We start from the raw sequence: 72,089 nt of genomic DNA on the forward strand, positions 1-72,089 counted from the left end.
GTTGTGGAAAATGAATGGTTTCAAGACTTAACTTGGACAATGAGACAGTCCTGTTTGTAGAGTATTAACATTTACTCCTACTCTTACAATAAGCGGCATGTCAATGCTCAGTTTCAGTTGGTAGTTGCAGGTGGGATCCACAGGCGCTCATTTTGGGGGGTCAGCCCTTATTTTTTCCTCAACAGACTTTTATCCAGAGCAAAATACAGAAAAAGCACAGGAAAGAAGGAGCTAGAGAAAAGCGTAAAGTAATGACAAAAGAAGAAGGCTGCGATGTAAAAGAACATGCAAGAGTGAAATAAATGAGGACTAGGGACTGGCAGCTTATGAACAAAGGATAAGGTGGATTTAAGACCATATAGCCTTGATATTCAGTACCCTCATTATTCATAAAGCCACCCACGAGCTTATGACCAAAACATTAGGATCAACACATTGTTTTGCTAATTAAGCACCGGGGTCTCTGTGCAGAACACTGGTGCCCAACAGACTCTTTTGGCAGGAACATACAGGGTTCATTCAGAAGAGATGATACTTAACAGTTCTAATTTCTAAGGCCCAGGATGGCTGATACTGGTCCGGGTTGCTTGCATTTCTGCCTAGACAGGGCCAGGCCTGTCAGTTGGAAATGGACTATTCTTATTTTAACATCACTTGGTCTGATACCCATATGAATGTTCAATCTAGATTGCCACAGTGGGCAACAAGATGAACTGGAATGTGTCAGTGTTGGACTTGGCCGTCTCTGCAGGGCCACCTCAAACTTCTTGCCTGCACCCCTTCTGTTTTCTGAATCCATTTTCATTGGCTTTCGGACATTGTACACTTTACCAGAGCTAAGCCATGCTAAAGTACTTGTGCTCTCTCCTTTGGACATGGTAAAAAATAGGCTTACACAATAGTGGCACATTTTATTTACCTGTAAGTGGTACTACATGTACCCAAAGACCTGTAAGTAAAATGCTACAAGTGGTCCTGCAGTAATTATTGTGCCGCCCATTTAAGTAGACTTTTCAACATGTTTCAGGCCTGACATTGCAGCCTGCATTCAGTTTTAAATTGCCATTTCAACTGGGCAAAATAAACCTTTTGCAGGCCTAAACCTTCCTTTTTAATACATAAAAGTCACCCATAGCGTAGTCCCTAAACAGTCCTTAGGGCAGGGCGTATTGTATATAAAAATGTTTGACGTGTACTTTTAAGTTTTGCAAGTCCTTGTAGTGAAAAACTTCAAACTGTGTTTTTCACTACTTCAAGGCCTTTCTCTCCCTTAGGCATAATATTGGGTTACCCTATTACATCCAATAGGAGATAACTTTTGATTGGAAGCAGGTTACAAAGTCATATTTGGGCTCGGAGGTATTGTAATTTAAAATCCTATTTTATTGTCAAGTCAGATTTTAAGTCACAACTCTGAAAATGCAACACTTAGAAAGTTGGCATTTTCTTCTCCAAACCATTTGGTTCCTGCAGCCTCCACCGGGGTCACATGACTAGGAATAGCTGGGCTTTATGTATTCCTACTGACAGAATCACAATGCAGGGTGTGGGTGTTGGGAGGATGGGCCATCCTGGCTTGAAGGGGGAGGAGCTGTCACCTACCACACTTGCACTTCAAAGGCACTGGCTCAGCTCACACACAAAGGACTTCACACTATCCTACTGTGTTCCCAGACACACTGCTACCAGGACAGAGAAGAAGGAAGACACTCTCACTAGGGGTAAAACTCAAGAAGTTTCTTCCATTTCAAACAGGGCACCAGGTATTAAAAGAGGCCTTCACACCCACTCTTAGTACACTCCTGGACCTGTGGATACTATATAAGGATGACACCCTGCTGCCTTGGTGCTTAAGGCCTACCCTGCTTGCTCAGAAGGAAGACTTGACCTGCTCTGTTCATCCGAGGCTGAGTGACTCTAAGGGTCAACTGACTGACCTCCTGTTGTAAGCTACAGGGACATATGCTCCAGAGGCCTCCCTGCATCTGCCCAGCTGGCTCACTGCCTGGAACTGTCTTAGCCCTGCTAGTCTCTGTAAGAGTGAGTCTCTGATCCCCAAGAGGTGGCTTCAGAGGTCCAGGATTCTTGGCTAGCATCAGACTGTACTCTTGTGACTCAAAAAGGAGAAATCCTGATGTTTTGGGGGGCTCTTCAGGACCACGAATGGGCCAGTTTGTGCCAAGAGCTTGCCAACCAGGCTGGCTGCCAACATGAACCGCAAGTGAACCTGACTCCCCGTGCTCCAGCAACTGGCAACGCAAGATCTACACTTCTCAGTACAGTAGTGACAGTCCGCGGTGATTGCCAACGTGAACCTCTAGCAGTGACCGTCTGCAAAACCCGATATGACACTTCACACCACAGCATAACGATCTGTGAAGCCCAGCCAGCTCCTCATGCTATAGCGGCAACCATCTGTGAGGCTCTCCCCACTTCTCGCTACCGCCTCCACTGTGAAAGGAATTCATCATACTGGACTTTAGAAAGTAACTTTTCAGCAGGACTAACCTGGTCCATGTATCTGGCCCATACTCTATTTTAGTCAGCTTGAACTTGTTAATTTTTACACTCTCACATGACCAGATAACTGCAAGTGGCGCTTTGTGCTTTTAAGCCCGATACTTGCCTTGAATGTTTGAAAGTCCACATCTCCAGTTCTGCTGATTATATTTTTGTTGTTTTGATGTCAAATAATTAAATACATTTTACTTTTTCTTGTGCTGTTTTTGCACAGTATAATGGTTGTTTGCTGCATAAATAGTTTACATATTGCCTGTAAGTTAAGCCTGACTGTTTCTGTGCCATGCTACAGAGGGTTAAGCACAGGTTAATTTAGAGACTTCGTGGTTCACCCTGATCTGGCCATTGCTTGAGAAGGCCTTACACCCCCTAAACCCCACCAACCAAAAAAACAATGTCTCACAGACAGAATAATTACAAGTGACTGAGATAAATGTTAGCATTTCCCCAGTAAGACACCAACATTTATGTCCCAAACCAAAAGCGAGCTCACGTAATGCAGCAAAATGACATGCGTTAAAATTTGCAAATAGATGCCAGAGAAGTGAAGTTCCTTGTATCAGCATCCCCATTTACACTGTTCAGAAGACATCCACTGTCACCTCCTACTTCATGGTCATGCTCCACTCTTTCACTGAACTTTCACTGAAGTAAACATACTGTCAAATAACAGTAATGTCTGAATTTTAATGTCTTTTTTTTTGGCTAAGGAAGATTTTGCAGAACATAAATCGAGTTATGTTTAATTGTTGAATGCTCTGAGCAAAACTGTTCTTAACTGGCCAACCATGAATTGTGGTTCTGAGCTTGAGGTGAGAGCCAAATAGAATTCAATGTAATTATATGGTAATTAGTGCCTCATTACAAAGTGTAATAATGCTATACACAGTAGCCTGTGCCTCCCAGAATGTGTGCTGCTGGACAACCACCGAGTGAGATCACCTTTCTTTTCAGCACAGCCCACACAGCTGTGTTTAGGCGTCATCCTCTGCCACGTCACGTCACGGCTAATAGTTCACCGACTACCCCCCTGCCTTTAGCACTTCGCCTCTGCCCCTTCTCTATTAGAAACTTACCTGAGGAATCTAACACACAGCCAGGTATTCCTTCCCCACACACTGCAGCCCGTAACCAGCTAAAGCAGCTATGTATTTCATACAGGAAGCTATTACGCTTGCTACTAAGTCTTAAATAACCCTTTATAAATTTACCCAACAGAACATTCAAATTCTAAATGGCAATAACACATACATACACACACACACACACGTGTGTGTGTGAGAATTACCTAGTGGCAGTTGCCACTAGGTTGTTATAGGTGTCACCTAGTTTCTATTAGAAAACGTTTTTTTTTTTTACTTGCCTATATCTTTGGCGTGCACGCACTGCACATGTCAATGTTCCATTGTATCGGCTAATATGAGCACTTTAAATACACGAGTACGCCCTTCAGAAATAAGGTCACTCAGGCCAATAGCAAAGATACCTGTACAATTATTTGACTGAGAAAGCGTGAAAATGCCAAGTGACTTATAGAAACCTGCGAAAATATTCGGCTGTTTTTTGCAAAGTAGAGCATGTATTAGAAAGCATTAAAAGAGAGCTAAACCTTTTCAGAGCTAAAAACTGTACAACACCATCAATTAAGGCACATTGTATGTTGCATTGACCAGTATGTTTCAAAATGCCCTGGTGCAACTATTTACATATTCATACTTGGGGTTACATAGAAGAATGTGTGCTGCTCAGAGTTTTTAATTAGACAAATTAGCGAACTAGAATAAGCTAGCACCAATGGGTGCGTCTACTGTCTTGATTTCTGTGTATTTAAATTTCACTGCTTTGCAGATGTCAGAATGATAGTTCTGAAATCCCTGTAATAATCAAATGGGGCCTGGGTATCTACTGGTATAATGTTTAAATAATAGCATTATGCTCTAAATGAAGTACATTATTGATTTAGCAGATAAGTGTCAACTCAACGATTTCCTTTAGGGTGTTCACAGCATTGTTGTTTGTAGCCATGAACCAATCAATTTCAACATGAAGGACATTGACTGAAAGTAAGACGACTCCGAAGATAGTTTTGTCAACCTAAGGCACTTTCTTGATTACATTCAGGTTTCCTTTAAAAATCAGTCACGAATGAGACTGACCCCTTCCTGCATGGAATATTTATGCAGCATTGCATTTACAGAAAGCTTGTTGCAAGCACTAATGTGTTTTCTTACAGGAAGCTGTTACACTTGCAACTAAATCTTAAATAACCCTTTATAAGTTTACCCTTTAGAACATAAAAATTATAAATGCCAATAACACGGGTGTGTGTGTGAGAGAGCGAGAGAGAGTGAGAGTGTGAGAGAATGAATTTCCTAGTTGCAGTTGCCACTAGGTTGTTATAGGTAGGACCTAGTTTCTATTAGTTTTTATTTACTTGCCTATATATTTGGCGCCTGTTGACAAATCTTCACAAAATCTTCCAAAAGAATACAATGCTCACGTCAGGAAGTGTCTGGAAAGTTTCAGGGTGATCCGTCAAGGGGGTGGAGGTCCTAAAACGTGTGTTCTCCATGTTAATTTCCAAAGAGATTTTGAACAGGAACAGAGGCCGGACCCCTAGAAGAATGACACCAAATTTGGCAGAAAGCTAGCTCTTGGTGCAGAAAGAGCCTTTTTTGGTATTTGGAGTAAATTTGTTCAGTAGTTTTTGAAATATTAAAGAATAAAACAAATTTGTATATATATAGGGACGCAGAGGCTCAGAGAACCCTCCCGATATCGTGCTGAGATCTGATTGGCTGTCTACACTTCAACAAGGAAGTGTGGGCAGCCATCGTAAGACTCAGCTTCAACCCCAGGAAAAAAAAGATACCAAATAAGAGAAGGGGCCAGTGTAGGTGTTAGAAATGGGGTCTTTGGTTGACAGTCGGGTTACCCCCTGTTCAAGCAAGGACCCTCACTCTAGTCAGGGTAAAAGGGAATCACTCTCAGCTAACCCCTGCTTACCCCCTTGGTAGCTTGGCAGAGCAGTAGGCTTAACTTCAGAGTGCTAGATGTAAAGTATATGTACCAACACACACAGTAACTTAATGAAAACACTACAAAATGACACAACACAGGTTTAGAAAAATAGGAAATATTTATCTAAACAAAATAAGACCAAAACGACAAAAATCCACAATACACAAGTCAAGTTTTTCATAAAAATGCAAAAAGAGTCTTTAAGTAGTTTTATACACACACTAACACTGTTAGTGTTAAAAAGTACCTTGGGTGCGTCAAAAATAACCCTGTACGGTCGAGTGTGCATCAAAAAGGGCTTGTGATGCGTCGATTCCAGTCACGAGCGGGACCTTGCATTGTTTCTCCTTTCGTCAGTTTGGGGCGCATCGGTCCTTCTCTCTGCAGGAGAGCGATGCGTTGATCCGGTCAGCACTCTCGGATCCGGGCAGCCCTTGCGTTGTTTTTACACACCCAGCAGTACTTGAGTTGGAAATCCAGCCGCACGATGATCTGAAAACCACGCAGCGCAGGTTGCGATCTCCCAGCCTTCGTCAGCGATGCAGCGCGTCGTTTCTCCTTCTCCGTGCATCGATTCTTTGGTCACGTTTCCGGCGAGCATCAATTTTCAGCTGCGGAGCCGGCGGCACGTCGTTTCTTCAGCCGCAGATTGGAGTCACGCCGATCTTTTACCTGCATGGCACTCTGTGCATGGATTTCCTTTTCTTTAGGCTGCCAGCTTCTCTTTTCAGGGTCCCAGGAACTGGATGGGCACCACAGGGCAGAGTAGGAGTCTCTCCAGAGACTCCAGGTGCTGGCAGAGAGAAGTCTTTCCTGTCCCTGTGACTTCAGACAACAGGAGGCAAGCTCTAAATCAAGCCCTGGGAGATTTCTTCTCAAGATGGAAGGCACACAAAGTCCAGTCTTTGCCTTCTTACTGTGGTAGAAGCAGCAACTGCAGGATAGCTCCACAAAGCACAGTTACAGGCAGGGCAGATCTTCTTCCTCAGCTCTTCAGCTCTTCTCCAGGCAGAGGTTCCTCTTGTTTCCAGAAGGGTTTCTAAGGTCAGTGGTTTTGGGTGCCCTTCTTATACCCAGTTTCTCCTTTGAAGTAGGCCTACTTCAAAGTAAAGTCTCTTTTGAATGTGAAATCCTGCCTTGCACAGGCCAGGCCCCAGACACTCACCAGGGGGTTGGAGACTGCATTGTGTGAGGGCAGACACAGCCCTTTCAGGTGTAAGTGACCACTCCTCCTCTCCCTCCTAGCACAGATGGCTCATCAGGATATGCAGGATACACCCCAGCTCCCTTTGTGTCACTGTCTAGTGTGAGGTGCAACCAGCCCAACTGTCAAATTGACCCAGACAAGGAATCCACAAACAGGCAGATTCACAGAAATGGTATACGCAAGAAAATGCTCACTTTCTAAAAGTGGCATTTTCAAACACACAATCTTAAAATCAACTTTACTAAAAGATGTATTTTTAAATTGTGAGCTCAGAGACCCCAAACTCCACATGTCCATCCGCTCCCAAAGGGAATCTACACTTTAATAAGTTTTAAAGGTAGCCCCCGTGTTAACCTATGAGAGAGACATGCCTTGCAACAGTGAAAAACAAATTTAGCAATATTTCACTGTCAGGACATATAAAACACATTACTATATTTCCTACCTTAACCATACACTGCACCCTGCCTTTGGGGCTACCTAGGGCCTACCTTAGGAGTGTCTGACATGTAAGAAAAGGGAAGGTTTAGGCCTGGCAAGTGGGTACACTTGCCAAGTCGAATTTACAGTTAAAACTGCACACACAGACACTGCGGTGGCAGGTCTGAGACATGATTACAGAGCTACTCATATGGGTGGCGCAACCAGTGCTGCAGGCCCACTAGTAGCATTTGATTTACAGGCCCTGGCACCTCTAGTGCACTTTACTAGGGACTTACTAGTAAATCAAATATGCCAATCATGGATAAACTAATTAACAATACAACTTACACAGAGAGCATATGCACTTTAGCACTGGTTAGTTCAAAAACCAACAGCAACAGGTCAGAAAATATAGGAGGCAGGAGGCAAATCAATTGGGGATGACCCTGCATAGGCAAAAAAGTCCAGCAGTAGGGATCTGGTGCTGGGATCCCAGAGGGACCCTGTCACAGTGCCCTTTCCTAGGAATTTGCATGCTGCCGAACAAAAGGCCCACCTCCTGGCGTCACCAACTCAGAAAGCTATCAGAGCACAGAGTTATGATGAAGCCAGCCGGGGGGAAGGGAATTAGGGTAGGGAACTGCAGGGAGAGAGATCTGAAAAGAAACGGTTAGAACAAATATGCATATACTCATTCATAACAGTATTAACTCACCAATAGACTCTTGAATAAAGGCGTCTCCGTGATATCAGATTGAGACCCTTTTTGAATTGGGCATAGCCCCTTCTTTGAATCACTGAACAATAACAAACTGCAACCTCTGAACCTAGAGATGGCAAGAGCTTTGGACTATGGTCATACTCTGAATATCAATCGTGTAACAACTATGCATTCATAACATAAACGTTTGATCTCAGCCTAGAAATTCTCAAAGACTTAAATATGTATCTCACATATTATGCTTCCCAAATAACAATGAAAACTATTATTTGCTTATCTCCTAAAATGTTTTCACATTTACTACTAGGGCCTGAAAGTTTTACTCATTGAACTTGAAGCACTTTGTTCGTTGGGCAGAAGCGCCTTGTTTGTGGTTCATGAAGCTCTCTGATCATCATACATGAAGCGCTTTGTTCATTATGCCAGAACACTGGCTTTGTCTGAAGCGCTACGCTCGTTGTGCTAAGGGGCGCTTTACTCATGTGGCCTGAAGCGTTTCGATCCTCGAGCCAAGACCGCTTTACTCATGTGGCCTGAAACGCTTTGATTGTCGTGCCAAGGGCGCTTTACTCTTGTGACCTGAAGCGCTTTGCTCGTTGTACTCAGGGGGTGCTTTACTCATGTGGCATGAAGCACTTTGATCGTCGTCCCAGGATCACTTTACTCTTTGGACTGAATTTGCTCTATGTGCTAAGGGGTGCTTTACTTTTGGAAGTAACAACTCCCTTCAAGATTGGGCTAATCAAGACCTTACCGCTACGAGCACAACCTACTCGTATCTGAATTCACTATGTAAACAAGGATACTCCAATTTGCTGCCAATCTGCCATGCAGAAAATCTGCTCTTCTTCAGAGGAACCCCCACGAGGTCTGACTGCATCGATGTCTTCAAAATAGTGAGCAATGTGCTTGGGTGTGGCTGAGCTTTATAGGCCTACCACACCCCAAGATGGCTGCTGCCTCTAGAAACCTGGGAATTGTAGTCCATTCATAGAATAGCACTGATAAGTCCACCAATGTTCTGACACTGCAGCTACATGAGCTTTACCACAGGGCAGGCGATGCTGATGACCATTTCTAGAACAAGAGGGGATGACAAGTGGTGCGCATGAAGCACCGCAAATACGCGCAGTGGAGTTTCGGACGGGACCTGGACCGCGCACAGCTTTATTCCTGACAGACCCCCACCCGGGGCAAAAAGTACATTTTTTTTTTTTTTTTGCGACAGGGTTGTGAATCCATGCAAAATTTAAAAAAAACAAATAAAAACAAGCACAGTCTGCTGCACTTGTGTTAAGAAAGCTCACTAGTGGACTAGGTCCGGGGGAGAAAAAGAAAAAACATGGGCCCCCCTCCTGGGCTTATTTATTCCCTGGGGACCGCCACCTCCCTGGGACTTCATTTCAATAGTACGCAGGGGGGCCATGCGGACCCCCTTGTGCCCCAGAGACCCCCACCTCCCTAGGGCAAAAAGTGTAACATCAGTAGGAGGGGTCCTGTAGATACCCCCTACAAGCCCCAGCCCAGAGACCCCACCACCTTGCCATGGCTAATATTTTATTACATGCCCAGGGCACGGGCACCTGCCCTCCTGCAGCCCTGGGGACCACCACCTACCCAGGGTCAAGTTTATATCCAATATGGGAGGTCCACCCGGCCCACCTGTTGCCCCAAGGACCACCCCCTCCCTGGGGCAAATATTTAGTTCTCTGTGGGGGCCCCACACACAGCCTTGTGGACCGCCACCTCCTTGGGCCAACTTTAAATGCAATGCGGGGAGGTGATGCAGCCTCCTGGCAGCCCTGGGGATTGCCACTTCCCCACGGCCAAGTTTAAATCCAATACAGAGGGGCCAGCCAACTTCCCACGGCTCCAAGGCCCACCACCTACCTGGGAAAAATATGTAGTTCTGTGCAGGAATTCACACACCCCGCAACCCTGGGGACCACCACCTCCCTAGAGATAAAATACAATTATGAGGGGGTCCGTTTTGGACCCCCTGGCCTGGGGACTACCACCTCCCTGGGACAATAGTCAGAGGGGGTGCCACGTGAACCCCCCCCCCCCCAAAAGAGCCAATGATGGTCCTGGGGACCACCACCCCCCAGGGCCAGCTCCTGTAATGTCCAGGCGCGTCCACCCCCAGGATATAGTAGTTTGATTTTGCTTGGTGGGAGCTGACATTTCCCACCAAGCAAGAGAAAACAAAGTCTGGTTTCTGACAGCGGGAACTGTCCAACAACTCTGTTTCCCTACAAGCAAATATGCATGCGGGTGAACAGATGAAAACATTGCTCCCGCAAGCAGGGAGCTGCTATTGAAAGCGGCACACTGCTTGTGGGAGCAATACTGGCTCCCGCACGATGCGGGGAGCTGGCTAGAACTATGGGGGCCTTCAGGCTCCCCTGTGGTCCTGTCACTCTCTCTACTATTCCATACTGGGATGGGGGGGGAGAAAGAAAGAAAGAAAGAAAGAAAGAAAGAAAGAAAGAAAGAAAGAAAGAAAGAAAGAGAGAGAGAGCTTGTCATTGCAGTGGTTTCTCATACAATGCTTTCAAAGAGTAATACAAGCAAGATGTTTGGTACAAACGCTACAGTTATGCTTGGATGCAAAGCGGAACACAGTCACCTCTGACCTAATAATCAAGGTCCTGTACTGTCAATCAGTAGGCTGAAGGTTCAAATTTGAGTATCGCTTGGCAGTATGTTTGTTTATTTACTAGTGTTTTGACTGTTAAACCTTCCTAGTGATGGAACATGCACGTTTCTTTCCAATCGCATGCATGGGTATACTATCATAGGTATGTCTGGAAGCATCACAGTAAGGAGTCACCCATGGCTTAAAGGTTAAGATCACAGCCCCTTGCACTGAAAGTTGAGGGTTTTACTCCAGGTGTGTATGTGATCATGTTTTTTTTAATTTCTTTTAAACTTCAAAATGTTAAGGTTCATACTGAAAGGTGATCTACTCTTTTTAATTGGCAAATACATTTTTCTTTTCATTCTAAGCATTTAATTCACCAAAGCTTAAAACTGTCTCTGCCTCTCATTCTCTTTTTCTCTCTCAATTTCTATTTTTCTCCCACTCACACACCCACTCAGACCCTCATGCAACACACAGACCCACTCAGATACTCACCCACCCACTCACTGACCCACTGAAACACAAACACACCCACTCACAGACACTGATGCAACCACTCAGGCCCAATAAGTGACTGATGCGCCCACCTTCACACCCAGATACATCCTCTCACACCTATTCTCACAACCAGAGAGAGAGGCCGCGATCAACTCCTGATGCGCATGGTCAAAGGTTGTGCGCAGCATGGGGTTGGGAAGTAAAGGTGTTGGTTGCAGGGTCTGGCCGCAGGTCAGGGCTTGCAGCCAAACTCTGCCTTGCACAGCCAAAGGTGATTGGACTAACGTAAAGTAATAAAAATTACTTTACATGAAAAAAACATAGAAATTCAGTGAAAAAACAAAGGTTACTGGGACATTATAGTTAGTAGATAGAATTAAAAAAAATAGAACAGTACAGGGACGTTAGAGTTTGTCTTACATTTTAAACATACAAAACTATAGAAATTCATCTGTTATTGTTAGAGGTATTTCAAGTAACTATAACTTGTGCCCTCGCCATGCACAGCTAATTACCCCACAAATTACGCCACCCATGACATCTTTGATAACATCATTGCTACTATCAATGTAATATTTGCAGTAAATAAATTTATAAAAAAACTGCATTGGCGGGGGTGCGAGTTATATTTTCCTTAGGGGACGAGTTATAGTTATTTGAGATAACTAACTATAACAGGTGAATTTCTATGGTTTTGTACGTTTAAAATGTAAGTCTAACTGTAAACTTTGTTTATTTTAGTGAATATATATATATATATATATATATATATATATATATATATATATATATATATATATATATATATATATATATATATAATTTTTTTAAACTAATTGTTTCAGTTGACTGGCCTGAATAGGACTGACTGCAACGATCTGTGAGCAACTTGATAGTTTATATCCAAACAAAGCTACTCAGCTTTGAATCCTTCTGATACATTAAAATTGAATTCCAAAAACAATCTCTGCACAAAAGCTAGCTGCTATTTATTATAGGTGGAATAGCTTCATACCTTGGGCTAATATAATTTTGTCAAATCAGTCATTACATAGCTTTTTGTCTGCTATGCAGAAATGTGTGAGTTTCTTTACAAAACCAAACATATATGCAAATATAGTACATACGGCCAAAGTGGCTAAAAACCTTTGCCTGAAATAATACCACCTAAACTTGGGAAATACATTTAAGATGTATCACGATCAACAAGGATCTCTAAGTTCTTAGCATTATATGGTGCTAACTGAAGTTCCATTTTATTGCAGGAATCATGAGGGAGTTGGTTATCTACTTGGGCTTTGCTGTTGATAGGAAGTGATGAAATCTGGGGTGGAATGGAACCACTTATGTGAGGTTAAATGGGGCAGATAACAGGTGCTTTGTTACGGAGTTACTGTTGCAGTATGTCTCTCTTACATTTTCAAGTGGAAAAGGTGACTGGAAACCTGTCCCAATAACTAATTTAGAAACAACTTGGACTAGGAAAAACACTGTCACCCTACTGTGTGATTTCAAACCACAGACCCATGCTTGGAATTAGGAGGTTGCTTGTTACCCAGACAGTGCAGCCTACTTCAAATCAGAAAGCCATCATTATTTATTTATTACTGGAAAATGTAAAATGTGATGTTCAACAAACATATTGCAAACAAAAGTAAAAAAAAACCAAAGTGCACCTTCTAAAAACAAAAGCAACAGCATAAATATATCTATGAGCATACATTTAATAGACTGGTGTCACTTATGAACTCCTGATAAGAGCTCTTTTGGTGGAACCTCCATACAAACACTTTTTATTATCATTCTCACCAACACGTTATCCTACTAGTACTTAATCTACTAAAATATGGCCTGTTGAGATTTGCTCAAATTTACTGAATTATAAGAAAAACCTTCAGAAAACCTGTCAAATAACGTGTTACCTCCAGTACAGGTGTTGATACGGAATCCAAACCTCTTGCAGCACACCAACCATTCCACCTTCTCCATGCTGTCCTGTATGCCTTCCTTGTACCTGATACCAAAGACTCTTTCATAAGGTATGAAACCTCCTCCAATGATCCAGACACCTGACCAACTCTTCTGAAATCATCCACCCAATCAGCAATAGCGGTCCTGACTCTACCAATTTGTAGTATCCTCCCTGAACATCCAGCATAAATTGTGGAAAACAAGGTCTATCAACAGACTCACCATGTTGGGAAACCATACCTGCAACTGCCAAAATGGTGTTATAAACATCAACTCCACACTCTCTTTCCTGACCTTCATCAATACCATCTGAATCAATGTGGAAGGAGGACACTCCAAAAGCCTTCTTTCACCTCATTTCTGAAGAAAAGCAGATTGCCTTCATATCTGGTCTCCAACTGTAAAACAGTGGACACTGCACAATCAACCTGTCTGCAAATAGATCCACTTCCAATGTACCACATCTTGTGCTCAAACTCAAAAATACATCCCTGTACACCTGTCAATTGTTTGAATCCGTTAGATTACTCAAGTTAGAATCTGCACCCACATTGCTCTTCCGTGGAATACTGTGCTTGAACCACCATGATCTCCCTGTCTGGAAATAACTCCAAAACTTCTTTGCCATCTCTGCCAACACTCTCGACTGAGGTCCCCCAACTTGTTGACATACCTTACCGCTGAGACATTGTCCATACTCAACAACACACTTAATCTGATGCCTCACACAACTCTTCACTGCCAATTATCTTGCCAGCAAGTCTAGGCAACTGATATGCACCCCACCTTTGTTGACTGACCAAAGTCTCCCTGTTCTCACAGAACCACACCTGGCTTCCCATCCTTGACGACCTGCATCTGATTCAATCACCACTTCTGGCAGCTCTCCAAAAATGTCCCTGCCATTCCATGCTTCTATATTCATCAACCACCAATTCACCTCCTGCATTGCTTTCTGACTTAACCACACGTTCTATGAATATTGAACCCAACCAAACACAAATTATATCCTTTCAACCTTTGTGGCACTCTGTAATGCAGGGTCACTGGAAAAATCGCTTGAATTGACACTAACAAGCCTAAAAACCTCGCTAACTTCCACAAGGAGATCCATTCCGCCCGCTCCACTCTTCAATTTTCTGCAAATCTTTTTCACCTTCTCCATAGGCATTATCAAAACGGCATCCAAGGTCTGTATCTGAAAACCTTAAAAAAACTCTTCTGCTGCCCAGGCGTCAAACACAACTTGCCCCTTTTTATAAAAAATCTTAAGTCTGCCAAAATCCTCACAGCCAACTCCATCTGTTCCAATTCAAACTCCTTTGTCTCTGCCATAAGCAGAACATTGTCCAGATAAACAATCAGACATACTCCCCTTGACCTGAATCAAGCCAATACCGCTCTCATGACCTATGTAAAACATCACAGAGCTGAGGTCCAACTGAACAGAAGGCTCTTGAACCCCCAACGTATTCCCTTCCAATGAAATTGAATATAGTCCCTGTGTTCCATACACACCAGAATTGTCAGGTAAGCATTCTTGAAACCCAACCCTGTCAACCAGTCCCCTTTCCTGAAACAGTCTCTCAATCGATCTATACCCTCCATTTTGAAGTGATTGTAAAATATCCAGTTGTTCCAATCGCTCATATTTATGACTAACCTCAATCCCTTGTTCCTCTTCTCTACTAGAAAACTATTGCCTTCAAAACACCCTAGACAATCCTGCTCTCTCTCTCTATGGCCTTGATCTCTGTCTTTGTGGATAAAAACCACCTTGCTCTGCCTTGTACCCATAACCATTAGGTCTAAATCCTTGTGCAAACAACCCACGAGTGATGCCTTTTTCAAGGCCAAGAATCACCCCCACATTTGCCGGGCTCCATCAAAAACTTTCCTGAGGTCTTTCTGAACCTTTTGTAACACACATATATACACACATCTATCTGTATATATCTATATATATAGAATTTTTGGATTCAACTCAGGCGTATATGCAACCTTAGAATCCAACATAGTTCTTGGACACTCAGACCTCTACTGTGTCAGTACTTCCTTTGGTATTTCTCACCGTATCCAATAAGATATATAGTTAGCCACATGCTCAGCCGGCGTCCACTGAGGTGATAATTGATGCTGTATCAAAAAGGGGGTCAAACATCTCCTCCCCCAATGAATCTACAAAATCACTAATTTTTATCTTAATCTTTTTCTGTCCTACTTCACATTTATTTGGCTTCTCACATTACTCCTCTGTTTTATCTAAGTCTGATGAACAGGATAACTCGAAATCACCACTACTTGACATCCCGTCACATGTCACCACATTGTGACCTTTCCCTTTAGCCTTTATATTTTTCTCCAACTCTGGAGCCTTTCACCCAGAATCTTTCACATTCTTATTGACATCCACCTCAATGTGCTTTCTCTTTTGCTTTTTTATCTGACAAATCACACCTGAGCCACTTGCTGCAGGCTCAACTTCCTCCACCAACCAATACCTTTCATCTTCCACCACATTCCTAGTGATATCCCCTTTACCAATGCGCCTTTCTACACAGTCATCAATTTGTTTGGGTCAATCTCTCAGCCAGATCTCCAAAAATATTTCTACATAACCACTGACTTTAACATCAAAGTCCTGCTGCACAACTGACTCCATAATTATTATTTTTTTTAACTGCCCAAGTAAATACTTCCTTCAGATACAATATACTCCTTCTCTCTCTACCGATGGTTCTAAACAGCTTATCAACAGTAGTTAAGCAAAAGTGAACTTCACCGTGATCGTACCATGCCCAAAACATGGCACCGTAAACTCTGCATTGCCCTAATACAACATCCCAACTGTTAAAAATGGCAACCTCACACCCAATGATTCAGCAGCCTCACAGAGCCCAAAATCCTTCCTAACATTAATCATAGCGCGAGCCGCGCACCATGACACAGACCATGCTCTCTCCTGTGAGCTCCTGACAAGCCACATGCATCCCACCGTGCCCCCCTGGTGAGACCTCTTGAAAGCAATGGACCGAGAAAGTTATTTATAAATACAAAAATGCTGTTATGCTGCATGCCACTATGCCCTGGTAAACGCCTTAAAAAATAGTCCTGAATTAACCCATCTTTGAAGAAATAGCAATCTCCATGCTGCCGCACCTACCCAATTGTTCACTAAACTGTTTCTCAACTCAAAAAACAGTGCCCTCCGCGGCCTGTCTCGCCTTACGAGCAATATTTGGGACCGGTGCACAGCATGTATCTGTCCAATCTTAAAAACAATTCCCAGCAGGTTTTTCAGTGCACACAGCCCTGTGATGTTTGTATCAAGACTGGTTTTCCACAACTTTAAACATAAAAAACATCATCTTAAGCTGTAAAATCTTCAATGCTTGCAACAAAAAAAAATAAAAGCTCTTGCTAAGGAGCCAAGTGTCACAACCTTTCTCCCAACAAATACCCTGCACAAAAATATATATCTAAATATATAAATCCAAAAATATTTAAATTAAGCCACACTCATACACCCTAGTAAGACAGACTATTTCATTGTACAGTGTATGAGCAGCAACAAAGAAGAAAGATGGTTGTGGGTACCAGGGATATATGCATATTCTAAGAAGTTCTAGATGTTTAAGGTTCTAATTATGAAGCTTTTGTTGCTGCTATGTATGATGCATAATATTGGCCTACGTGCATTGACATCAAATTAATTTTCATTAGGGACATTGTCATTATTGTTGGTTTATCAAACAATGTTAATGTAAACCGTTTATCCATTAAGTTTTAATGGTGATAATTTACATTCCTTTCTGATTTCAATTAGTTTTGATTGCAACATCTTTTTTCTTTTGAATACTTTTTATCTTTCCTCATAACATTTGAATCTCATTTGTTTTTTTCTTCATTTCAGCTTTCTGTTTATATTAATTTTACTTAACTGGCTGTGGGCATGTATTTATTATTGTGCTTTTGTCATGTTTGAGTTGCTATGCACAGAAGAAATTTCACAAAGGATTGTCTTACTTCTAACACCCATATCCTAAAGCTTAGCTAACACTATAATCCATGAACCATGTTTTTTACCTCTGAGGCTTTAACTGTTGGTCCTGCCCTTATTGGGCACCTTGCTGCCAAGATATTGATACCGGGGTTTCCCTCCATCTAAACAAAATCTGGAATCTTTCTATATAATACTGTAAAGTAACAACAGATATCACAATGTGCTGTGGTGGTATATGCCTTGGTGGTTTTCAATTCAAGAATATTCTACTATGAATTTTCTATGCTGTAGTTTTTTTTTTCGTCAAGCATTTTCTAATATTCTTCTATAACAAATTTATGTATCTGTTGCTGCATTATTAGAAATATTACAGCAGCAAGGAAGGAGCCATGGAAAATGGGCACATAGCAAGCCTCTATATGTTGTAACATGTTGAAACCCATTAACAAGAAACAAAGACATCAATACCATTCATGAGGCGTTCAATACTCTTATTTTTAGCAGTGCTGTTAAACAAATAGATTGGGGTGAGAATGTTAATATGTTGGCTATATGATAAGCTAAATATGTTAACTGTGAGACCATTAGGTGTACGATTCTATATTTTAAAAACAAAGAGATATAAGAGAAAATCCTAAAATACAAATAAAATGGTTAGTTTGATGGCATTTTTTGTTAAGAAACCTTCACACATCTACATAGGCATTGACTGTGGGGAAATAGATTCTGATATGTCATTTAACAATACATTTATACATTCTAAAATAATAAACATTAAAAGACGGAAAACAATCAAGATTATTCACTTTGAACTAGGCACCACAGTATGCAGCTTTCAGTACACAAAGAGCCCAGGAGAAATGCCTTGTTAGAAAAGTGAATTTGTTCATGGAACTGTTACACATACACTTGTGGTAATAATAAAATTAAGGGGGCGGAGTTGCCGAGCCGCAAGATGGCCGCACTGTAGCGGAGCTCTGCCGGCTACCTAACGATCCTGACAAAATCCTGTGGGCCACACCCCATGTCTCGAGTTCCCTAAGGTGGCAACCACAACGCAAACAACGGGAGAGAAGATTGAAACCGCAGGGCGGCTCCGGTAGGGTCCGGCGTGAGCGCGAGGCCGCGCGGAGGTCCGAGGGGCGTTGGCCGGGGCCGGATGACCGAGGCCTGACGAGAACGTGACTGTGCTTTCGCCCGCTTGCGAGCGCGCCACGAGAGAGACCCGGCTGCGCCCGGAGCCGAGAGGGGGTGCGGCCGGGGACGTCCCTGGACAACAAGGCATGGCGGCGGCCCCCCGAGGGGTGCCGGCCGCACGCATCGGAGTGCCACGGTGGGATCGACTGTGCAAAATGGAGCGGGGAAGCCGTGAAAGGACCCAGAGGTGAGACTATGGCAGCAAGGCAGATAGAAGCACGGGGACCCTCTGCTCTCTCTGAGAACAGAGCAGGGTTGAGCTGCCCGGCGGAAATGTGGATGAGCGGGGACAATAACGACACTACTGGGCTGGCCGGCGTAGCTTAGAGAGCGGGCTCGGAGTGAATGAAGGAGGGCCCCTGTGGATGCAGGTTTTAGCAAGCTGACTACTGCCGGACCGCTCGTGGGTCACAGAGAAAGTAGTGACCGGCAGGAAGACACTGATTGCTGCGACGCGTGCCTTGATTGTTCAAATCCGATCCTGGCCCTCTGATCGGTGGTACTAACCCTGTGGTGTGACCCTCGATAGAAGCGGTGTCACCGCATCTATAATATCATACAACTTGGCAAGTAATTTTGCGGGATACGGTGGGCTGACCGCGTGGAGGGGAAACTAATACCTGTTACCATGGGGAAACACGACAAAACTCAGCCCAAACTACACTTCGAGCGGCCAGGCAGAGGAGGGCACAGTGTCTGGACCGAAGAGGACCCCAGAGGTCCCCACTCATGAAGATCAAAACTTACAAAACATTCTGACAGCTATGCAACAAAGTCTAACCCAAATAGATGGTAAAATTGACTCTCTATCTTACCGCATGGACAGGATGTCGGAGCGATTAGATAAACAGACAGAGCAATTGGACCAGGCGGAGAGGTGGGTGTCGGCCGTGGAAGATGGACAAACTGCACTAGCCGCCGGACAACTTAAGGTTAACATGGAGCTGGGTACTCTTAGGCATAAGATGGACAATTTGGAGTCCCGCTCTCAAAGGAATAACCTTTGCATTGTGGGAATAGTGAAGTCTACTTCAATTGCAAACATGGAGAACTTCATTGAAAGCCTGCTGATACAGCTGCTGGGTCGGGACACCTTCTCGGCGTTTTTCGTAGTGGAATGAGCACATAGATCTCTGTCGGCCCGGCCTCCGCCTGGTGCTCCGCCTCGCCCGGTGATAGCGAGGCTGTTGAACTATAGAGACCGGGATGCAGCGCTGAGACTAGCACGGAAGTTGAAAACTTTGCAATATGAGGGTATGACCCTTTCATTGTACCCAGACTTCACTATACAGGTACAGGAAGCGAGGAAACAACTTCTGCCAGCGAAGAAACAACTAAGAGTACTGCAACTGGATTATAGAATGTTATACCCAGCCAAATTGAGAGTAGATGTGGATGGAAACACAATATTTTTTTACTGATCATAAAAAGCTGGAACAATTTGTGAGTCGTAAACTGGGCGATAAAAGGAGCGCTCCGGCGGCTGAACCAGCGGACGATTAATCAATGTGTAGGGTTCGATTGTAAAATCTCTCCTGTTAAGATTTGAGCAGAACACTAAATCTGCGTAAGAGGTTTTGGTTATGGGCGTAGATCTGAGGCACGAGGTTATCAATCATAGTAACAAATCTTGAGGTTATCTTGGGGTAGAGATTAACCACACACGTTTCACACAGTTCACACAGTAGATATGACATTCCCCGGGACGTGGCGATGGTCCATTGGAAACATATATCGGTAGCCGATATAACAGAATTGTTGTTAAGGCGAAGAAACATCCGCCTTCATGTGTGTTCCACTTATAGCAATGTTGGGGATTGTATTAATTGGGGTAGTTAGCGGGAGGATACAGAAAGTAACAAATAGATGGGCAGGTTGGGGTTTGGCCTATTGTGGGAGGGGGTGGGTGGGAGGGTAGAAGTTGTTGTAACAGTATGGCTGGAAGTTGGATAAAACGAAGCGGACAAAATGCAGACATGTACTATACATAATCGGGTTTAAAAAATCAACTAAGAGAATTAGATGGCTCCAGAACATACAGCTACTGACTCACAAAGTGGTTGCCATAGGCTTAGGTTAATCACCTGGAATGTGAGGGGGCTTAACGATGCACGTAAAACTCGTGAGGTACTTGCATACTTATTTCGACACAAGGTTGATATTGCAGTCTCGCAAGAGACACATTTGGCCCCAGGCAGCCCTATGCTCACTCCCCGCAGAATGAAAGGGCAGTTCTTGGCTGCAGGTTACACAACTCACTCTAGGGGTGTCCTATTGTGGGCCTCCCGCGCATCTGCCATTAAATTTGAGAGTGTGGAGGTGGACCCTGGGGGACGATATGTGGTGGCAAAATGTAAGGGGAGAGCTCTAACCTTTTTACTAATAGGAATATAAGGACCGAATTATGACGACCCCCAGTTCTACAGAGACCTAGCGGCGCGGGCAATGAAATGGGGAGACCTTCCACAACTTTGGTGCGGAGACTTTAAATGCACGCTGTCTCCTGCATTAGACAGATCGGGGGGTAGAATCAGAGGCCCGGCTGCTGCTGCACGCGTAATACTAAACATAATGGTCGTCATGGGACTGGTGGATGTTTGGAGAGATAGGCACCCAGAAAAGGGAGGATACACATTATTCAACAGCTCACGACTTGTACACACGTATAAATTTATGGTTGGTCTCCTGCAGTTTGTCACATAGAGTGACGCCCGAAGCGCCTTGGCCTTGAACCTATTCGGATCATTCGCCTGTCCCAGTGTTGCTGACGGTGGGTTCTATTCCACAGCCACCGTTCTCTTGGAGGTTCCCACCATACTCACTGACAGACGTGGCGTTCAGGGAGGAACTGGCTAATGCAATCAAGGAATTCTTCCAACTAAATAAAGGGTCGGTCACTCGAGTAAGCACAGTCTGGGAAACATTTAAAGTGTAAATAAGAGGGATCACCATATCCAAGCATGCGGGTGTACTCCGGTCGATACGAAAGCGGCTACAGCTACTCGAGGGGGAACTATCCCAACTAGAGCAAGAACATTGCGACACTGCAGATAAGTGTACATTGGGACATATTGGTGCCAAGGTACAAGAATTTCAAGAGACAGTCCTATCTGAAGTTCGACATATGGGGAAGTATGCTGTGGCCCGAGCATATGGGGAGGGTGACAGACCTGGCAGAGTCTTAGCGAATCTAATCCGCCCCAGTCGAAATGCCAATCTAATTAGCAAAACTGTAGCTGCCGATGGTAGCATAATCGGTGATCCTGAATGTGTAGCTGCTAGATTTCGTGAATACTACCAAACTTTATACACTACAAGAGGCGCCCCTATACCTAATGCTATAAAAGAGTATCTCACACACATTGTATTACCGAAGCTGTCGGATAGCGATAGAGAGGCTCTGGGGGCACCATTTACACTGGATGAAATAACAAAGGTGTTGGGGGGGTATGGCTGAAGGTAAAGCCCCAGGCCCTGATGGCTTAACTGGGTATTTCTACAAAGCATATCAAACTTTGATACTCCCACACCTAAAAGAGGTGTTTGAGGAGATGTGGCGGAAGGATGCATGCCTCCATCGATGCGGGAAGCTATGATAATCACACTACTTAATCCAGGGAAACCACCTGAACAATGCTCCTCCTACAGGGCGCTATCATTGTTGAATGTAGATGTCAAGATATATGCTAAAATCTTGGCGGACCGACTGGCCAGGGTGTTACCCCTCTTGATAAAACCAGAGCAGGCAGGATTCGTCCCCAGACGTAATCTAACTATGAATATACGCACTTTATTTGGCACCATACAAAACATTAACACCGATATACAAGCTGTAGCAGTCTTTTTAGACGTGGAAAAGGCGTTTGATTCAGTAGAGTGGGACTTCTTATGGGCTGCACTGCGGCGGTTCGGAGTGGGGGACACGTTTCTGCACCTGATAGACACATTGTACAGGGATCCCCGGGCCAGGGTCCAGGTTAATGGTACGGTAACGGAGATGTTGGGTATCACTAGAGGCACCAGGCAGGGATGCCCGTTCCTCCCCTATTATATGCTCTGGCGGCGGAGCCTCTGGCTTGTGCCCTGAGGGAATATCATGGTCATCGTGGCCTTAATTTTAAACATTACACAGTTGTGGTTTCAGCATATGCAGATGACACATTGCTGTGCATCAAAGATCCAAAACGCAATGCTGCCCCAATGCTCCAAGAAATAGTGCGAAATGGCGCACTGTCTTTTCCCAAAGTTAATTGGGGAAAATCAATGATGTTTCCGCTGACTCCCTCCACAGTGCAGACAGAGGTGGGTTTTCCACTTAAATGGGAAACTGGGTCAGTTAGATATCTGGAAATTAAGGTACATACTGATCCCAACATTATAGTAAAGGATAATTACGACGCAGCGATGACTAAATTTGCAACTGATGTTGAAAGATGGATTCGACTCCCATTATCTTTGCTTGGTCGGGTAGCGTTGATGAAAATGGTGGTATTGGCATGCTTTCTCTTCCTATTTCAGAATATTCTGATGGTACTGCCCAGAAAATATTTCGCCACATTAAGATCACTCCTGATAAGACTAGCCTGGGCAGGCAAACAACCCCGAGTGCAGTGGTGAGTATTAACTTTAACGTATGAACTAGGCAGACTGGGAGCCCCGTATCTAGAGGCCTATAGTGTGGCGGCTCGTGCTGCGGTGGCACAGGCTTGGCTTCACGGACCAGAAGACACCCCATTTCTTAGGATAGAAAGGGAGCAGGCCTCGCCGACCCCGTTGCAGGGAGGGCTATATCACATCCTGAGCAGGCAATATAGAACATTGGCCTCTCTGGACTCGGTGTCGAAGGCATGGCAGGAGATTGTGGACAAACAGGCATTAGTTATGCTATACTCCCCACATGTGCCATTATATTGCTGTACTTGGTTTCCACTTTGGAGCAACAGTAAGTTGATACACACTCTGAGCGAACTAGGTATTAACACGTTGGGGGACTTATTTGAAAACAACAGAATGAAAATCTGGGAACATGTGAGGAATGAAGCCGTTGAACCTACTCCCCTGCACCGGTTTCAGTATTATAGGGCACGACATGCACTAGCACAACTTCTAGGCAAAGACATGCAGGAACCCCCGAAGTAATTTCACTCTCTTTGATCCTGCAGGGGAATTGCTCGAGATGTTTGGTGTCCCGTCTGTATGCATTGATGCACGAATCAAAAGCTCATGAGCTCTCAAAAGCCCGATTGGAGTGGCAAAGAGATCTGGGCGTACAGATCACAGACGCACAATGGCGTTACTGCTGCGCAAAAACACGCTCTGTCTCTTTAAATGGTAGACATCGACTCATCCACTTCAAATTCCTTCACAGAATATATTACACCCCACTCCGACTACATAGATATGGTTTGCGCGATAACGCGAACTGCCCAAGATGTGGAATAGAATGGGCTGATTTCCTACATATGGCCTGGGCATGTGGGAAAATACAAATCTTCTGGAGGGCAGTATTAACGAGCTGGAAGCTATGGTTGGGGAACAAATAGATGCTGGACCATTCTTAGCACTCGTGGGATGACCATTTACCAAAAACTGTTCGCAAGTTGGTGGCTATGGGACTGTTGCTTGCTAAGCGCAAGGTCGCCATGCGGTGGGACCGTGGACCGATCCCTAAATTGGATGAATGGCACAGAGATATGGCGTACTGTAACACACAAACAGATAATTACAGTGAGCTACTCCCCCGCAAATAAGCCAGCGAAATTCTGGGAGGTATTCAAACAATACCTTATAGGGAAAGAAACAGGAGAACCAGAGGGTGAGAAATCTGATTGACATATAAAGCATGATCATTGTTATATGTAAAAGGAGGGACTACCAACTGCACATTTATATGACTGAATGACTCTGTACTGATTGATTCTGGAAGGTGGAAAATACCCATTAAGAATGACACAATAAGACATCTGAAATATATAAGTCTGCTAATGCAAGATCTTATTGTACTGCTTCACTTGTTTGTATAAAAGCATAAATAAAGGTTTAAAAAAAAAATAATAATAATAAAAGTAAGACAATGAAAACGTCACAATTAGCTAGGTATCGTGGAACAATAGCAGAGAGAATAGGTGTCAGGGAAAGGATTCTCTGTGGAGTGGGGAAAGATACATTCAAATTGGCTCACCTGAAGAAAAAAAAAAGTGGTCTTTTTCAGCCACCATATTTGAAGGTTCTCTGTATCCCAGGAGCATTAACATCACAGGACCCAATTGCTGGTAAAGATCAGATTTCTACTTATGACTGGCTGATTTAAAAGAGATACATTCTTAGATGTCCAAATACAAATGATTTCTACAAGCGCCATGTTCGACAGAAAAGAGTATTGTACACGAAACTTTTTATGTCCGAGGTCAAGAAGGAGAATTATACTTGTTAAAAAAAAAAAAACTGACACTAAGACATAGAAAGAATTATCAAATACAATTCGGATGAATTGTTTTTTTCAGTTAGGAGTTTGCAAGATGCATAAAAGACCACGCAGCAACTACTGCAGCCATGAATGATACTGGCAACCACTCAGCTTTTTTTTCGCCATCAGGAAGTAGATGGACCACTAAGATCATTAAAATCAGGGTACCTGTGGAGAGGGTTTTGTACAAGCCGTAGGTATACGCTTTGTACATAGGAACAATGACATTAAATTATAGACTTTTCTTCAGATTGAGCATAATCAAGACTTTTTGGAAGGTTTTCAAGGCCTGATCCAGCAAAGAATATCATTGGTCATTCAAGATTACAAAGACTTTGTCTGTCTCCGATAGAAATGTTCATATTGGATGAAAGCAACTATAGGACACCTTCTGATTTAATTATCCAATATTAAAAATTAGTTTTATTTAATTTTACATTTTATTAATGCACGGAATTTAGGCTTTGTTCAATTTTTAAGTTAGTCATCAGTGTTAACAACGGGATGATTTTTCCTTGTAACCGGGCAGCCTCAGACAGTTTCGCCAGTGCTCATTCACAGAAGGCAAATGATTCGTGTGACCTTTGCTTCACAGAATTAAACTGAATAATTGGAAGAATTATCCTATAATTCAAACCCACAGCATAAGTATTGGCAGCCAGGCCCCGGAGAGTTCCAGCTTTAATCTGCACCCCGACAACCCAGTAACGAACAAAACAATTAAATGCATCAAGCAGTAATAAAAATAACGCTGCTTAAGGAATCAAGCAATGGCACTCCTTGATCCCCTGCGGTCTGTGTTGCACCTAGAATGCTTAAGACAATAGTTTGATAACACATTCATGAAAAGAACTCTTGTTTTGAAACATACAAGGAGCAGCTCATTAAATATTTTATTAACTCACAGAGATGCTACTTTTTGCATGAACATCTGCAGGCAAAAAAAAAAAAAAGGACAGACAGAACACGTGGAGCATATTTAATGTGACTGCAGCCACTGTTCTAGGAATTAATCAAAAGCACTCCAGGGTCAACAGAAGAATTGTATTGTGAAGCGGCCGTCCTGCTTTATTCCCATGGTAAATTAAAATGCCAGAATACATGGATTATTTCCAGACAGCTGTCATATTTAGCACTTCATACCAATGCAACGAATTGTGCTTTTAAAAAAAATAAAAAAATAAAGCATTGGTGTACTGAAATCCTTATTTGCTGCATATATTTTAGAGTGTTGGTTGTTATTAAAGGGTGGACAAAGCCATTGTGTTAAGCAGGACCGTTATATTTCGTTAAAAACTCAAGAAACCCTTCACAAAATGTTGCATATAGGCGGACAGATGCCCTAAGACATCTGATGCTGCCAAGTAGCCACCTAAGAGAAGGCCACCTCATAACAAATGGGCTGCAGCAGGTTTACTGCCTTTCCGAGCAAGGTAGGCAACCTTCACACCTCAACATATTCACGCACTTTTCTCTGATGCACACATCAAACTATTTATGGGTTATACATTGCAGCCCAACTGACCATCCATTATGCATCATTCAGCCCATCATCATGTAAAATGCAGACTTGTGTTCTGTGGGTAGGCGTGTGGGTAGGCGTGTGTGTGTGTGTGTGTCTGTGTGTCTGTGTCTGTGTCTGTGTCTGTGTCTGTGTCTGTGTGTCTGTGTCTGTGTCTGTGTCTGTGTCTGTGTCTGTGTCTGTGTCTGTGTCTGTGTGTGTGTGTGTGTGTGTGTGTGTGTGTGTGTGTGTGTGTGTGTGTGTTCATAGCCAACAAAGACCACATTACTCTATCCCTTTTTTTAATCAGTTCCAGCCTTCCCCTCTACTCTAACTTAACCTCACTCTCCAAATGCACCTTGGAATGCTAAGTTGACACACACCTTCTGGGCTGGATATCCACCATCTTTACGAAGCGTGTTGTTTAAAGCGCCATGTTTGCACCATGTCCTTTACTTAATTTGGGAAAATGACACAAAGAATTCTATACACCTGCCTTTAGAAAGAGAGCAAGACGTCATGACTGGCTGTAGAATTGGGAGTTTTGTGATGATAAAGAACATGGATTTGCACCTATGGACGGCTGTGTTTCAGATATAGGTATGAACACACAACCAATATCTAGCACATCATTGAAAAGGAGTACTTAGCAGAATCTCTATATTGTATTTGCAACAGCAGCCCACTTATTATTCCATTGTGCTAGCTAGGGGGGACTCCTCCATTAGGGAGGAGGAGCATTGCCTCCCCTCCCCCCGCCAGCAGCAGAAGCTGCAAACCTTTCACCACGAAGGGATAATAAACTATGTTTGCTATCCCTTTGTGATGAAAGGTGCGGGGCCATGGGGTGACGAGCACCAAGGGGAGTGCACTGTGCACTCCCCTCACAGCACATGTGTGGGCCAGCCAACACATATGGGGTGGAGAGAGCCTGCACAGGCTCCCAGTCTGCCTGGAGCACCCAGCCAGGGTGCTCCCAGCCAATCCTGGTGCTGCTCTGAGCAGCGCCAGGATTGGCCGCAGGGCAGGCTGGGAGCCTGTGACTGCCTGCAGCGAGACAGAGGAGGAGTGGCGCAGCACGGAGCGAGATACGTTTAAAAAAAAAAAAAAAAATCATTTTCAGACCCGCTCCCCCTTATTAGTGAAGTGATTATATTTAAGCTTGAACAAATAGCCGTAATAGACCTGACGTAAAGTCCCTAAGGTAGGATTCCCTATTATATAGCCTTGACTCGTTAGTACACCGAGGCGTCGTCTTCCTTAACTTAGATAGTGGAAGCCACCATATTGCCTGATTTATGCAGAATCATTGTCATGTCTGCCTTTTATCGTAAATGTCGCCAGACCTTATCTTACTAAGAAGAGTAATAGCGTCAAGTTCTTCATTAATGACATAGATACAATATCTAATGCAACATTCGTCTGGATCAAATGTCTATTTCTCACCAGGTCAAGGTCAAATAAGAACACATACCGACATGTAATGAAAATAATGTAGTCTGAGCTGACGTCCTTTTGCCTTATATGTTCATAAGGAAACATCTGCGATGCATTCCTTAATGCACATAATGTATGTCAGACATTCCTAAACTTACGTCAGAAATTCCACTTGTCCAGAGAGGTTCTTCGGCCAGATTATCACCAAGATTCTGCCAGTGACAGCCCCACCGGATGCCAGTGCACTTCACATTTCGCAGATGATACATCTCGCCTGAAGACTGAAGCTGATAAAGCCAAGTCCTGAAGGGAGACCAATTGGCTGCTACAGTAGGGACTGTTTTCCTTTTGCGGGGAACACTGTGTTCACACCTCCGCTGTCAAAGACAGCCTTTGCTGTCAACAAGGTATGCAGTGTGTCTCTTCTCCCTAAGAAACTCTGGATTGCAAGTTACTCTCCCTTTCATGTTCTCACAGTATAGTGCATAGAAGTAGGCATTAGGTTGTTAGGTTCTATATAACAATTTAAAAGATATTTTAAAAAATGCTGTTTTCCTAATAGTCTGTGCATTTATTTTAAATGAGCTAAGAAACAGATTGTTCCTGTCGTAATAAATACTTTCATCTTAAGTGTTCAATCTTCTTAGTACAGTATATGTGTGTGTGCGCGATAATGTAAAAAATGAAATAAGGTTTTTTATTATTTCCACAGAGCCCCTGATCCCTCCAATTCACTTACAAATGGAATATTGTCTTGCGGAGTACTCCTATTCAATTACGAACTGAATAGTGTCTTGCGGGGCTACAGTAACTCTTCTTTCAGATTCATCACTGGTGGACTGCACCAAGCTCACCAGTGTCACCCATTGGTTGGAAAGCACACCGTGTAGAGGTACACCAAAGTTATAACTCACACAACAGACCTGCTCCCTAGGTGGCATTAAGTTCTATACAAAGAACATCATACTTTTCTCATTTGTAGCACACACCGTATTCATCATTAACTAAAGTATACAGCCACATTTTACATCAAAGGGAGAGGCATTATTGCTCCTTAGGTTGGATTTGCTGATTGTCAATTAGATTTTCTGTACATTGTGTTGGCAAATGAAATCTATGAGGACTGAAGGTAATTGAATGAAACTCAGAAGCATACTTTGCATCTAGACCTATGTTTCAGACGTATTTCTGAGAAGACATTGAAAACATGAGGATGGAATGTTCTGGGTAGAAATCCTCCAGTGGAATTCACAGAGATAAAAAAAAAAAAACAATGAAGTTCTTCTAATGGATTTACATTTCACATCAGAAAACCAGCAGAGAATGATATGAGAAGCAAATGATCACAGAAATAGATTGTGCAAAACAGATAAAAGAACGTCCTGGTCAATTTTCAGCTCACCGAGAAAATTTGCGTACTAATTTTATTTTCATATTCCTTGCCTCCAGAAATAAGGATACTGGAAATCTCACTGTTTAAATCTTAGAGGCTATGACAAAAAGGAGGCAGAATAACATGATGACTTAGCCATTTTTACAGCATGCACTAAGGTCAGTATTTGTAAAATGGAGGAAGTTATGAAGGAGTTCTTGGAAATTTCAGGATAGAAAATGAATAAGACAAATGTGAAGCCATGAGGCATGTGGGAAAACATTTTGTTGGTAAAGTAAAAGAATTACCTATTAACATGAAAAAAGTAACTGAAGAGGTTTAAGAGTTACTTAAACTATGAGGTATTGCACTCATGCCAACAGCCAGTATTGACATTTTGATAATGTCAATCTTGACTAAATATGCTTTAATTTTTGAGGCCATACAGCTATATTTCAATAAGCAAGAAATATAGACTATAAAATTAATAGTTAATTATTTTATCTGGGGAGATACAAGCATAGGCTAATCTAAGGTGGAAGATGCTTATGATGTTATTGAGCAAAGGTGGTTGGATACACCTGAAATTTCTAATTATACTGTTAGGCTTATAAGCTTAAACAGGTTTTTCATAGCATTTCAAAGTGAACTGAGTCGTATGGATGTATAATCAAAATAAAATCATGGAGAGTCCTTACATATAAATTTGCAGTGTCTAAGGGTTTTAAAAAGATTAAGGGCCATATGCAAGAAACATTTCCCCATAGACACAGAATTGGTAAAACGGTTCGATACATCTGGCCCTAAATGTCTAATTGAATGTGTGTAGGTCTGTCCAGGATGCTGACTGGCAACACTCTGCAAGAGGCAAACATTAGGGCCCAGATCACAAAAAACAAAGGCATGAGGATAGGCCTATATCTCTGCCTGAACAAACTTAATTTTGTATTCAATTTGTAAACCTTGCCCAAAGAATGTATTTACACAAGGGAAATAATGGAATGTATATCTAGAAAAATCACTATCTTAAAGCATGATTTAATGTCATTATTTATCACCACCTGCCCTTTTGTCCCTAATAAATCAACATTATTATTCCCTTATGAACTTCTCCAGTGAAGGATCTATATGTAGGATGTTTTAATTTACCTCTTCAGGGATACAAAGAAATACCAATAGAGTCCCTAAAAACTCTCACTTGAGGCCCCTGTAGCATTGCCCACAGATTTCCTGAATAGATTTCCTGAATAGTTACATTTTTTTTCTCAACTCCCTCAATTTGTTACTCATGGGAGTGACCCCCGCCTTGCATGTATACAATGTATCCAACTCCCATTAACTTCTTGTTGGAATATAGAAATGTGTCAGCTAAATGCTGATGTCTTATGATATCTATGGGGCTTCCCTACCTCATCATGAGCCCATAAGATGTATTTTGTATATATGTGTCTAAACAATCCTCAACTCAGATAGCCTTGACATGAGGTGTCATTCACCAGTTTCTTCAGCCTGCATGTGATGGCATAATGAAAAAATTATCTATAGTCACTTTATAGACTCTATTTGCTGTTTTATTAGCCTCTCTAAAATGAGTTACCTAGTTTATGTGTTTTACTTGCAAAACATTGCCTTGTACATTCATCAGGAAATACATGCACAGTAACCTTTAAAATACATACAAGTCCCATCTATGAAGAATACATAAACAGTGTCATTACCAAAACATACTTGCAGATGTACAGAACCATCAATGCATTCTAGTAAGTCTATTCAACTTCTGTCCTCATTTTTACCATATATCAGATAATAGAGGGGGCCTTGCTATGTGGTCATGAAAGCAGTCATATATAGCCCCCGAGCCTTAAGTAAGGCGAGCTCGCATCTGGTGTCTTCAGAGCTTACTAGAAGTATGCTTGAAAAGCTGTGCAGGTCAGTGCACTAACTTATTCAACTTACTCACTTTATCAGCAATAGGAGGCAAAAACTGACAAAAGCTTCAGAAACTGGGTTTCTTCCTAAATGTCTTGAGCATAATGAAACCTTGAGGCCCATAAGGTACAAAATAAACAAGTGTGTGAGTACAATTTATTTTCTCAAGAAGTATAATATATGCTGATCTTTATTTAAAGCTTTTGCCAATCTGACCTTTTGTTGTGATCTATTTTTAAGAAACATTTTATTTAATTACTATCCATATATTGAGTGTTTTTCAGAGTGTGAACAAAATCAGATTTGAATTCAAATTTAGAAATGAGATATGAACTAGGAGGTGTTTGATAAAGTGAGCACAGCAAGTGCTAATTTAAGACAGGAGGCCATGTCACAAACATTTTTCATTGATGATATTTCATCTCCTTGGTGGTAAGTTAAGGTAGTGCTTTGTGCCAATACCATTTACCACCGTTTTCTGATAACAGGATTCATGAGACGTTAATGTGCAACGAGAATTCTTGTGCACATTTGTTGTGTAATAATTTGTTGTGCTGATTAAGTGTTCTAATGTTTGTGTGCTGTTAGGGTTTATGCTGCATTATGCAGTGTGGTACATGTGGTATTATGTTATGATGTGAATTTTGTTTTGTAAATGTGTTCTCTTGCTTTGTGTGTGTTATTTTGTTATGTTCTGTGTGAGAAATACCTATTTACCACTGCATAATGTAGTAAAACAGCTGTTCAACTACATAAGACACCAGTCTGCCCAAACCTGTGGCAGGGACTATGTTGCATTCTATTCTGAAAGTTTGTTGTGATGTGAACTGTTGGGTTTACGTTAGATATGTCAACAAATGCAGCACATATCTTGAATGTTCCTTTGAAAAGCAATACTTATTGAAGCATAAGGTGGTAAATTAGTACTACCATAGAATGTAACTATTTAGGTCATCATGACTGGTCCATAAAAGTTTGGTTTAAATGTATTGGTGAAAGATGGGAAAATAGCACCAATTCACACAAAACCATCACATTACAATAATGCTGAACAAGCATAATATAGAAGAAAAGCAATAGAACAAATCGCTACCACACAAAATATACAAACATTGTTCTCGCACATTCCCACATCCAGGAACCTGCTTTCATAACAGTGTCCAGGGCTGAGTGTTTAGTCAGGGAACGGTTTCTTGTCTTCATCTGCCAGAGGTTAGGACAGACCCTTCCAATAGGTATAAAATTATCAGTGCCAAAAATCAACACACCAACCAACCAGCTAAAACCTGAAAAAGCTTTAATTGAGGAATAGGCTGAAAAAGCAAAAAATCTCATGAAGGCTGTGCCAGGAATTTATGTCTTCGAGCACCAAATCCAAGTGATGCAGCTGAGGATGGGACTTAAAGCAAGCTTAAACTACAAGGACAAAGAAATTTGAGATTAAAAAAAATGGATCAAGGGAGTAAAACACAGAACCAACAAGTTAAGAGTGTGATGAAAACTATGATTCCTGAACATGTTGCAGCGCAAGGAAGTGTTCAAAAGCTCCTCCTCTTACAGTGAATAAACTGGAAGCATCCCATGACCGTTAATTCTCCACCTTGATTTGGAGTGCGAAAAACAGAAGCTCAATTTAAGGCAATTCTTGGATTTGGAATAGCTGTGGAGCAAGTTGGGCCCCTTGCCCTTTAAGGATACCATGAATTCAGGTCTAGGAGAAGGGCAGCCAGAATAACCTGCTTTGTGAGCCCAGGGAAGAGTGTCAAGAGCATAGACATATTTTCTGCCAGTTAAGGTGCAAAAAAACGTGATGTCTGGAATACTTGAATTAATATTAGGCACTGGTAATTCCTTGGGCTGCATTCTAGTCCATAGCTATTTTGCACACCATTTTACCTCAGTTTAGACCCTTCTATATGCACAGAAGTCTTGACCAAGCTCCAGAAGTGACCCCCATGCTCGCTGTGCTACTGGAGCCAATCTACACCCATCTGAGGAACACCAATGTTTTTCACTTAGGCACATTCAAGCTATGATAGGTTCTCCATGATTCTTTGCATGAACATTTGGCTGACATTGCTCAAGAACTCACATACACCTCTGGAAGACACACATATTGGCATCAAGGTGACGTTGGCTGTGACGCAATACAAAAGAAACATGGTTCTGTGTGACTATGTGGCAGATATAATTGACTGTTATCTAAGATTTATATATATTCACTGAAAAAAAAATGTTACGGAGATGTTATAGTTCAGTTAAAGTTTTGCCCACACAAAACCATAGAAATTCAGCAGGTATAATTATACTTATAGTTATCCCAATTTTAAGAACCTATAACTTGTGGCATAAAGTTAATTTACAGTATGAGTTGTAGTTATTTCAGATATGTATAACTAGAAGTATAATTATACCTTCTGAATTCCAATGGTTTTGTGAGGATAAAACATCAACCTACCTATAACTCCCTGTAAACTTTGTTGTTTTTTTCAGTGATGTTTTAAATTTTTTATGTAAAGTAATATATAATTACCACACTTCAATACAACCACAGGTGCGCACAGCTTTTGGCTGTGCAATATAGGGGTTGGTGGCAGAGCTTGTGCTATGGTCAGGCCCTGCGGCCAAGCACTGCAGTCAACCCCCCTGCATGCACCCAACCTCACACTCTGCATGGCCCTTTCCCGTTTGGTGGGGGGGGGGGTTGGTGTGTGAGTGGGTATATTTTCTTTCTACTGCGCCTTGTATTCAAGGATCCATTGGACATTTACACTAGGGGTTGTGCTGAGTGCCATGGTGGATCCCTGGATTGGCCCAAAAAATTGGGCAAATTTCTGCCCATAATTGGTCCCTCGGGGACCACTCTGTATCCTACGGGGTTAGAAAACCTGTATCCTGACCCCATATGTATTTGCATAGATTATTTAATGGCAGCAACTTTTCTTTCAAGTTGCGGCCAGCCAATCGGGGCCTTGCTTGTTGCCCAGATCTGCAGGTACACATGGATCAGTGAAGGATCTGCAACCCTAGATCGCTATATTTTTATTTTTTTTAATAACTCCTGAACTACTGAATGGACTTACACAAAATAACAAAAAGGGGCTGTCTAGACAAAGATCTAGCTTTCTGCCAAATTAGGTGTAAATCCGTTCAGCAGTTTAGGCTGTAATTGTGTCCAAACATTGCAAGAGGGAAAAGTGTTTTGGGACACCCTTTTTCTGGGCTCCTGCCTGAGGGATCACCCCAAAAATATAGAAGCAGAGCTATGCTAAGAAAGCCTCTTTTATTGGTTCTTTTCATCAAGATTTGGTAAACGGTGTCAAAGTTATTAGCAAAATAAAAATGAGTTTGTCTATGGGAAAAGTTGGTCCTAACTATAACCACCTTCTGACAGCGACCAGTAAATAATATAAACACATATATGTTTTTATTGTGGAGCGCACTTCCTTGTTGTGTCCTGGTGAGGCCTTAAATTAGTGGGCCAAAATACGTTGATAATGTCTGGTAAGAAGTTCATCACAAAATAATACACTCTACAATCAGAGGATGCGGTTAGGGAGAATTAGAATGATCAGTTTTTGTTACTACAATCTTGTGTTAAACTACCTATAGGCATACCACAGACAATTCATATGTGTGGAAGTCCTGTTTTTTTTTTTTATATTATGCTAACAGGACAGTGTGAGAATGGTGCAGTTTACAAATATTACATGAATTATGTGAAGTTCAAATAAATACAGCTATATGAGAAATAACAAAAGTTGAATATTTGTAATCTTTTCCTATATATCTGATGTTGTTGTAGGTTCAACTATAGCTACATTTCTATAAGTGATTTAGAAGTTTTTTTTAAAGAAGGAACTTAGCAGTGGCTTCAAATTAAGCTGCTTGGCCAATAATAAGTCATTATATTATTGTAGACTAAGCCCCCTTGGCTAAACTCAAGACCACTTTCGCCCTGATTGGCGCTTTTCAGTCGGGTGTAACCTGGCTTCAGCGGCACAGTCAGCATGGGATCCACATCTATATCCACATCTGGAGCATGCTCAAGACTGGTTTGCATATGGCTGTGTCCAAATCGACATGGCAGGGTGTGCAAAATAATAATGAACTGTGATGAGGCCCGAGTAATTACCTATTGCTGAGATTAACTTAACCATCCTTCCCCACCCTAGGCAGCCCACATACAAAGTTTTTATTGACTACGTGTTAAGTTCCTTAGGTCAGACAAGCATTACAGTACAAACACGGTGGTACACGGTGTTTGCACAAAGCACTACCTTCACTTACCACCAGTGACATGAAATAGTGAGAGTCGACAAAGTTTTATGATCCAACTCATTATCTCTAGTTATACAAAGGTCAATGACTTAGTGGCTCTTACATAAGTGGTGCTACAAGACATGTCCAGCTTTTGGTGAAGCATCCTTCCATGCTAGAGTACGCAGGGACAATTCACAGAGCACCACAGATCACAGGAAATGTGGCATTGCCTCACTAAATGAACTGCATGTTACATTAAGAAATAATGGCCATTTCGTACTAAGTAGAAGCATATGTAACCAACACTACTTTGGTTAGGAAGTAGCAGGGACAGTACTACACTGAGAGCTGAGTAATAGGTTCAGCTCGGCCATCAATATGGCTGGCTGCTCGCCAGACAAGTCTCCACCCGCTCTTCTGAGAAGAATGTTCTGTAATGATAAGTATTCAGTCTTCAGAGTTTTCCTCACATGCAGTCTCCATTTTGTAAAAAATTTTCAAGTCATGCTTTTCCATCTTTCAAATGTGGCTCACAGTGGCATGTTGCAAACCCACCATGGTATACGTAGTATAGAAGTGGTAAAGGATGTTCAAAAAGAGGAGGTAAAATTGTCAAAAGAAATGCACCTTTATCGTTTCCCAATTTTCAAGTAAAAAAAATCAATTCATAACTGCAAACATGAAAAAAATACTATACACACAGCAGACTATACACACAGCAGACACAGCGACAGGCAGAGGCATTTCAGCAGTAATAAAATAAACCATATTCACTATACGTGATGCCACAAACAAGCATACATTTTTAATATCTTCTTTGTTAAAAGATGCTCAACGGTAAAATCCACCCTAACAGCCAAACTGCTACAGTACACTTCCTTCTGCTTCAGCGGCATTTGCCATTTGTTTTTATTTAACAGAAGCCGATGGAGGATAGGGTGAAAAGGCTTCAAATCATCATAGGAATTGCACAGGTGGAGTTGGCTATCTATCTACTGGTCCAGTCTGAACATCAGCATCATGACCTGATCCTGCCTTGATGTTAACACCAGACTTTACATTATGGGTGTTGTTGCTGGGAACACTGAAGCAAAGATTAACATCCCGACCTCAAACGTTCTATCTGTGTTTGTGCCAGTGCCCTCAGCACCTGGCATATGTCAGCCCACTTGTATTGCTCTTCATGATTCGAATGGAGACCATAAGGAAACATGTAGGACACAGGCCCTTCCCCACTGTCCAGAAGAAAACTAAATGACTGTTTAATTATGCTTTTGTTGGCTTACAAGGTGTGGTTGAAGCTGGAGGCTATCTTTTGGTCCCACACAGAGATGAAAACAAGTATAGGGGAACTGAAAAATGCACCACATAATTTTATTTTTGTCAAGAAATCCAGAAAGCGAATTCTCATATATATCTGCAGTTCAAATATTTTAGAATATGCATATATGCATACGTTTATCACGAGGGACACGTGTAGAGGAATGGTTTATTTTGTTCAAGTGCCCTATAATCACAGAAGTACATAATGCACGTGGCATACTCGTATTTTTTACTGCTTGTGCAAGGTTAAAGTTGCATCATTAACAGCATATTGGGTGGAAAGTAAATGTACCTTAGACAGGAATGTGCACCACGGATAAATTATGTGGTGATGTTCGGTATATGGTAGCACATTTCAATAAAGAGTAAAACCTATCTTGGCAACAGAGGGACCAAAATATGCTCACTGACGCAAATAATTCTGAGATATAATTAATGTTGGCTATCCAGTGCTAGCATGGCTACTTCTCCAATCAGAGGGCCAACCAATGCCAAGCAACACAGATACAATGTGGTTCAAATATGGATGTGCAGTACTCTAGAATATCTATTTTACCTCCTAAAATCAAGACTGTGTGTCCAAGATATTTCAGATGTTTGCTTAATAACAGGAATATTTCGCACTGAAAATGAAACTATTGCATTTTAACTGTTTCTAAACATTGACCAAACCTAAAGTACGTTCAACTCAGTTTCGTATTTCTATTCCTCCTCATTTGTCACACGTTGTGTAAGCAGCAGAGAGTGCAGACATTGTATACTTTGTTGTGACCTTCTCGGTTAACTCTGAAGGCTTCTTCATTGAAATGTAACTGTTCAAGGCCCTTTCCTGCCTGCTACAGCAAGTCTATTCGTTACATGAGTCTGTCATTGTTTTGATTTTAACCAGATGTGTAATGTCACATCCGATGACTGTGTTACAATGTCTTATATTAATATTAATCATTTAGATTATGATGCATTATATTTGGTATTCTGATTTGTTAACACGTGTAACAATTCGAGCAGCTCGATCCATGTCAGTATGTCTTAGGTTCAGGAATATTCTGTTAGACTTGTTGCTGGATATGTTGAGCCTGCTAACTCCCCAATTTGACCAACTATATTTTTAGCTTATGTAATTCACTTTTGCTCTTTAACAAACTTTTATGTTCTCTAACATATTCATTCTCAAGAAGGCCTTTCTAACAGACTATGCTGTCTATTTTATTGACAATATTGATACTTTTTAGGGGCACAATGCATCATCTATTCTTGAGAATAACACCACCCATGATTCTGGGAAGGCTCTTTATCTACCATCTACCAGATTCTCAAAGTTAACAACAGCACTAGCAGCAAGGCCATAAAGTGGTGGGTTCCTGCTTATTAGGAACATAAATCTATTTCCCCAAGTGCTGAGGTAGAGATAAATATATGGATGAGTCTATTGCCAATATGCTAACCTGTTTTTAATATGTTGAAACCATTTTCATTCTGAGTTGAATAAAGGATCAGACATACTTGATAGTTAGAGGGGTACATTCACCCAAGGGTGTTTAGTCTACAATAATATAATTACATACTATTGTCTATACAGCTTAATTTGGAGACACCAGGTTCCTTGTTTCCAAAAACACAATCTTCTAAACCAATTATAGACATGCAAATATAGCTGAATCCACATCATCATATAATATATATATATAGTGTTAGACCTGACAGCCCTAGGGTGGTCACCCTTAACTTTTTGCCTGCCTCCCTCCACTTTTGAGATACTGTTTTTGCTGTTTTTTTTACTCTGCGCACTTTACCACTGCTAACCAGTGCTAAAGTGCATATGCTCTCACCTTTCAAACATGGTAACATTGGATCATACCCAATTGTACTATTTAATTTACTTATAAGTGCCTAGTAGAGTGTACTATATGTGCCCAGGGCCTGTAGATTAAAAGCTACTAGTGGGCCTGCAGCACTGATTGTGCCACCCACGTCAGTAGCCCCTTAACCTTGCCTCAGGCCTCCCATTGCAAGGCCTGTGCGTGCAGTTCACTGCCAATTCAACTTGGCATTTAAAAGTACTTGCCAAGCCTAAAACTCCCCTTTTTCTACACATAGGTCACCCCTAAGGTGTGCCCTAGGTAACCCCTAGAGCAGGGTGCTGTGTAGTAAAAGGCAGGACATATACCTGGGTAGTTTTCATGTCCTGGTAGTGTAAAACTCCTAAATTCGTTTTTACACTACTGTGAGGCCTGCTCCCTTCAGAGGTTAAAATTGGGGCCGCCCTCATACATTGTTTGAGTGGTAGCTGCTTATCTGAAAGGAGTAGGAAGGTCATATTTAGTATGGCCAGAATGGTAATACAAAATCCTGCTGACTGGTGAAGTTGGATTTAATATTACTATTTTAGAAATGCCACTTTTAGAAAGTGAGCATTTCTTTGCACTTAAATCTTTCCGTGCCTTACAATCCACGTCTGGCTGGGTTTAGTTGACAGCTCCTTGTGCATTCACTCAGACACACCCCAAACACAGGGTACTCAGCCTCACTTGCAAACATCTGCATTTTGAATGGGTCTTCCTGGGCTGGGAGGGTGGAGGGCCTGCTCTCACACAAAGGACTGCCACACCCCCTACTGGGACCCTGGCAGACAGGATTGAACTGAAAAGGGACCAGGTGCCACTCTTTGAAGTCTCCCCCACTTCAAAGGCACATTTGGGTATAAAAACAGGGTCTCTGCCCTACCACTTCGGACACTTCCTGGTGAAGATACCTGAACCAGAACCTGCACCCTGACAAGAAGAACTCCCTGGCTGCCTAAAGGACTCACCTGACTGCTTTCTGAAGAGGACTGCTGCCTTGCTGTTGCCCTGCTGTCTTGCTGCTCTCTTGCTTTGCTGCAGAAGTGCTCTCCAAGGGCTTGGATAGAGCTTGCCTCCTGTTCCCTGAAGTCTCAGGACCAAAAAGACTTCTCTCCTGCAGCTGAAATCCCTGTGCAGCGAAAATTTGACGGACCACCTGCCAAGAACAACGCACAGCCTGCTTGCGGTGAAAATTTCACTGCACGCAGAGTCCGGAGCGACGCAGCCCGACTTCGCAACAGAAGATCAACGCAGTGCCAGCGACGTGGCCGGAACTTCAACGCACAGCCCAACTGGATTGAAGCAAGTCGACTCAGAACGACGGGGCCCGACTTCCTGAGAGGAATCAACACAGCGCCTGCTGTGCGGAAGAAAATTCCACGCATCACCGACCGGAATCGACACACCCGCTGTAACTTCGCTCCGCAAGCCCAGGATTCCTCGGATCGTCTCCGGGGCATCTGAAAACCCCACAAGCCGAAGAGGATCAGAGTCCACGTGCCGGAAATCGATGCAACGTCTTCCCCACGTTTAAAATAACGATGCAAGCCTGTGTGCGAAGGGGCAAAACCAACACACACTTACCGTTTTCCACGCATCTCCTCCTCTGCGGTCCTTTGCAAGAATTTTTCAATGCAAGCCAGGTACTTTGCCCTACCAGAGACACTTGTTTCTAGGAGAACTTAAGACACGTTTTATTGCTTTTATAATAATCTTTTAACTCTAAAGACACTTGATATCATTTTCAGTGATATCCCTACATTTGCTTATTTAATCTTTGATCGTTTTGACCTGCATTTACTCAGATAAATATTATATATTTTTCTAAACACTGTGTGGTGTATTTTTGTGGTGTTATATTGTGGTATTGTATGATTTATTGCACAAATACTTTACACATTGCCTTCTAAGTTAAGCCTGACTGCTCAGTGCCAAGCTACCAGAGGGTGGGCACAGGATATTTTGGATTGTGTGTGACTTACCCTGACTAGAGTGAGGGTTCTTGCTTGAACAGGGGGTAACCTGACTTCCAACCAAAGACCCTCATTTCTAACATATAGATTGATTAAAAAACATACAACTTTTGTACTTTACAATTATTACGATTATGTGAAGTGTAAATAAATGCAACTATATAAGAAAATACATTGTCACACTGTCCTTGTCAGCATTGTACGTGTACATGGTACACATAAAGGTAGTTCAACAGAAGATCGCAAGGTTGTAGTAACAAAAAGTGATTATTCGAATTCTCCTTAACAGTCTCCTTTGACTGTAAAGCTTATTATTTTGTGATGACCTCCTTACTAGGCATAGTTGACAAGTTTTGGCCCACTGATTTAAGGCCTCTTTCAGACACAACAAGGAAGTGTACAAACAATCCTGAAATAAAAACACGTATATGTATCTCTTAGATAATAATCAACTACAACTGCCACACAGTCAAAATGTAGCGAGTTTCTTTTTCATGCCATCAGAGCCACTGATGCCAGTAGGTGTGTCTACCAGAGGTGTTTTCATGTTTACTAGTGCGAGCCTCAAGAAACATCAGTCAAGTATAACTGAAACAAATCATGGAGAACTTAGCATAGCCAGAGTGTACCAAAGCGATCAACAAGGAAAAAAGTTGATCTCCTTTTGATTGCTGGATTTCAAAAAATCTGTTCCCATGACAGCTGGCTTACCAAAAGTGGAATGCTTAATCACCCAAAGCCAAAACAAATTTGTATAGACCATAAAAAAACACAGAGAATGAATGGCTCCCTAATGGCTGAAAAACAAACAGGAAGAGGCCAGTGTCTAATGGACATAATAAAAGCTACATAAGAACACATGTGAAGGACGAGGTGGTCATGCTTCTTACGGTCAAGCATGAGTCATGGGTATGATTAGTTAACACTTTAGACCTTATCACTTGGGGCCATCAGAAGGCCCAAATGTAAGCAGTAAATGAATTTGGTCACATAAGCTGTAGTTAAAAAAATTATGGAAAGATACTGAAGTCATTTGTTGTATCCACTAAACATTCTGAACAGATGAGAAAATAAATACAGCTTATCACAATATGACACTGACTTAGGACCTGATTTAGAGTTTGGTGGAGGGGATACTCTATCAGAAATGTGACTGATATATCTTGTATGACGTATTACGATCTCCGTAGGCCATAATGGGATCGCAATACGGCAGTCAGGATATCTGTCACATTCGGGATTGAACAACCCCCTCCACCAAACTCTAACTCAGGCCCTTAGTCTGTTTCAGTATGGTTTGGCTTGAAACAGGGAGAAATGCACAAAATGATTTTAGACTTCATATTTCCTGCATTTCTACTATTACAGCTCTGAAATCATGGATGGGCAGGGATTTAATGAAATTTACAGCAAGTAACCCTTTCCAATTCTATATGCATATCACTACATTATTTTTGCATTTTGTATTTTTCTCTATGCATCTAGAGGAATTTTAGACAAAGCCAATAGATACCACCATATAGTCCAGACATTTTGAGGTAAGAGCAGGACCCAGAAATGGTGAAACATAGGAGACTAATTTCCATCAAGGTGGCTGTTGCTGAAGTATTGTGTGAAGGCTATAAAAGAATGAAGAAGAAATGCCCCTGTCGTTTGCTAACTCTGGTCAGTCCTCCATCCCAGCGGATTGTGACATCCAATATAGCAACACCCATTATCACAGAAGCTATTCCATGGCAAATGACCATTTGCAGTTATACAGTCCAGCAACATTGGTTATGAGCTTGCTGAAAATGCTGGGATAGGAAACATATTCTACAGGTGGCAGAACAGAGCCTGATTAAGCAGATGCAACCAACAAATAAGGTCTGCCTACCTTTCCACTTCAGGCTTTGTCACCTCCAAAGCTTTAATGCAACCCCACTGAACTTATGAGGTTACGCATGCTGTGGCATATCTGTGTGATCCTCCCTTTGTCAGTGGTTTGTTGTGAATCTTCCTTCCCATAATTGTATCCTCTTCCCCCATAACTTGATCATTGTTCTACATGCAGACATGTGCAAACGCTCACTACAACAACCAGGTATAATAAAGGGAAAACTAGGAAAGGGGAATTAGGGTTTGAATATGATCTAACATGGTCTTGAAATATTTCCTTTTCACTGCTCCTTGTGCACACTCCATATCTGCCAACTTCAAAATCATTTTCACTGTGCCAGTTTATTGGGAAAGAGGGGGTGGTGTCTTGGAAAGGAGTGTCATGGAGAGGGTTTAGGGTTTCCCACAGCTGGATTGTCACACCTTCCCTAATCCCCCACCTTTCACTTCCTGTTCTCCAAATCAAGTGTTCTGGCGCTGTGCCCTTTGTCCTGGACGGGGTTCAAAGGAAAAGTGTAGTCCTGCAGTGTACAGCCACATACACAAACTGGAAAACGTATTTGTAATATGGCTTCGAGCTCACCTTAAGGTAATCATGCCTCTGTGGTGAATGCTGAAAGCACGTGTTACACGTGTCACTGAGAGTTGTCAGGTTTACATCTTTAAAGTTCTTCATGCCTTCATCTGCACGACTAGAAGGTAGATCAAAGCTTTCCTGACGGATTTTCTGAGATTCTGATTCATATCTAGATTGGAATAATGGAAGTGGGGGAGGGGCGGTTTGGACTACGAGTTTCATTAGGTTTAAAAGAGACTTGCCTAATCAGTTCAAAGTTGGTCATGGAGGTGCATGCAGCTGGACAAGCTTTCTTTTTCTCCTTAGGCAAGTGTAGTAGGTTCATCGAAGGGAGTGAAGTGGGAGTTGTAACGGGGGCTGTCTGTTGCGGGAGACTGCTGGATCAACTTTTTATGTATAATGTGTCTTTCAGGACTAATGATGCGTTTATGAGTATCCCAGCAAGGAAAACTGACCTGGAATGCAACAACGACGAATCAGGCATTCTACTTAGGTACCTTACATTACATTTTAAAATCACATTTACAAATATTCGGCTGACAAAATGTGCACATTATCAAATAAGATTACACCCAAAGTAAAAATCAAATGATTGTCTTTATTATAGACCGGAACACTTAAATATATAGTAGGGTATTGCACTATACGTATGCATACTGGTCAGTGTAAAAATAAATGTATGCTTCGAGTGTGTGGTGCTTGCTGTTTCACGGATATTAATTTGGACTTAAAAAGAATGAATTTAATAATAAAACACAATACAAGTGATCTCAGGTAGGCTGCAGTTTGTCTTTTCAGAGCACTGGTCACAGATCGTGTATAACCCCATTAATAACACACTGAACTAGTACATTTATCGCTAGGCAGGCATTGTGTCAGTCACCACCGAGCCGCTTCTGGCATCGTCGTAGCCGCAGCGAGTGTAGCAAGAGGTTGGTGAGATGAGTGCGGAAACTTGAAGAGGGTATCTTTCGAAAATATCTGCAGTCAACATAGTAAGGCCTCCTTTCAAGCAAGCAGGATCAAATACAGTCTCACTGACTTCATAACATCGAGCAAAATTGTCCATGGAAATCCAACATGGGATGCCAAATGTATGTTTTGCTTTTCTGATGCTACTGACCTAGGGTGACATTCCTTTAAACAATTTTGGAATGTATCCTTGCATACAAAACCAGGCCATCTTTAGTGTCCATTCAAGGAGGCGGCAGCAATACTACAGACTGTCTACTTGACAGACACCAAGCTTCGGGCATTGGACAGCAGCCAAAGCAAAACCGTCATTAATGCATTTTAATGGAATATATTCAGAGTGCCTTGTTCTCTTGATGCGCGGTATTCAAACTAGAATGTGTACTCAGTTCAATCTATCTAAGGAAAAGGCGTAATTATTTATGTGTAGTCTGTTATTTATTTTCTGCTCAGGATGTAAATAAAATAATATCAGATTTATCAGATTCTCTCTCCCTGGCAGAACGTGGTCCAGGCTGTCAAAGTTGAAAACATTATAACTCAATTCCGTGGTCTTTAAATGTAAAAATGAGTTAAATGCACACTTACAAGGAAGGATATAAATATAAATACCGTCCACAGCTGGAGTCAGGCAGCGAAAGCACACGATTGTATTCCAGACATTGCTTGTTTAGTTGCCTCAGTACAGGCTCCCAGCACCCTCTTCCACCAAAACGATATGGTGCTAATATCCACCGGAATTTAACAGGTTATGTTCTACGGTGGAGCCCAAGAAGTGCACATTAATTTAATGACCCCTGAAGGCATTCTAAAGCAATAGGCCTAGAATGTAGAATGCATGGCGAACTAGAAACTAGCAACTAATACCGGGCATAAAAGCAAAACGCAGAGGGACGAAAGAAAAAAAAACCCTCTCATTTGAGGGGAGCTTTGCAAGGACAGCACCTAATTCACCTGTGTTTGCAGGTCATAACATCAGGAAGTCAATGAGGTCTCACAGTGGCATAACAAAACTTGGAGGCCCCCCTGCAAAGTACATGAAGGGGCTTCTCGCCCCCAGCCCACCACCTAACACCTCCTGACTCCTTCAGTGTACTGTGCTGAGGGGGTCCCCGGAGCACGGGCCTCCCCCGCGTCACAGGAGTGGCAGGGGCTAATGTTACGCCACTGAGGACTCAATGGAAACCAATGATATCCGTGTATAAACAGTGGGCTACCAAAGCTAGATCGCTGCATCCAAGGAACCCGTCACATTCAGTAAGAAAGATATGGAGGTGTCACTGAAAAAAGCTCTGTTTGGTGATTATTTTTGTGCCCTACAGACAGGTCTGTCTGTGTCAGTGGAGTACTTTTACTGCTGGCTCTGCGTTTCACTTTGGCAGTGACGAGTAGAGCAGCAGCTTGACTGAGTGGCAGGCAGCTAGGGCCTTCTCATGTCTTCTGGAGTTTTTGACAGGCTCCAAGCTGATAACTAGGGGCATTTTTCAGGTGATAGAAACAGAATGCTCAGCAACTAATTCTGTGGAATCCTGTGCCTACGTAATAAATGGTGGCCAGGGGATTTGTGGCTTTGAAAAGTATCATTAAATATAATAATCGTGAAGTGAGCATGCATCATACTTTGTCTTTTACATTCTACTGACAAAGGAAGCTCAAGTGCTCTTTTACCTTAAGACTCACACAGTGAAATTTGGACTAGCTTGCTAGGACAAGCAATCAACAGCATGAAGTACTCTGACCCTAAAAACCTGAAGTCCCGTCAGCATGTTAGAGTACTCCAGCTCTCAGGTACTGGAGATTCTACTTTTATGCATCAGTTGTCAGCAGTGATTTATGCCCAGGAGCCATACCAATAGGACTGACAGTATGATCTTCCTTATAGGGTAATTGTGCCTGGTACGAGTCCAGCTTTCAACCATGACAGAAGCAAGAGCCATCAGAGTAGTTTACTCCATGGTAGGGACAATCCCATCTAGCAACCTTTGTTTGTCACCTGGTGAGTGAAACTATTTCAAGAAGAACCCATAACGCATTATTTGTTTTTCTGGGAGAACAAGTTAATGGGCTAGGGACTGGGGCTCTAGTACTAGCTACACCATGGACCATGTGATAGAGGGACTCCAGTGTGCCCTTTCACTATATACAGTGTATTTAGTAGGCCAGCTTAATTTTATTACTGCTTGTGCTTACTCTTCCAGGGCCAGTGAAAGAGGGACCCCGTGGGGTTGCCAGCGTGGCAGAGAAAACATTTATGAGATAGATTGTTCTATCCATTAGATACTTATCAAAACCCATTTCTTGTATCACAAAAAGGGATTACTGACCAAATATTACCCAGAATCCATTCCTATCCAGGAATACAACATCCATAGAAACAACCATGCTCCCTTACCCAGATCCTTCAAAATATCTCATGCAATGGTTCCACAATCCTTAACTTTTATTTGCCTTGCTAAATACTCCACACTCAAAAAGAAGTCTAGTTGAGACACTAATGACCTGAAGAATCTCAGACCCATCTTTTTACTACTATCCCAGCTAAAATATTAGAACAACATCTGAATAAATAATTATCCTTTTTTCTAGGTAAAAAGGAATGCCTAGACTCATCACAGCATGGCTCTAGGAACAACCACATCATTGAGTCAGCATTACTATCAGCCTCTGACTACAACCGGTGACAAGTGTATCAGGGAGTTGCTGTAATTCTCGTATTGTTAGACCTGTCTGCAGCCTTTGACACCATCTCACCATCTTTAGTGTTGAGTAGGCAGTGGCAGGCAAGACTGAGGGGCAGGACTCTGCAACAGCTGGATTCCTTTCTTAGGAATAGGACGAATATTGTCAGTTGTGGTGACTATAGGGCTTCTCCGTTTCAGCTGCCTTGTGGGGTGTTGCAAGGCTCATCCCTCAGTCCGACTCTGTTCAACCTGTTTGTGACTCTGCTGGCACCATTGATAAAGAGTTGGGGCTTTCAGGTGGCTTTCTATACAGATGACACACATATCATTGTGTCAATTGGTAAGGACTGGACAGAGGTGGCTACAAGAATTAGGACCTGCATGGTAGAGATTAGCAGCTGGATGAAGCAAAATTGGTTTAAGATTAATGGAGATAAAATGAGAATTCTGTTTTTTGGGTCTAGTAGCTCAATTTGGAACAGTAGCTGTTGGCCAGAAGCTTGCGGCCCTTTACCCACTCCTGTGAAGGAAGCAAAGAACCAAGTAATGTTTTTTGACCCGGAACTGATCTTTGAGGGTTAGGTTAATAAGACAGTGAAGACATGTCACTGGATAGTTTAAATGCTTAGAAAGATCCCGCAGTTTATTCCAGTGGAGCTGAGGGTTCAGGTAGTTGTGGTGCAATTCATTTCACTTCTGGATTATTGCAACAAGCTGCAATTGATCCAAAACGGGGCAGCATATTTGATTCTCGGGCTCCTGCAGAGCCACTCCGTGGGGGAGGGTTTGAGGTCTCTGTTGCAGCTGGTCCTTTTTGCAGGATAATCCCTAGTCTTTTTGCCTCCTTCCTCCTACTTTTTCTGACCAGTTTGTGTTGTCTTTATGACTCTGAGAACTTTACCACTGCTAAAACAGAGCTGAGGTGCATATGCTCTCTGTGTAAATTGCAGTTGATTGGATTTCCATGATTGGCATATTTGATTTACTGGTAAGTCCCCAGTACAGTGCACTAGAGGTGCCCAGGGCCTGTAAATTAAATGCCACTGGTGGGCCTGCTGCATTGGTTGTGCCACCCACATTAGTATCCCTGTAAACAAGGCTCAGACCTGCCACTGCAGTGTCTGTGTGCAGTTTCCAACTGCCATTTTCGACTTGGCAAGTGTACTGTTAGAAATGGGGTCTTTGGTTGACAGTCAGGTTACCCCCTGTTCAAGCAAAAACCCGCACTCTAGTCAGGGTAAAAGAGAATCACCCTCAGCTAACCCCTGCTTACCCCCTTGGTAGCTTGGCAGAGCAGAAGGCTTAACTTCAGAGCGCTAGGTGTAAAGTATTTGTACCAACACACACAGTAACTTAATGAAAACACTACAAAATGACAACACCAGTTTAGAAAAATAGGAAATATTGATCTAAACAAAACAAGACCAAAACGACAGAAATCCACAATTCCCAAGTCAAGTTATTAATAAAAATGCAACAAGAGTCTTTAAGTAGTTTTAACCACACACTAACACTGTTAGCATGAAAATGTACCTTGAGTGGGTAAAAAATAACCCTGCATTGGCGAGTGCACGTCAAAAAGGGCTTGCAATGTGTTGATTCCACTTACGAGCGGGACCTTGCATCGTTTCTCCTTTCGCCGGGTGTGGCGCGTCGTTTCTTCTTCCCGCCGGAGAGCGATGCATCGATCCGGTAAGTCTAACATGTACCCACTTGCTAAGCCTAAACCTTCGCTTTTACTACATGTAAGGCACCCCTAAGGTAGGTCTTGGGTAGCCCCCTGGGCAAGGTGCAGTGTATGTTAAAAGGTAGGACATTTACTAGTGTGATTTTATGTCCTAACAGTGACATACTGCCAAAATCGGTTTTCACTGTGCAAGGCCTATCTCTTGCAAAGGTTAACAATGGGGCTGCCTTTAAAGATGATTGAAGCGTGGATTCCCTTTGGGAGCGGATAGACATGTGGAGTTTGGGTTCTCTGAACTCACAATTTAAAAAAAATTATTTAGTAAAGTTGGTTTTTAAATTGTCTGTTTGAAAATGCCACTTTTAGAAAGTAGGCATTTTCTTACTTAAACCAATCTGTGACTCTGCCTGTTTGTGGTTTGTCTGTCTGGGTCAGTTTGACAGTTGGGCTGTTTTGCACCTCTCTAGACAGTGACACAAAAGGGAGTGGGGGTGTAGTCTGCATAGCCTGATGAGCCATCTGAGCTAGAAGGGAGGGGATGAGTGGTTGTTCACACCTGAAAGGACTGTGCCTGCCCTCACACAATGCAGTTTCTGACCCCTGGTGTGTGTCTTGGGCCTGGCCTGGACAAGGAAGGATCTTGCAAACACTTAAGACTTTTGCTTTGAAGTTTGCCAACTTCAAAGGCAGATCAGGGTAGAAGAAGAAGACACAAAACCCCAGACTTTTAGAATCTTTCTGGAATCAAGAGGAACCTCTGCCAAAGAGAAGAGCTGGAGAAGTACTGTCCCTTTGCTGTGTTGCTTTGCTGGACTGGCCTGCAGTTGCTGCTTCTGCGTTAAAAGAGTGCAAAGGGTGAACTTTGCTGTGTTTCCTGCTTGAGAAAGTTCTCCAAGAGCTTGGAGTAGAGCTTGCCTCCCTTTGGAAGTTTCAGGGACACCAAAGACATCAGTTTCCTCAACCTGCAGCACTGGGAACTGTGTGTTTTGTGCTGTTCAAGAGGAAAAACGATTGCGTCGGTGCCAACGAAGCCGCTTGGTTGCATCACGATCTGCTGATGCCGCACTACCCCGCTTCGCACCATGACCCTGGTCTCACAGAAGCCATCATCAGACGACTTCACCGAGCCGCTGCTCTTACCGTGACTTGTGGGCCCTGCACTCCGGCATTGCACACCACAGCCCGGGCATCCCCCACGACAACGCTCCTCCTGACACCAGCACCGTTGCCTGCACCGTGGCCTGTGGACACTGCTTGTGAGGAGCACAAAGCACCGTCCCGTCCAACACCGCAGCCCTGGTCCATGGACGTCAGCACCATCGACTCCAGTGACGTCACCAGGCATCCCTGCCTGCAGCGTGGCTTGTGGACACCGCACTTGAGGGTCATCAAGCACTGTCCCGCACCGCAATGCTGGCTTGGGCCTACCGACGACAGCGCTTCAGCAATGACAACACCACTGCCTGCACTATGACCTGTGGACACCGCATGTCATACCACCCCGCAGCCCTGGTCTCACCGACACCACTGGACGCCGTCACAGAGCTGCTGCCTGCACTGTGACCTGTGGGCACCGCACATCACATTGTCCTGCTTTGCACCATAGCCCCAACGCTATCCACGCCGGCACACCTGACTTCATGAGCCCAGAGTTAGATCCACAACGCGTGTGAACTTCAAGGGCCCGACTCCCCCAACACTGACTCCAGAACCGACACCGCAACACCAGCGATGCCACTCTCCAGAGCTCACTGTGAGGATTACAACGCCCTGCAATCCAAGGTACTGTTTGCGGGTCTCCCAGACACTAGAACTAGCACGCGATGCTGCGGCCGGCCTGAACTGTTGGTTTTGTTGATCACGACGCCGTGATAGCCCCACGTGGAACTATCACCTTCAAGGAACTATACTTGTGGGTAAATCTTGCAGAATCCATATTTTTATTACTGTGTGTTGGATTTTATCATATTTGGCCTTGTTTTACACAGAAAAATATTGGCTATTTTTCTAAAACTGGTGTGGGGTCCTTTTGTGGTGTTTTCACTGTATTACTGTGTGATATGTGCAAATACTTTACACATTGCTTCTGAGATAAGCCTGCCTTCTCATGCCAAGCTAACAAGGGGGTGAGTAGGGGCTATCTGAGCAGGTATATCCCTTATCCTGACTAGAGTGAGGGTCCCTACTTGGACAGGGTGCAAACCAACTGCCAACTAGAGACCCCATTTCTAAAAGTCTCCATCACATTTTTAGGACATCTGTCATTTTTACAATAACTCTCCACCCAAGGAGGATCCCCAACAGTATATCACTTACATTTCTTGAACAGGAGAAAAGGACTCACCCCTACAGTAGAATGAGGAATACATCTATACTCTCCTACATGCCTCTTGACTTCTTGACATCAATCACTCATTATTCCTTGCAATTTGAATGATTTCTTTCAGTGTCCTATCAAACCTTTCCAATATTCTGTTTGTTACTGTAGTTTTGTTTGTGTAGGGCACATTTTTTATGAGCAATGTCCCCATCACCTAAGGGCTCTTCCATTCCCTTCTAGGATAATTGCAACCCATTGTCCATTAGCATAGTTCTGGGACTGCCTTCCCTTACAAAGATCTGTCAATTTGATTACCGCATCAGTGTGGATTGCATTGGTTACCCCCACGTCTGGCCACCAGGACATCATATCCATGACCACAAATAAATACTTTATAGTGCTTCCCACATTAATGTGCCCAACTATGTCTAATCCAATCTATTCCAAAACTTAAATTGGAACTTGCTGACAAACCATGGTAGACATTATCACTTTCATAGTTTATTTGGCTTATCTGACGACCAGCCCTTGCCACCAATATACACATCTAAGCCTTTCTTTCATTTTACAAATGCCTTGATGCACCTCATGTTGTAGTTGTATAAGTTGTTGTCTGGCTCCATGTGGTGGCACCAAATTACTCCCTCTCATTAGGATACCATTGATTACCCACAATTCATCAAATATCTTCCCATATCCAGCAAATGTTTCATTTTTTCCCAACTGCTGTCTCCAGACAGAACAAACCGACAAATTTGTCTCAACATCTAATCTTCCATCTCCTGTCACAATTACCTCGCTAACAAACAACCCGTTGTGACACTGCAAAATTACCACCAGTTTTCTTCATCTTCTTATGTTCCAGAATCTACTGTCTACCTAGACAGGCAGCCCCAACTTTGTTGTCAGTGCCCGGCAGATAAGAGACAACAAAGCAAAAATCCTGAGTCGCACTAGCCACTTGCAAATCCTAGATGAAATGCAGTCCAGCATCTTAATCCCAAAGTCTTCCTGCAAAGATTGATGGTCAGTCCGCACTAGGAACCTAATACCCCGCACATACTGTCAAACCTTTCTTATTGATCGGTGTACCACTAGGGCTTCGTTTTCTATTGTTGAATACCACATTTGTGTCCCTCTCAATAAAGTAGAGGCAAAGGCTATGGTGATCACATATCCCCCATGCTTCCATTCCAAGAAAGCACCTGTCCCTTTTTTACTAGCATCTGTAAGACTTAGCCAAGGCATGCCTGGTAGAAAAGTTCTTTAAAAATTGTGCTGATGACAAAGCAATTTTTAGATCATCAAACTCCTTATGACAATCTTCTTTCAATGCAAATTGGGCACCCGTTCTGAAGAGATTCATAATGGCCACAGTGTGGCTAGCACAATTGGGCAGAAATCTGGAATAGCATTCTTCCATTCCAAGAAATGTTTGTACCTCATTTTTCGTGGAGGAATGTGGTAGTTCTGATATTGTTGTAATGAGATCAACCTTGTGTCTGACCCCATCACCAGTAGTAACTTGTCCCAAATGTGTTTTCTCAGATAGCCCAAATTTACATTTGCTAATCTTTAGTGTTATCACTCTATACACAAATATTGACAAAACTTCCTTAACCCTGTTAGCATGATTATGCAAACTGTCTCTGAAATTAAAAAGTCATCCTGAAAAGATTTCACCCCATCAGTCTCCTTCAATAAACTGGTCATGAGCCTTCGAAAGACAGATGCTGCGGAACAGAGCCCAAAGGGCATCCTATTGAAGTGGAACATCTCGAAAGGTGTAATAAAGATAGTTAGTCCTTTTCAATCTTCACTTATTCTGACCTGGTGATAGGCAGACATCAAGTCAAATACAGTAAAAAACGTGGCATTGCCAATCAGTGTTACCGTCTCCATTGTGTTGGGTAGGGGAAATTTATCTTCTTTTACCTGCCTGTTAAGATGCCCGAGGTCAACACAAAGATGTATCTCTCCAGAGGCTTTAGTAGTGACAGTGATGGGTGTAACCCATTGTGATGCCTCCACTGGTTCAATGATGCCTTCATTCCGAAGTCTTTTTAATTCACATTCTACTGCTCCATGCAGGCTCAGAGATATTTTTTACCTGTACTCATCATGTGTAACTCCCTCTTTAAGCCTGATACAATAGATATAACCTTTTACACATCTGACTTTATCAGAGAACACTTGCAGAAAATCCTGTAGAAGCACTTTGGGCATGGTGTCAACTTTCCTGACCTGCATTTGGGGATTTAAACTGGGACCCCAAAAAATCCCCATGTGTTTCTGGTGTGGCCAAGTTAAAATGGTATCACCTTTGACGGGGACTTACATCTTCCCAGAGGCATGATTTCCTTGGAATTCAATATCTGCCTCAAAATAACCAATCAAATCTATTGGCTTTCCCCCATAACCGTATGGTGTGACATCAGGTGCTAGTAGCTTAACCTTACCAGTGAAATAAGTATCATAGTCCTTATCAGAGATCAAGGACAACCTAGCAGCTGAGTCCATCACCATAACCACATCACCATTCAATGTAACCACATCAGAGGGATGCATACAATATACATTTGCTACATTGGTGATATCGTCATACATTTGAAGAACAATGTCCTCGTCATCAGCACACACTTCATTTACCGTCTCCTTGTTGTTAGAAGAATTGCAGCACTTGGGAAAGTGTCCATTCCTTCCGCACATTCTACATAATACATGGACAGCGGGACAATCTTTGGTATTCGCTAACTCATTAGGGTTGCCACACCTCTAACAACTATTTTTAGGTTCAGATAAGTTATGTTGTTCTCTCCTTTGTGAAGTAATTGCATGTATTGTTGTTGTCTCAGTTTTGGAATTTTGTAAATCACAAATAGATTGCATGGACTGGTATACTTATTTGCCAACGTAAGAACCTCTGTAAGATTAGGAATATTTTTAGCCTTCTAACTCTTACCTCACCTTTCATCTCTTACACTCTAACATACATTTTTAAATTGATGACAGACCCACTTTTCTGTGTTCTCCTGAATGTTGTACTGAGCAGCCAATTTCTTATTCTTTTTGGGAAGTATTGAAGAGCACTGAAGATCAATTTGTTCTTTTCTTCTTAGTGATCTTAGAATTCTGAACTGGTTTATTTTAATGCCCAAAGACTCTCCTAAAGAACACAAACAAATAAAATGAAAAATGTAATAACTACTTTTACTGTTCACTGATTTGCCAGACTTTTTGTTTTTTAAAGAAAAATTGTTCTTACAGTTGTTTTCTTTCCATTCATCTAACATTACCTAAGATATTTGACCACTGACCACAGCTTCTAAAACATATCAATGTTAAATGTCAACTCAGCTTCCCCTTTCTTCAACTTGTTTTGTAACACATTAACTTAAATTCAACCTCCAATTTGTGTGTAAGGTATTATACACATTAGTACTTTGCTCTTTTGTCAGTGTTTCTACAATGTATATAATTGATGAATTCTTGTGATACTGTTTGCTTCACATCATTATTTATAGAAATATATGAATAATTAGTCGAGCAAAGGTATGCAATAGCTGAAAAACTGCAAGGGTGGGCTGCTCATTATCTCGAACTTCTCAATATTTGATATACACTATAAAAGGCCAGTGATATGAACTATTTGGATTATGGTTATTGAGCATGTTTTCTCTGTTAACTGATGTAGCTGAAAACACATACCATTTGAAAAAATGTAGTCAAAGAGGACCGGGGTTCATAGCCCTTCATTTAAGATTGCTATAAACATTAGAGCAGTAATTAATTATTAAAACGGTATACTTTTTTTCCTTAAAACTAATTAAAAAATGATTCACAAATTCTATAGTTTAAAGGGCACCTGATGCTTGTAACAAAAATACTCAATGAGCAGGTCTCAGATAGTATAATGGTAAGCAGATTTGACAAGCTCCTTAGCCCACACTTTGTACACTGCAGAACATCCTTTAACATGTTGAAATTAAAAGCCGCATCACTTAATTTAACACAGCATGCCTACAGCACACATTAGTGTGATACATAAACAACAAAGTGTTTATTATGTAGATTTATATTATTCAACTAATCCTGTGCAGCACAGATAAAAATACAACAGAATGTTAATCTAACATTAGCTTGTTACTCCAAAGGATTCTGCCTGGCACATGTAATATGAATTGCATAATGGTAAATTTATCCTGAACTCTCCAGAACTAGAGATGTGGAGACTAGAATTTTAATTTAAATTGAAAGCCTGAGTTTTATCTAAGCATTAAACACAGGGCTCTACTAAAAATGAATCAGCACTACAGGCTAAAGTAACCTCCTCCAACCTTATGCTACAGGAATAAATCAAGTTACTGAAGTGTTTCTTTATAACATTATTACATCAGTGCTGGTTTTTAACTATCTATTTTAGGCGTGTGAAGGGTACTTTATTCCTCCTAATTAATTGTCACAGATCATATCATTGCAACCATGTACACTCATAATTTCTTGATTGTATTTAACATGCATGCATGTGAAGTAAATATTGACTCTACAGTGCAAATCAAATTTATAGATGGTAATTCATTTGCAAGTTCATATATAAAGCAGTTTAATATGTTCCAAGTTCAAAGATGCTTCGTTATTATGAATGTCTGAAACTGGTATTTTCATGCTCATCTGAGCTAACCACCTTCACTCCCAACAGTGCTGTCTATTAAAAATGTCACTATCACCCAAGGAAAGCAAATTATAAGGGAAAGACATTTCAGAAGTAAACCTCAAAAGCTAGCTTATAGGTTAATTGAGAATTTAAGTGATTAAGTGAATTAGACTTTCTGTTGGCTTTAACATAGGATACACTGAAGTCAAAATCAATACATTACTACAGTATGAGCAGTGATACATATCCTTGTTACATCTATATAGTGATGGCACAAATTGTCCTTATTATATGTGATAAAATACCACCATATACTTTTTAAGGATATTTCAAGTTTCCAAGTTATTTAGAAATTCACAGAACTCTGAGATGACGACCGTAGGGGCACTTTTATTTGATATTGCACATCGTAGGACTATTAATTTGCCTGAATTCTTTTAAATTATTGGTTACTTGTTTCTTGATGGCTTATATTTCTATGTATGAAATACATTATGATGTTTGCACTGTGAAAACAAATGCGCTAATATGCAGTCTGCAGTTTCTTGCAAGCAAATATTTTGGTCAGTTGTAAGTGAGTAAGGTTCAAAACTAGTAAGGTTTATAATATGTGGTAAACGGAAGATAAATTATTACTGTCTTGCAATGAGCTCCAGCTGCACAGTAGGTAAACACTGTAGTATAAATGTCTTCTTTCTTCCTAATTACGGTGAATTGTCAAGGAATTTATCTTTTGAAACAGGAAGCAGACAAGGTACATGTTTAAGCAGCAGGAATTATTCTGCTTTGTGACTTTTCTTTCACTGTCTATACTGGTTGTTAAAGCAGGCGCTAATCTCTCACACCTCAAGTAATGCAATTCTCTTACTTTGGTAAACAAGGATGGTACATCCCAACTGTGATGACTCAGAGGCGGACTAAATAGATTATGTGCATGTTTTCAAGTACATTTTGATTACTTTTATTCACTGTAAACAGTTTAAATGTACAGGTAGTTCTTTATAACAAAATATTCTGCTCTGAGATAAAGTTCACTAGTAGTTAGACTTGGACTTCTCAAATAAAATTAATTACCAGCTGTGCATTTTCGTTTTGTATATGAACTGGTATATTTTAATTCTCATTCTCTCCCTCTCTCTCTCTCTCTATATATATATATATGTCCTGGATAGATGTGGACTTGTGGACTCCAATGATGCCATTTGAAAAACTCAGATGACTTCGGGATCAGCTATCCATTATTTGGATTAATGCAGCCCAAACACTGAAGTAGTAATCAGTGGAAATGGACCCAGGAACTTTAATATTAAAGTGGCAAAGGAATTTCCGACTTCTCCTAACAAGTGAGTTGCTATTGTGAATTTAAAATCTTAACATTGAGAAAAAACTTGCAAGTATTTGGTGTTAGACTAACCACAAAGGAGAATTGTTGAATACTTGGGACACTAATTAATGAATTCATACTCAACTTAAGCAATGAGAAAGGTCAGTTTAACTTGTTAATAAAAATCAAACTTTTGTGAATGGCAATGAGCTGTGACAATGTGTTAGAATTCTGGAAACAAATTAATCAATGCATATTTCATGCCAAGTTTGAACATCATAAAGGGCCGTAGATAATGTCATTTGTTGTTGGTGATACATTATAAATACTATGCTACTGCCTGAATGCACATTGGACAACAACTCCCATAATGCCTTGTTTTGGATAAAGAGTACAAATTGACCAATCAATAGTGAGAAAGTATGCATCATAAACTACAGTGAACAGACAGTTTGTTGAACTGTGTCTGGGGTGGTGCTTTTCGTAATATGGTTGTCAATTGTCATTTATTCATTGGAAATTGCTGGGAGTGCAGCATTATCTTTTTAGTTTTTAAATCAATTGTAGGGTGAAAGGTCAATCCCCAAATGTCTGCACCAGCAGCAAGAGTGCACCATGGTGTTTGACACTTTTCGTGTGGAGATATATATATTTATTTTTTCACGCAATAACTCTCCCCATCCATTTGGGGATAACTAGTAGGTATAGTTAGGACCTACTTTCCATATGCAGAGCATTTTTTTATTTTGCTAATAAGTTTAGCACCATTTCATGAATCTTTAAAAAATGTTACATTTTAAAAACTAGTTTTCCACTCACTTCAGCTGCCATCTTAAAGGTTCTGGGGTAATTCGCCAAACGGGGGCTGAGAAAAAGGGGGAGGAAATCCCAAAATGCATTTTCCCCATGCAATTTGCCAGAGGGATTTTGAACAGGACTACAGCCTGAACTGCTGAAATGAATTACACCAAATTTGGCAGAAAGCTAGATCATGGCCCAGAAATATCTCTTTTTGTGATTTGAGTAAATCTGTTCAGTAGTTTCAGAAATCAACCAGGAAGTAATGGCAGCCATCTTTGGACTTGGACTCAGTCGAATCCCACGCCGCAAAAATACAAGAAGAAAAAAAAAGCAAAAAAAAAAAAACAGAAGGGGGCAGGGTAGAAATACACTGATCTCTTAGGCCTCGTGCTAGGGGCAAAAAATGTTTTTAAAAAAAATCAAGCAAATTCGTAGAGGATCTACATATCTGGGCTAAAAATAACAATTAAAAAAACAAGCGCAGTAATTGGCCCTTCAGGTGGGCCATGTCCTGTCAGAATTTTAAAATAAATTTGGGGGGCCTGTGTGGCCCTCCTCCCTGGGCTGCTTTCAGCCCCAGTTACCACCCCGAGCATGGCAGACATGTAGAAAGAGAGGGGAACCCCCTACAAGGCCCGTTTTTGGCCCCATGGACCCCATCCCTTGGGGCCCTGCCATGTATTAGATAGTGAGGGGGAGATGTGGCCTACTCATGGAGCCATTAAGGGCCTTGGAGACCTAATCTCCCAGGCCCACTCCAACTATGTCCCGGGGTGCCCACCCCAGGAACATAGCAATTTCACTGCCCGCACTGGTGTGGGAAGAGAAATCTGTCTTTGCTTTTGCTTGGAAGGAGCAATTTCAAAGCTCCCACCAAGTGAGAGCAAACATTAAGTCCACTTCCGGCGGGAAACAGATGAAAACATTCCTCCCACCTGCAGGGAGCAGCATTTTAAGCTGCCTCCTGTGGGCGGGAACAATGCCAACTCCCACTGGAGGCAAGGAGCTGGCTGAGGTCGCAGGCACATTGTGGCTACCAGCTGTCTCCAACAATGAGGAAATGGATGCTCCGTCACTGGCTGGGCGCCAGGAATGAGGTCCTGGGGCTAAACATGGCCTAGGGAAGGGGGCTGTGCACGCTGTTACCCATTTATAATTGGCCAGGCCCTGGTGGATGTTGTCCCCAAAGCCAATATTGGCCCAGGAAGTGGGGTTGCGTGCTCCCCTCACCCTTCTAAATATGGCAGGTCCCCGGGAAATGGGGTCCTTGGGCAAGAAATCAGCCCGGGGAGGGGGCTGCATGCCGACTCCCAATTTATGTGGGGTTTGCAAAGCTTAGCGAGGCGTACAGTTACGTTCACAATCTACACACCTAAAGCCATAGAAATTCAGCCATTAAAGTTAGATTTATCTCACGTATTTATGACTAGTGCTGTGGTCAGCTTTTAGGGCAGTTTGACCGGTGTGGACGCAATCGGCACTGACCTGAAGGGGGGGCACTGACTGTGTTTAGCATAACTTAGTATTTAAAAGCACCTGCTGCAGAGTTCCTTATGAGTATAGCTTTCAGGCAGCACTAAAAATGTCAAGATAACTCTTGTGATTAATGTTCCTACTGGAGAGATAGAGAGATCAGAGGTTTGTCTAACGGCAGTTTTAACTCACTATAAAGTGGTGCAGGGGGTTAATAGGCCTGCTACAAAGAAAAAATCTGTATTTTATGTAGATAGCTGATTGGATTAGTAAAGCCAGCTTTTACCAGAGCTTTAAAACAAATGAAATGTACGTGAAAAAGGGACTATGGCGAGATGAGGGGCTCTTTTGCTGGGTGTTAGTGAGGGAACCATAGGAGGTGGTCCTTGGGGGATGCCAAAAAAGATTGTCACACTAGTCGGCACCAGCACTAAAGCCAGCCCTGACTCGTGCAGTAAAGTAACTATAACTCGTGCCCTCACAATGTACTGCTATTTACCCTGCATAGTATATCAATTGTGACATCTTCTATCATTGATAATATCTCTGAAGCATTTGCAATAAAATGAATGATGGGAAAACTGTTGATGGTGGGGCAGAAGTTATAGGTACTCAAGATAACTAACTAGAACTGCTGAATTTCTAGGGTTTTGTGTGTGTAAATTGTGAACCTAACTTCAACATCCCTGTAATCTTTGTTGTTTTCAGAAAAAGAATTATATAAGCACCAATGCAATATTAATTTAGAATCCGATAATCGGAACCACTGGAATTATGTGGCAATGGAGGACAAATGGATGCAGCAGAATTGACTGCATTATGCAGCAAGGAGAGAATTCATTCCGAAGCATAGTCAGTAAATTTTGCATTTTATGTATAGACTGACATTTTAACACACCAGCATATGCAAAAACATTCCAGTGCAATACAAGTCGCTTGTTTGGAACAGAAACTCAACACAAGTAGCAAATGCTGTTCAGAATGCTCTTCACCAACACACATATTGGTTTGCCTAGAGGTACAGCAGCCACAGTCCGTCCTTTGGTGCTGAAGGGCCACTCCCCCCATCTTTTGCCCCTCAAGAAGGGGCAAAAAGTCAGGCAGATAGGAGCTAGACATGCACTATTTTCACAGGCTTCCTGCTGCCTGAGCTGAACTTTGCTGGGCTGAAAAAGTCGTAGCCCTATGGGTGTGACCTCTTCTACCTAGCAAAGGTGCCTTGAGGCCCTCCTCCTCAATATGAAGGGGAACGTCACCGATTGCTTCGCACTAGGCGCTTCAGTTTTAAGCCTGGAAGTGTCCATCGCTGAATGTCAATCAGTGACTCCTCATCACAGAGTGGGGTGGAATCAGAAGTCTCACTGACCGTATCCCACTCTGTGACGAGTTGGGACTGCTGCCTTCCCTCATTAGTTGACCTTCGGTTAGCCAGTGAGGGAAGGCAGCAGTCGCAACACCCCGAGATCTCAGAGGCAGAGCTGAAGGTAAGAGTGTGTGTGTTTGTTTAAATGAATGTTTGGTGTGTGCGTGCATGTTTGAATATTTGATAATGAGTGTTGTGAATGGGCGTGTGCGCGCATGTGTGTGTGTGAATGAATGGGTGTGAGCGTGCATGTGTACCTGTGTGCCCTGCCCGCTCCCCTCCCTCCTATAATTACCTGCTGCAGCTGAGGCACAGTAATGCTGTTCTATCAGTTTTACACTTTCTCCCACTACTAGTAAAACATACACAACGTCCCAATTAGCAACAACAATCATTTGCTCTTCTTGCAATAAAATATGAGCCCAATTAATTCACCACATCCCAGTTACTTCATAATACTTGACTTCAGTTTGAGAGTTACGTGTTTCACAGTACTGAGTTTCTGAAAGTCCCTCTTTCTATGAAAAAACTGAAATATATGATGTGCATATCTAACTAGGAGGCATTTAATGAATTAATTCATCTGAAAACAGTAAGATGCAACTTATTTGAGATTCTTTGAAATTCTTCCAAATCCTTCATGTTTAATCCTAAAAACACTGCTACTTCAAGAACAATGACAGAAAAGTAGACAAATATTTTTTTTTATCAAAGAATGAACCATTCTTTGCCCCGGTTTGAGTCCTACTTAAGTGTGCAATGCTTTTGTTTTCTGCAGGAAACAGAAGCCCCATCCTCAAATAGTAGTACACACAGTAGGGAATCAGCAGCTCTAATTGTGACCAGCTAAGTCTTGCCAAGGGTCAAACATAGGCTTGCATCATCTGCGCTGCGATTAATAACGTGTAATCGTTATATGCTGGGAACAAAATATGTGTTTGTTCATTTCTGGAATTATGCTTCAAATTGTTGATTATATGATAAGTACACTAAAGCAGAAACAGCAAGGAACCACTCTTTTCTATTGCCACTGTTTACACAAAACAAATTACGTTTTTGTCTTCAACATTGATTATCTTTTATTTTAATTAATTCACTGCTTGGAAATGCATTTAAATAGTTGTAAAACTAACTCATTATTAGTGTAGCATGCTATATTTCCTGCTTCACTTAATTAGATTTAGACTATACCCACTAAATGTCGCACAAGTTGAATATAAAAAAAACTGTCAAACACATGCAAGTTCACATTGTTTACAATAACTGTAAAGGCCAATGACTATAAATCATTAAACTTGCATTCTCATGTGCTTTGTGTTGAGCCTGGACGGCGACCTCATCATATGTCATGTGGGGCTTTTGTTTTGTTCTAGGTTGATCCACGTTATAAAACAATGGCGCATATTAACAAAGGAAAGTTTAGGGCTCAAAAAAACCTTACTCATGCCTGCCAGGCATTTCCAAAAACATTCCTGGATTGTGTAAGCGCACTTACTACTGCTGATTTCAGTTCCATTAGCGCTAGCAATTGTGCAGTAGCAGATCAAGCGCGTGGAATATTTGCATTCAACCCCTTGAAATCCTACTCCATTCAAAGAAGCCATTAATCTAGATACAGATGATACTCAAATTAGTATCAATTTGAGTGATGCTCGAGGAAATCTAAGTTGCAACCTTTTCTTTCGCATTACAATCTGTAAGCGCATGGTTACTTGTAACCACATGATTACATGTAATCATGTAACCTCTAAGACAGAGATTCTACCAATATACAAAAAAATAAATACCTAGTAAGCTTCTTTGTGGCAGCCTTCTATGGGTGAGGGCATGGAACAGGTTCAGTTTCTGAGAGAGCTTGGCTTTATTCTAGATTTGGAGCTCAATGTGTAGAAACAAATTGCCAACATTACCAAAACAGGCTTTTATCAACTATATACTGTACAAATATTACTTTTCCTCCCATTAGTCATAGGATAATGGTGGCCGATACCATGTCACTACATCTAAATTTCTAGTGAACGAGTTTAAGAAAAACACCACTACCGTCGCCCTCAGTATTCGTACTCAAGCAATGTTCAAAGTACCCCAACAAGTTACATCAAGTGGGGTGAGTGATGAATTTAGGTGCAGGGAGCCAGATTGTGGAATATATTTCCTTTAGAGATATGTAACTTACCCACTCTCCACTTTTCCATAAGAGTCTTCAAACTTAGCTTTTTGCTCACTAAATCCTTGTTCAGTTGCAGATATTATTCCAACGCCAAAAGGCTCCTTATGGAGTGCTGACTTGGTCTCTAAAAAAAAAAATCCAAAAACAAAACAAATAAATAATTAAGACTTACTATATAATAACAACTACGACACCGACAACAGCAGCACATCACTTATTTTAGTTTTTTACAAATACACTGAAGAATGTTGCGAAGCATAAATCAATATGAAATATCAGACAATGTTACCATTTTGTATGGCCAGTGTTAACAGAAGGCATCCCACTACTGATTTTGCTAATCTCTTGTTTAAATGAAGCCACTGAATTTGTAAAAACAATGGTGAATATAAATAGCTGTTTGAGGCGTTACTTCCAGATACATTGTGTATTTCCAGCTACACAAAAAGTTAAATAAAACTCTTTCACGAACAAACCAAACAAATAGAGGCACGGTGATTTCTATGATTGTGCCAAACAACCATTACAACTCAAGACGCGAGACAGACGATGGCAACGGGGAAGGCGGCATAACAATGGTTACAATTAAACAGATGATCCATTTTTTCCGTTCCATTTTACAAGTTTGTATGTTATAACATATAAAATTGAGGCACGCCCAGCATACTTCACTATTCCACGCATTTCCAAATGCAATTGAAAGAGATTTACGATGCTCCTCTCCCAAACAATGTTTTTGTAAAAGAGAATTTTAACACACGTGTTAACACACGCATCTTCCATCTGGTTCAACCAAAAGCCTAAATATAGATACATAGGTATATGTTGCTACCATTACTGGTAGGCAGCATAGTTAGGTTTTAAGCCACACGGTTCAACAAACATCGAAGTCAAAAAGTATTTCAGCGATTTCTACTCACCTACAGAACATGATGTGGTGAAAGTTTTAACATCAAGAGGTCTGTCACCATTTCTTCCACAGATTTAATGTGATAGAGATTCTGCCAACATTCATGCTGGTTAGCACTGCTAATATTCAAGCCAGATAATTCTATGTCAGGGAGTTCACCAACTTTTATGCTGGTTTCCAACGGGAATACTTAGGCCAGCTACTCCTACTTATATTATTACTATTATAATGATATACTAATAATTTTACTGGAGTATTAAAAAAATAATAATCCGGAAGCCCTTGTAACTCTTTTGCCAACTATTTCTTATTACATTTGCGGCAGCATGTTTGCTAAAATTAATACCGAGATTCTGCTGTTATCAAAGGAGTTCTGCAATATCTATGTCATTTGTTTCTGCTCAAATGTATATCAGCATATTATAATGATACTGATGTACACAGGTTCTGCAGACATGTATGTGCACAGATTCTGTGCATAGGTCCTGCAGACACACATTTTGCAAATATTAAGCACATGGGTTTTGCAAACATTTATACATCAGCATTCTATCACATTTACCACAGCAGGATCTCCTAATGTTTATGTATGTGGGTTCCACAAACAACTTTTAGTTTGAGTTCTGAAAACATTTGCGAGCGTGGGAGGTCTACCAACATTTATGCCATTGAGGTCAGTAGAAATTATGCCACTGAGTTCTGCCAGACTTGCGCCAGCAGGCCCTCCTATTTTTTTTTTGCCAGAGATGCATGAACATTTATCCTTTGAGCATGTGGGCCTGATAGTTATTTCCTCAGTAAGTTGAAGAAATAAAGACTTTACGCCTGGTGAGATCAATATATCTGAAAGCAAGACAACTCTTAACCTGATCTCGTTCTTCATTCCAGAAGCCGGCTTACAACAGAAACAAGTGGAGGTAATAGCAGTGGCGGCTCCTCTGCTATTGCGGAGGAGCGTCAACCCCCTCCGCCCGCCAGCAGCAACCGCTGCAAAGCCTTTAACAAGGAAAGGATAAACCCAATTAACTCTTGTTAAAGGGGCGGGGCACATGGGATGACGAGCACTGAGGGGAGTGCACCCTCATTGCGCGTGTTTCTTTGGCCAGCCATCTACGGTCGGCCAAACACACATGCTCATGTGCTCTCTCCAGCTGGGCACTGCGTTGCCGGGCTGGCAAGAGCAGGCACAGCCTCCCAGTCTGCCTAAGTTCACCCTGGCTGGGCGATCCCAGCCAACCCTAACGCTGCTTTGAGCAGCGTCCGGATTGGCAGCAGGGCAGGCTGGGAGTCTGTGCCTGCCTGGCATGGTGCGGAGACAGGTAAGTTTTTCTTTATTTTTTTATGTTAGTAATGTCTCCCCTTCTGCACCACCCCGCCCCCTGTCGCCCCTGTGAGATGCGACTGGGTATTTAGCAGGGACGTGAATGATAAACTTAGCTACAACACAAGATTCTTCACAACATTATCAAGAACAAGTCGGAATCCAAGAGTTTAATGTATTATGCTAATAAGGAGCAAATAAATAAAGGAAACTAATTAAAAAGCGGTGGCAGTCCTTGAACCAATAAAAAGAGAAACTGAGGCCAACATTCACAGTGCCCAGGTTGCATGCACTTCCACCCCAACTCAACAGTTTTTATGGATCAGCAATATTGTCATAACATTCATAACTTTTACGGACCTGGAAGTAAGCTCACCTACCATCTTGGCTCGTCTTCTTTTCATACAACATTCCAATATTGGCGGTTTCCTCCCACAATAAATTGTGTGGAAATAGGTAATCAGTATTATGAATCTCACTCAATGCAGTTTAACGTTCAAGTGTTCAGTTGTACTCAGATCTTATCCATCATATATACAAATATCATTCTCAAATGGGAAATAGGTATACACGGTGTGATAGCCTAGTCTAAACCCCCACATTAAATCGCCCAGGAAGTTCAGTATGTTTCTAGCATCCAGGTCACTATTCACTCAAAGTTAGTATCCCTTGTTCTGAACATGAAGAACTTGAGTGAAAATACCCTGTAAATACACTTTCTTAGGGAGTGGAAAACAGCAAGCATTAACATGAAGAAGATAAACAATGTGGCCCTGTCACACATCCATGGAGGTTAGAAAATGTTCAATACTAATTAAATGGGAGCAAAATAAACTTGTACATTTTTAGGAAGTACAACAGAGCAGTATGATTCCCGTAGAAATCAAAATACAGTGGCATGTACAAAAATGTGTCCCTTTAATTTCTGGGTTGTTCTCTGTGAACAGCACATATTTTCTCTTGATTATAGATCTACTAGACAATGTTAAGGTGTTTTCAAAAGCACAATATTTTCTGCCTCACACACCAGAATCAACATATAAAATATTTCTGTAAATCTATACTGTGGATTAATATGATAAATACGCTGTTCTTCACAGTGAAGTGTGTGAAACCCAGGTGATTAAGAACAGACTGAGTCCAGCAGCTGTTGTCCACAGTGCTTAAATCATAACAACCTGCCATTTTGTCAATTATCCTGCAGACGATGACGTTTGAATGAGTTGTAAGAAATTCCAGTAACCACATTTAAAAAAAAAATTGTTCGAGGTTCGTATTGTGACATGCAGATGTTCAGCAAACCTGACAAGAACTGATTTCAACCCAGGAATAGGATTTTTATCTCGCAACATGGATTTGAGGTGATGGTTTATCTTCTTTATACCAATGCTGCTTGTTTTCCACTGCTGCTGGCCTCTGCTGGAGTGACTCCTAACCCCATGTAGTGTCCCCCAGGTCTTGAATCCTTGGATGGTGTCAGTACTCTCTCTATGTCACCCACACTGCAATGTTTGGGATTTAAAAACTCTTTGCCAACTTTCTGCCTGGAGAACTGACAGAGACCGGGGTCAGCATCAAAGTCATAGCTGTTGAATAGCCAATCAAACTCAGCTTACTGGTTTGTCCCGCTGAAGGAAGTCTGACTTCCAAAAATGTTTATGAGCCCAAACATAGAAGGCTTCACTAAGACTAATGTTGAGCCAAAGCATGTACAAGGTGAGGCCTTCTTGGATATTGACTCTACCCTCTTGGAGCTTTCCTACCTTCGTCAAATGCATGAGGACCCCATTCTTCAGTAAACTGTCACTTATCCCCCCTTTCGGATCCAATTTGCAGCTTGACCCACCAATGACCACTTTTTCTCCAGAAAAGATTCTGAGTCAGAAGGTAAACGTTTCCACCAGGATGGCTCCTGGTCCTGTTGTGAGGTTATTTTAGTAAGCTTTAATGGGCACATTGTTTTAGCCATAGGCCTGCAGCTTGTACCCTTTAGTCTAGTAATTTATTTTATTTTCTGAGCCGAGGCTCCATTCTGCAGTGATGTTTTATTTTCCTTCATCTCATACACTTTTAGCACAGAAAATGTTTTCATTTTTAGTCTGACATTCTCGTTCTGTACTCTGCTCAAGGCTGTACTCCATAATGTTGCCAGTACAAAGTGGAACACCGCAATCTTTGTCATTTCAAGAGAAACATATATATTCTTACGTTAGGGCAGGTTTCTCAGAACAACAGCTGTTTTATTATAAAACATCCCTCTGCCCTCTATATGTTAGAGGGAGAGTTCCAGCCAGAAAATTGCCACCGCATGCGGTCGCTTTACTGAAGCTGTCTGCTGAAACTTGGCATCTTTCCATTTACATGAGAGAGGACTCTCAGTAGGGCAACAGCCCTCTTCACTATTATCCTGTTCAGGTAGGGGGAGGGTGGTGTCTTCCTTGGGTACCTAAAGGGCGGATTCGGGTTAACACTGCTGTGCTCTAGTAGCACACTAGCGACATAGGTAGGAATCCTGACACTTAGCACTCTGACCATGGTGGAACTTTTCTTGTGTTGCACTTTCCTTGTCACCGCATTGCTATTATTCCGTTTTATCATCCTAATCATTGCAGTGCATTCTATATTATCTAGAACACAGTTGATTCAATAAAATATATTGAACCAATTTCTGCTTCTCTTTGTAGGTGTGAGATGAATGTAACTGAGAGAAAAGGATGATATATGTTGCACAACGATTTCCCTAAGAAATCAGAATGTCATGTGAACGGCTGCCACAAATCACCACCACTTAGGCCGACAGTTGTCACACAGAGTGCAATTGGAGTCAGTTCCCCGTAGCCTGGTGGTGCTGCCTCCCTAATCCAGCAATCTCATTTAGTATAATGAGAGCCAAACACGACAGTCTCTGTATCCGACTTGTTCCAAATACTGTCAACCATTAATTTTGACTTTGCCCTGGTCTAGTGCATCCTGTGGTTAGTGCTTTGATCCCCCACCATAATGATTGAAGCACTGTAAGCATGTATTCTGATGCCCAAAACATCCTACCCATTATTATTTGCAAAAAATCTGTTACTGAATTGCAATACCCATTCCATGATTTTTTCCTCAAAACATTTTTTTTTCTCACTTTAATTAATAATAGCTAGGTAACGATACAGAATCTACCATGTGGAGGATTTCTGAAAGTCCTCAATTAGATGTTGATTTACTTTTTATTTTTGCTTATTTAGCAGCCCTAACATTGCAAACTGCACATAAGAATCATGTGCAGCTACTTAGAATGGAGGTTGGTTGGTTGATATTTAATAAGGATAGTATAACCTTGCACGAGGAGAATATGAATCACCTCACTGGACTGCATATTCACTCCTCATTCCAATTCATCTGATGAGCTTAGTATCCTATCTTTGCTCCTTGGTACTTTGTGTTGTCTTTGGTTTGTGATGCTATGTGGGAAGTGTGTTGTCCTGCGTGAGGATCACAGAGGTTATCATTTTATGAGACGCAGCACCTAGAAACGTAGTGGATGATATAGTGTGAGAGAAAGATGCGCAGGTATATCTCTTCAAAGGTCGCAATTGTCCCTCTTTAGCAAGTTAATCCATCTTTCAAAACTATATTTGACAAAAAAAAAAAGACATTTGATTTATATTTGATTTTCTAATGAATTTGAATAGCGGCGAGGATAACTCTGTCTTCCAGACTTCTGAGCTCTGCAAATTAAATACCATAATTTTTATAACAATAACATTTTTTATTTACAGTATTTAGAAACAACAGAAGTGAGCCTGGTGCTTCATGCCATATAAATCAATATTATTATGTCTGCCAAATGTTGAAAGGCATTTCTTAATTACTGAAGTGGTTAAAGTAAAATTTTACAGGCTAATAAGCTTTTGATTCATACCCAGGGCCACTGTAATTATGTGATTCTACAACTGTGGTGTTTTCCATATGATTATAGGTTTGGTGCATTTGACATATAATCCATCATCTATTGCATACATTTCAGATTTTAGCAAAAAATATAATTTTATCTTGAATGAATCAAAAATACTAAAAACACTGATACCTATGTTGCTGCACAGTGATAGGACCTCTGTTCCTCAATAGCAGGTCATCCTTCAGTTGCTGATTGCTGTATTTAGGTGCTAAGCTGACACTAACAAGATAAAACCTTTCGCCAGGCAGTGTTACAGGTGTAATAGTGACAAAATATTGTTACATTACTTCCACAAAAGCATGCTGTATTACGACACAATTTATGTCTTCTTGATGCATAATGTAGTCATTTCTGCCACATAATTTTTTTCTCCCTGCCACATAATTTTGTTCTCCCTGCCACATAATTCCAGTGGCCTTACTTATACCTCCCAGTTCTACAAATAGCTTTCATTGCCCCATTCAAATATACTAGTTTTGACCTGTGAACATGTAGAATCTACCTTCTAAACCTGTTCTTGGCAAGTGTTAAAAAAATATTGTGGGCACATCTCTCTTTACCTCAAACTGCACATTGTGAAATGAACAAAAACATGTGTAATGTAATGTAAAACGAAGTTATTTTTGCTAGGTATTAATTGTGCAGTTTCCATTGTGCTATCCTTCACCTCCTCATTGTGCTCTATGTTTCGTAATGCGATTTCAGCACTACCCTTTTAACAACGAAAAATATGTACAGCTTCACAAGTTTGAAAGATGCGCCTGCTGGAATAAATATGTCCTTTATAAAGTGCTTTTTCTTTGAATTTAGGTTAATGTTATATCAAACACAAGTAATCAAATAAAGAAATATCATGGAGATACACACACACTTCTGAACCAGGTGCATTAAGTCCCCAAGCTATCTTATTCCAATTGGTCTGTGTGACCGGAAGTATACACACACAGAAGACACAAACAGAAGACACTCATACTCCTGTGCTATCGGTTTAGAATTTAAGAAGAAAGCATGGAGGTATAAGCCTCTCAATAGCCACTCACTCACCCAACATGATCATCATACTATCTATATTAGGTGGATCCACCACAGGAAGTTTCTGGGAAATTAAGGCTGAGACCTCCTCCCCACCCCATTTGAGTACCAAAGTCTAAAAGACCATGGTATCCCGTGCTGTCTTCTTTGCCGTCTCTGGACTACATTGAATCTTTTACCTTGGAAGATCAAAAGAAATGTTTGAATACATTCAGACACAGTGAACATGTCTTTTTGGAAATGGCATTTACACTCTAATGATTTTTTTTTCCGAGTAATATTAGTTGAAAGATGATGAAAGCGTCAGGTGAATATTTGTCAAAATGAAAATATTGGTCTCATGAAATTCACTGTCTGAACTATCCTCCTGGAGAAAGCTTTTCAACTCTCCTATGAGTCACCATTTCAGGACCACTTAACTATGATATCAAAAGGTGTTGAGGACACACATAGTAACAAATATACAGTAACGATGATGTGATAATCTAAAAGTGCTTACAACAATGGACTTAACCCATTTGTGCAACTGGGTGGTGGCTTTGCCTAGGGCACATACGAGCACCCTGTAGTGATTGCTGGCCTAGCAAGACAAGTGTTACTGGGAATCTTGGTGCAGAAGCGCAGCTTTATTGAACTTGGCTGCAGCCTGTTTCAAAACCTGATCTAGGCCTCAAACACAGATCAATGTTCAGACAAAATTAGTCTTGGTCTAAATAGTAAAGCCTACTAGAAGCAAAGAGGTTTCTTAAATAAGTAGGGCCCGACTCACAAAGGTAAACTTAGACCAAAAGTCTAAGTTTAGACTAAAAGTGTAAACTTGCACCAAAAGTCTAACTTTACTCATAGTAAAGTTCAACTTTTGTTCTAAATTTACACTTCTCGTCTAAACATAGACTTTGCTTCAAGTTTTCTTTTGTACATCAGGCCAATAATGTCTTATCTATTATTAGTAACTCATTTCTAAAGGATGAAAAGCTCCATCTACTTTGCAGATTTAGAAACTATTTTAAGAGGTTTTGTTATTTAACCATTTTTCTATTCAATCCGATTCTGTAAATAAGTAGAACATTCATCCAGAAGTGCACCTAATGCGGGGATCTCTAGTGGGATTAGAAGATGACATTGTGAATACGCTATAGGAGAAGAGCCAGGTTTTAATGGCTTTGCTGAAAGCTAAATGGTACCCCATTTAACACAGCTGAATAGTTTTCCAGTATTGCAAGGCACAAGGAAGCAAAGGAGCGATCTCTAGTCCGAGGTCATCATCATCATCTATCAAAGATAATGAGAAGAAGATCTGAGAAAATGAGTGGGAAGCTAATGATAACAACTATAGCATAGATAAAGATATCCTTGGTTGTAATATGCTTAATGGACCAGGCAGAGAGATTTAAACATTCTATTTAGGAATAAGAAGCCAGTGCGGATAAGTCAAATAACATCATACAGGTGTATTTCCTGGGCTATTGAAAATAAGGTAAACTGCAGTATTTTGGATTTATTGCAGTTGTGTGAGAAAGTAAGCGGGTAGACACAGATATTGAGAGTAGCAAAACTCAACCCTAGGGGGATTCACAGTTTTTACTATTCTATCAATTGCATGGGTCCACATTCACAAGTTAACCCATCTTTACATTGAGTTGGCACTAAGTATGCAGAATGGTTGCACTAATTGCATTTGCAGTCCTTTAGTAAGACACAAGTGGCTGGTGGGCACTAAAATTGGGAGCAAACATTAACTGCATCTCTGGGCCACTTATGTAACCCAGATCTTGGCTTGTCAGTGAGCACATTCAGGTTTCTCAGTCAGCTCTTCATTGTGGAGAGGACATCAGTGTTTCTCCGCTGTGGTTTCTAGACTGAAGGCACAATACCCCCACCCTTTTGAATGAAAAGTAAATATTAACACTCACAAATAAAAATCAACTAGATCCAAGAAAGGATAATTGTTTGCTAAGTATTTAAAGTTCAGTAGTTAAGTTACCTAACTAGCAAAGCAGTATGTGGGAGTATCAACAAAACCACCAGGCTAGCCTAACGCTACACGTTAGTGCTACATAATTACTTACCTGAGTTTTGATGATGTTCACTGCTCCAGGTGGTTACTGGATCACCCCTGCATTAGGTTTTGCTATGGGTAACACAGCCAGTCTTGCAGGTGTTTGCGTCTTTGATTAGAGGTTGCTGGGATTAGCCTCAATCGCTTTCATAGTTTGCTTATTTAAGATCTATCAACTGCAAAATTGTGCTTGCCACCTTTAACAATGAAATTACATATTTTGTTTATAGGAACATTAAGTATCCTGACTGACAACAACTCGCCTGTTGTTTGACGTTCCACTGACCTGAATTTTGTGAATTATCTTTGAAAGATGCCCATATCATGAATGGTGCCTTGATATAGGACTATAAAAAGCATCATATAAAGCACTCAACCTAGTGTGTATCAATGATCAATATATTATGCTTGATTCCCAGGAATAGCAAAGTCAATTGTATGCAATACTTGCTTAAATACATGTATAATCCGGTTCTATCAAATTCAGGATACCAACGTAATTTGTATGAAATGTCTCTATCAGAAATTGAGGAGCTGTTTCAACTCAGATTACCATACTGTCTCCCCCCATCAATAGTGCTATGAAATTCAAGAGGTATAAGCCTCGGTAC

This window comes from Pleurodeles waltl, chromosome 4_1 (assembly GCF_031143425.1).
Source record: "Pleurodeles waltl isolate 20211129_DDA chromosome 4_1, aPleWal1.hap1.20221129, whole genome shotgun sequence".
Lineage (NCBI taxonomy): Eukaryota > Metazoa > Chordata > Amphibia > Caudata > Salamandridae > Pleurodeles > Pleurodeles waltl.